This window comes from Anastrepha ludens, chromosome 4 (genome assembly GCF_028408465.1).
Source record: "Anastrepha ludens isolate Willacy chromosome 4, idAnaLude1.1, whole genome shotgun sequence".
NCBI lineage: Eukaryota > Metazoa > Arthropoda > Insecta > Diptera > Tephritidae > Anastrepha > Anastrepha ludens.
The window spans coordinates 71321318-71393406 of record NC_071500.1 but is presented as its reverse complement, the minus strand read 5'-3'; the positions used below and the strand labels follow the sequence as shown (position 1 = coordinate 71393406).

Here is a 72089-nt window from a genome sequence, read left to right as displayed (position 1 = left end):
GCTTGGCTGGGAACTTTTGATACAAATGTATTTACTTTCTTTTAAAAAATCGGCAATTTCTTTCCGGAAAACCCAATATATAATATAAATAACAAAAAATAAATAAAAAATAAACGCGAAAGTGTCAATACGACTTGCAGCCCGAACGATATGTGGAGGGAAAGTGGTGTGGGAAACAATAATAAATCTTTACCAACCCAAGAAAACATCACAACAACCCTAAAAGAACTTGTAACAACCATCAAAAATACATACAATTGGAAATATCCCGGAACAGACCACATCCACAACTACTAGTACAAAACAGTAACATCAACACGCAATTGACTGCTAAAACTAATAAACGAGGCACTAAACCACCCAAACACTTTACCATCTTGTCTTACTCAAGGAATAACATTCATTAAACCAAAGAATGATCATACCAAAAAGTCAGCAAATTACAGCCCTATCACTTACTTACCCACTCTTCACAAGATTAACACATCATCTCATTAACACAATGGCACAAAAAATATATGTACCCTCACCTCATAGACAACAAAATTTTAACAAATAAACAAAAGATGTAGAAAACAAAGTCAAGGCTGTCAACAACAAGTAATAATAGACCAAACGGTCACGCAACAAGCCATTAATGCGCAACGAAATCTACACGCGTGTTATATTAACTACAAAAAAGGGTTCGACAAAATATCACATAACTAGCTGGCTGTTAAAACAGCTAGAAATATGTATATAAAATACACCCGAAATGTAAACATTTCCTTAAAATAAATATGAAAAAAAGGGACAACAAAAATATTTCTACAAGCCCCATACACAGTTTTAACAACAGATAGAACTAAAATAATAACCGGAATATTTCAATGAAATGCATTAAGTGCGTTGTGGTTCTGTATATGTCTGAGTCCACACTCAAATATACTCAATAAAACAGAATATGGATTCAATAAAAAAAATCAAAAACAAAACATTCACAAAATAAATCACTTATTATATTGTATATGGATGGCATAAAGTTGTATGCGAAAAATCAGCAAGAATTACAAAGATTAATAAGAATAATTGAAAAAATGGGTCCGGAATAAGCAAATGCAAAACCAATTATACAGAATGCGGACAAAAACACAATAGAAACACTAAGCAATGAAACACCCCTAAACATGGAAAAAAAGAGTTTTATAAATAGCTACGTTTTAAACAAAACATAAAAATAATTAAAAGGCTACCTAAACCCGAAAAACCTTTTTAAAACCATAAAGACATATGCGATACCGTTGCTCACATATTCCTTTGGAATAATCAAGTGGAGTAATACAGATATAGAAAACCTAAAGATAGCAATAAGAACAGAAAATATAACAAACACCAACCACATTAATGTAAGGAGCGAATAACAATCCCCAGGAAAATGGAGGAAGGGACTTATTGATAATGATCATCTATACAACGACCAAATAACTTAAAGACTTCTTCTAACTTAAGAACGTACTACTACAACCAAAACATAGCACTTCTTAAAGCAAAAATACTAGCAGACAAAGAACTAAAACCCCTTAACATCCACAACCAAAACTTAACCCTACCAAAACGTACAATAGAAGAAACCCTAGCAACATGGAAACAAAAACAAATACACGGAAAACATCCGCATATAATTAACAATGACAACATAAATCAGCAAAATCCATACACGTGGCTAAGAAAAGGAGATCTACAAGCGCAAACAGGAGAATTCATTATTGCTATACAGGACCGAATTATAACAACAAGAAACTACAGAAAATATATAATAAAAGATTTAAACATCACATCCCACAGCTGCGGCAAATGATACACACAGAAATAATAGATCACATAAAGTCAGGATGCCCAATGCTCGCGGGGGGCAAAATACACGCAAAGACATGGTAAAGTAGCCAAAATGATTCTCAAAGAAAAACCCACAATTTTCAATCTAGCAAATAACACAACACAATGATGGAAAGAATAATGAGATGGCGCCTATCGTGGTACCATTACTTTGCGCTCAGCGAATTTGACAATGAGTTACGTCGTTTTATCACCAGTATGGCCAGATTACCATTTTCGTAGCTTGATTTAGCATTTATTTTTTGTTATTTAGTCTCGGAGTTTTAGTTCTTTCTTCATGACATTTTTCTAGCCTGTTCTAATTAAAAGTAATGTTTATAATTTTGTAAAATATACATTTTTTTTAATTAGTTCAATAATTCACTCAGTTTTATTTAGCTTTACTTTCTTAACCTCTGGTAGCATTGCCCGCGATTGCAGTTGTTGGTGATGTTCGTCTGCTTACTTTGGATATAAAAAGCACTAAAATGCCCATTTAAAGAAAATAAAACACCAAATTTTTTATGATTTACCTAAAGAACTTTGTATGCGTGACATACATTTGTCTTAAAATGTGCGCTTCTTTATATAAATGTGTTATGGTTATGTACAATTTAGAGAAAATGGTTGGCAACACTGCACAACTCGGCAAACGTGACGTCACGCACTCTCTGATGGGCGCAATCTTGTTTCTATCTTCCTTGACACAACACCATATTATCAATATACACACGAAGCTATACTAGAAAACGGAAATTTCAAAATACATTGGGACAGAACTATATGCACTAATAAGACAATAATTTGCAACAGACAATAATAGGCAAGAACGAAAAAAAATACATAACTACTTAAGGGGTTAGTGATAGTCAAAGGACCGAAAAAATGATGAATATGGATAACTTTTTTTGCTAGTCAATTGCTTTATTTTACAAAAATAAAAACAAGGCATTAATACATTATGTTTCGACTAGACTTTAGCAAAATTAAAACAAAAAAATTTATAATTCTAAAAGTTATCGCTAATTTCAAATATATGCTTATGCTAAAGACGTTCTCATCATGGCAAAAAACAAAAACAAACTAATTCGCATATTCAAGCTGCTAGAAACAAAAGCAAAAGTTATAGGTCTGAATGTCAACGCCGAAAAAACTAAGTTTATGCTTCGCTCAGCACGTAATATGGATGCCAACAATCTAGCTATAGATGATTTTGTTTTTGAAAGTGTAAATCAATTAAAATACTTAGGATTCGTTCTATCAGCGAGTAAAGTCACATAAATTGCAAAATATGAAAGAATTAAATCAGCTAATAAGACGTACTATGCAAATATAAAATTGTTCAGATCAAAGGTTTCATCACGAATGCAGAAAATCAAAATGTATAAAACTTCGATACGTCCGGTTCTTACTTATGGTGCTGAAATTTGGACACTGAAAGGTAATGATATGAACAAGCGATTGCGATTGAAGGACCATAATGAGAAAATTCTACGATCCTATTCGGCTTGAAAACGGCACTTAACGCATTCGTTACAACAACGAAATTGAAAATCTTATTGGTGGTGAAAATCTAATACGTTTTATTAAAGCGCAGCGGATTAGATGGATTGGCAACAATATAAAAATTCCCAATGAAAGAATCCAAAAAAGGTGTTTACTTTGCGCGCAATTGGAGGAAGAAAGAGAGGCCGACCAAGAAAGATATGGATTGATGTCGTAGAAGCAGACTTAAAAGCGATGAAGGTTCGTAATTGGAGAAATGAGGCAAAAGAGAGACTGAATCGGAGGAGGATTGTTGATGAATCTATGGTCCACCACAGACTGGGAAGTTAAGAGAAAGAGAGAAAAATTATCGCCCTTTCTTCAGAAGAGCCGTGCGGTGATCATCACAAGTCCTTGGAGATTTATCTAAAATCAATCGGAGAGGAAAAATTTGTTTTATTAATAGATAATCTTGTGCCCGATTGAAGCTTTTTTTAATTTTAACAATATGGTGACCTCAGGAAATATTTTTCAAATATTCGAGAAAAAAACCGACATTTAATTATTAAGAAAAATCGAAATTTTTGAAAAAAAATCCTTGAAATCTACCATGCAGTTTTTGAGTTACAGTGATGACCAGTTGAAAAAACATAGTTTTGAGAAAAACGCGTTTAAACTTTTGCTATCGATTGCCGATATGCCCGAGCATCCTTTTTTAATTGTTGAATAACTCGAAAAGTATTTGACGGATTCCTTTCAAATTTTCATACAATATTTCTTAGATATTATACTTTAAGAAAATGTAAAAAAATCAAATTTTTGGAAAATTCTTGCTCCCACTAGGCCCTTAAAGTAAGTGTCCCTAATGCAAATAAGTAGAAAAAATTTAAAAATACATAGAGCTTGCTTAAGAAATTGAAAACATCTGGAAACAAAACTTAAAATCAATGAATTTCGACGAAAAACTACAAAAAGCAGTCATACCGAAAACGTGTAATTTCGCAAGGTAATTTTTGAATCAGAACCATTAGTACATAATAACACAAAACAACAGAGCACTGCCCCTTGATATCGATATCCGGAACATATGCTATCCCCGGTTATAATAATAATTATATTAATAATAATAAGAATTAAACAAAATCAGGGTAGGTAAGAAGAAGTTACCGAGATGATTCCATCTTATCTTGCAGACAACTGCCGAAAAAGGCTTTGAAAGTAAAGTAAAATCTCTCGCATTGTTTCGTAACGGACTATGGCCGGGTAGGACAAAAGTTGAGAGGAGAGGTTTTGCTAGGCTTAGAAGTTCCCTTGCGCGTCAGAAGAATCTCGCCGCTTAGCAGTACCTTTTTAGCCAAAGCAGACCACTGTTAGTCAATTGGTACCCCTAACTTCTCATTGCGCTGGGAAACCACCTCATGTGCACTCCACCTGGCTAGGTAGGAAAGTCAGCTTATTTTCATTAAAAATAAAATCTGTTCGCTCAACTGAAGAATCTCCTCAGACTGTTCACTAAAAAACTATTTTTAGTGTATAATCCATTTCATTTTTAGCATAAAATGCAATGATAACGATACACAATTATATTAAATTATATGCACTCACATACAAAAGGAACCAGTTAAATTTCGCGTTCAAATCCTTTGTGTCTTTGCTTTTCCAACCTTAATAAAATCAGTGGTTGTGTTCTATTTTGACCTTTTGACCTGATTGCTGTTAGACATTTTAGTAAAAACAAATTTCCATGTCAACTGCCAGAAGTAATTAAAATAGCAAAATATTCGTTCTACATTTACTATACAGAGATTTAAAATTTAGTTTAATTTTATGAAACTTTCATTGGCATTGAATTTTAAAATGCGAAAAAATAGTGCCGACTGCTATTCTATTTACATAGTCATTAGTAGAAAAAATATGCATTTTTATTCAACTTCAATAATAATGGGTTGCGTAGCTAAAGCCATATAGCGGCCGCCGTAGCCGAAAGAGTTGTTTGTGACTACCGTTCGGGAGTGCGTAGGTTCGAATTTCCTAGCATAAACAGAAAATACAAAATCTCTAACAGCGGAAAATAGGGAAACCTCCGAGTGCATTTGTAGCATGAAAAATCTTCTCATAAAAACCATTTGCCGTTCGGAGTTGGCTTGAGACTGTAGGTCCTTTCACTTTGCGAAACAATATCAAGACGCATACATACCACAAATAGGAGAAGGAGTTAGGCCAAACATCTAGCGGAAGTGCACGCACAAAAAACTTAAATTGAAAAAAGCACTTAAAAACTTGTTTAACGCAAAATTGTATTGCAATAAAAGATTTTCAATTTCCAAGAAACTTGTGACAATTTACTAATAAAATATGGTGACAATTGATTTCAATTGGGAACTGTATAATGTTTTCAAATAGATCCACTATTAACTACTTTTTAAAATTTCAGCCGAAAGATGTTTTTCATCAGCAGAGTTTGCATATAACAATCTCAGGTCAAGATCAGTCGACAACATTTTGAATGATTTGCTGTTCTTCTGCACACATTTTAAGATATGGTTTCATCTTTTTCTAATTTATGGATTTTGTCTAAAAAATTTAGCATATAGATATACCGCTTATTCTAATGCTTAACTGCGGTTAATGATGAAGTAAATATGGTATTAATCAGGTATGATAAATCATAAATTGATATAAGTTTCAGTCACAGTTGAATAATCATAAATTTTTTTAATGGGATAGCCAGCATATATCCGCTGCGGTGTAAGTTATATAGTCCATTCAATTAGTCTAATTTGTGATTGCTTTATCCAATAAATCTGGCTTTGTAGCGTCAATGTTGCTTGCATATTGCAATAAATCGATTGTGAAGCGCGCTATATGGCAAGTTGTTTCATCTTGTTTGAACAAAATGTCGTCGATGTTTAGCTGATTAATTTTCAATAACAAAAATTTAGTTAGCATGGCTCCATAGCACTCACCATTAACTGTACAGCAGCTCCTTCCTCATTTCTAAAGAAATAAAGTAAATTTCATCAATTTGGAAGCGTTGTTCTGACGTTAAACGATCCATGATGACTTGCCAGATCTTATATTTGTATATATATAATTGGCGCCAACACCCTTTTTGGGTGTTTGGCCGAGCTCCTCCTCCTATTTGTAGTGTGCGTCTTGATGTTGTCCCACAAATGGAGGGACCTACAGTTTCAAGCCGACTCCGAACGGCAGATATTTTTATGAGGAGCTTACTGAGGACCTTACTGAACAGAAATGCCACCACAGTTTGTCATTCTCAGCTGTCAACCGTCATCCGCCAACTGACAAACTGCGTGCTCCACTTTTCACCAACTTGCACTTGCGTACGTCCTCGTATTAATTTGATCGGTTCATTATTCCCGATTTATCAGCGATCTGAAAAATTTCGTTTTTAAGTTGCGCGCGAGCTTTTAAGTTGCACAAAGCAATTAGTGATGTCGGCATCTGCTAGTTCGCGCAACATAGACCTTCGAAGTGATCTTTCACCTCTGCTGCCTTGAGGGTTCCCGGTTCCTTTCTCGTGGTGCTATCTGGCGGTTTTCTCATTGTCACTTTCTGCGTTTGATTTATTTAGGCTTCTTATTCGTTGATCTTCACAGCGCGTCGTTGCTGATTGGTGTTCGGCCAAAATATTCTACAAATGATGCAGAGGCATTTTTTGACAAAAGATTGTAGCCTCTGTGTTATGGTGTTGGAGACTGGCCAAATTTTACTTCCGTACAACAATACAGGCTTCACATATAAGCTGAATATTCGCAGTTTAGTGCGCCTCTAGATTTGCGAACTCGCCCATATTGTATGCATTCGCCCGAACGCCGCCCTTGCTTTGCAGTTGACATCTTCATCTGATCTGTCGTCTGTGGTGATTGTGCAGCCGAGGTAGCAGAAGCTTCCGGCAAATTCCACCGGACACCTGACAACCATTATAGGTCGTGCTTGGTATAACTTTTCCATATACTTTTCTCAATGTGAAAAAGAGTCGTATTGTCTCTTTTGCACCAGTTTATGCATATTAAAAGCAAAAATATTGAAAGTGTTTGTATTTGTACATATTTGTAAAAAATTGTTATCTATTTGCTTTGCTTTCATGAAATTCTCGCAGGAAACACTATGATCGAAGTTTGCCATTTTTTCGATAAAGATTTCGATATTTGCCTGTACTCAATTGTGGTCTCTTAATTGAAAAGGTGCCCCAGTTTTGCCATATGAAAATCTCCAATTTTCGAGATAACAGTTTTTGGATATTCCCTTAAATTGGCTCTTGTTGTAGATAACTCCCTCAGTTTTAAAATTATGTACTTTACTAAAATTTTGCACGTGCCCGTTTTTTGGGTCGGTGCTATCTCTGAAAGTTGTAGAAATCGGTTCTCTAAAATATATGGATCCCATACACCTTGTTGTTCAGATATGGAGTTTTGTGTTATAATTCCTTTTTGCAAATGACATCAAGCATATTTAACACTTGTGAACTTGACAGCTGCAATATACAAACAGACAAGCAGTGGAAAAAAAACTAGTATCTTTTACATATATAATATTATTTTGCTTAAGAATATAAATCAATAATTTTGCGCCCCCTTATCATAAACGGAAAGTTAAGTGTGAAAATCGGTTAGATCGGGTTACTTTAACAAATTGCATGCAACTGACAGCTGACATATTATTTATTAATATTTGATATAAACAAAAATCGAAATAGTATACTTAGACCTGCCATAAATTCTGTGGCAAATTTAGCAATGCATACGGCGAGAACAAATTCGCGGAAAGAGTTCCGTTATTTTTGCTTTTGTTTGTATGCATTGCCTACTCATAAATTATACTCAGTTTCGTAGCAAATTTCGTTTGTTAACAATGGAGTGGGGAGCTAAAGGAAATCGCATTGCACTGATTGCATTTCATAAAAGTGGTAAAAGTGAAAGTGAGATGTACAAATTGCTGAAAAAACTTAATATTTTGAGAATGTGTCTTTACCGCACGATCAATCGTTTTTCCCAAACGTCTGAAGTGGTCGACCTCGCGGGGTTCGAGGCAGCCATAAAAACAGTTCGAGAAAGAATTCGCAGAAAACCCCTCAGAAAGCGGAAAATCGTGTCCAAATGAATGTATCGACCAGATCCATGTCAAGACTAATGAGAGATGATCTCCACATGAAAACTTTCCGTCGCTCAACTAGTCATCTTTTGACAACGCGCTTGAAGAAAAGTAGACTCGACAGATGCAAGCATGTTCTCCGGTAGTACCCAGTCAATGGTCATGAAAATATTCTTTTCACAGATGAGAAAATGTTTGCTGTTACATAAGATTTTAATAAGCAAAATGACAAAATCTATGCTAAAACTTCTAAAGACGCAAAAAATGTTGTTCTAAGGTTCAGCGGGCAACCATCCAGCCTCCGTAATGATTTGGTGGGGATTGTCTTGTAAAATCTTACATCTCTGCATTTCTGCGAAAAAGATTTTGAGACCAGGGCAAATATGTACCAGGAGGATGACTTAGAAAGCGTGGTAAAGCAGTTGAGGAGTACTTCAAAGATTGGATCTCCTAGCAAAATTCCGCTCCAGCCCATAAGACAAAAACTATCCAGCAGTGGCTAAAAACATATTCCATAGTCCGTGTGTGCTGTAATAACTGAATGGCCTAATCGTTTGAAGGCTTTTGTAAAAGCAAATGGTGACAATTTCGATTGAGAATTAAATCGAGCAACATGCGGTCATAAACAGCGTTTCTTGTACCGAATCGTCACGGGAGATGAGAAATTAATATGAAGCAAAGAAAGGAGTGGGTGGCTCCAGGAGATACGCCAAAGCCGAGAGTCAAGCCGGATCTTCATTTAAAGAAGGTCATGATATGTGTTTGGTGGGACTGGGAGGGCATGGTGCACGGAGGAATGGTCGAAAAGAATGCCGCGGTCAACAAGGAGTTCTACATTGCCTAGCTGCACCGGGTGAATGAGCCTATTCGACTGAAATTCCCTGATCGAAATGGTCAAACCACACTCCTTCACGACAACGCCAGGCCCCATGTTGCACAAGTCGCCAAAGCCGCACTCCAAAATCTCGAATGAGAGGTCCTTCAGCACACCCGTAATCTCTGTATCTTGTACCGATTACCATCTCCTCCGCTCCGTGTCAAACTGCATGGCGGGCGTTGCCTTCGATAATAAATAGGTCCCTAAAAACTGGCTCAAAACTTCTTTGACACCCGACCAGGCGATTTTTGGCGGAACGGCACCACACGGTCGGTAGGTGGGAAGAGGTTGTAAACAGCAACGGCAAATATGTAATTGATTAACTTATTGATGTAATTATTGTGTTTCGTTCTTCGGTAAAAACGCTACGAACTTATTCCCCAACCTGATATAACAGAATTTATGGCAGCCTGAGTAATATTTTGTTTTTCTTTTTTTATATGTTATTCTGGGCCTGCGCTCCAACTGGAGTTAATGGAAATTATGTTTATATATATTTATATTATTAGAAACAAAGTTGAAGACAATTAAATTTTTATATTCATCCACTTTCAGACCCTGTGATCAAAAATATCCGGCATCCCTAATAAATATTTGTACAATATATTTCAATTTTTTTGCACAGAAATACACAAACAAGATTTTACTGGAACTTTGGAGCTTGTTAGTTTTGCTGCCTTACAGTGAAATAACAAACATGTAGATATGATATATAATAAAATTCATTTACATGGCAGGGTTAGCAGGGTATTGTGATGGGCAAACACTAGCAAAAGTTGAATAAATAACATGCAACTTGTAACTGATTTACGTGCTCGGCTCCAATTTTTGTTTTTACGCTTTCAGCTTTGTAATATGTTTCACGCACAAGGATATATCTCAAACATGCTCTATTATTATTCCACTTTACTTTTGGTAGTCGGAAGCAGTATGTTATCAAACGCACGTTTAGCCCATATGTATGGTATGTGGTGAGCACAAATGTTCATATGTGCATATGTACTTATGACTTGTTAATGTGGAAAATGCAATTTCAAAGTTATATGAATTAATTTGCTGCAGGAAATTATGGCATTTTACTATCACTGAAAATATTCTCAGATGGTTGAAACTGCTTCCATCCAGCTGTTATCGATTTCGCATTGATTTTTTTTTTCACCACTAATATTTGTGGCTTTAGAAAACTGGGCGGGGCTGGCCATTTTCTTTTATATGAAAGTTTAAATAAGCAAAATTGTGATTGTTGGTTACCTAAAATACAGAACCCACTATTAAAAAATAACAGCTACATTACAATCCCAAAGAGACGGTTTGGTGCAAATTGTCAAGCGGCGGAATAATTGGACCATATTTTTTTTTTTTTTTTTTTTTTTTTAAATGGTCGAGGGCACGCAATCGACTCTTATTACCGCATGCTGAATCATTATTTTCTGTTTCTTCCTGACAAACTGATAAGCCGTTTCGGTGACATAGCCTGACCACACAGATCACCCGATCTTACCCCTACGGACTTCTTTCTGTGATGTCAAAAGAAAATATCGTTCAGAGGTCACGGTCATCCGATATAACTTCTGGCGAGTGGCAGGGAATGCGGAGACCAGATTGCAATGCGACATGATCGTTACATGCGACAAAATGATCAAAATTTAGAAGAAATAATTAAAAAAAATAAAATCCACAATTATCTTTTGTAACAGTTACTAAAATAAACCATTATAATTATTATTTCTTTTTTAATTTCTAATTCTGCCACCGGACGCCCTGTATACAGGATATAAATCCACTGCAATAATTTTTATTACACGTCAACGTTTGCTAAATTTAATGGCTCTCTCCTTTTTACCCGACCTTGGCACAAATGCTACAATGAATATTCTAGGTTCTTCCCGGAGAAACATAGAAACTACACATCCATTGAGGAGTTAGACAGTAAAAATTGTCCATGTTGTTTTTTACAAAGAACTTTTGAACACTTCATGCATCTAAAATGTAAGAATTACATAGTCCCGTACGCCAACATTCCATATGAATGTGCAAAACGGTAAAAACTAAAAAAGATAAAATAAAATTCCGACGTAAAATGGTTTCCTATGACGGTGTAGCATATGAATATGCAGGAACTGGAACTTTGACTCCGCAAAGCAATAATAAAAGTAGTTCCAAAAGGGTTGATATTTGCTTAAATTTGATTAAATCTAGGATCAAAAGGGCTAAGCAATTGAGCTCAAGCACATTCAAGAAGAAAAGGAAACTATTAGATGCCTCCTTTGTGGGTGTAAGGGATTAACTAGAGGAAGACTTACACGCTCTGAAGTTTTACAGATGTAGCTGTAGCATCTTAAACTAACGAAGTTAAACTCGTTTATAAAAGCCACAGCATGACTTAAAAGGGATCCCATAGTGTACGGAAAAGTTCCAGTGGCATCACAACGGACCTACGACAGGCCTAAGTGTGTCATATTGACCAGACCTGTCTGCCTATCTAAATTATTCAATCCAGAATAAGGAGAGTTTATAACGTCATTGCTAAGTTGTCGTAAAACTACATTGGGCTAATTTACTGGAAAAGAAAAAACTGTTTGTAGAGTAAGACTGCCAATGCCAAATGCAGCTGTTCCTATAGGCATACAAAGTTAAACATTCAATGTGCTTGGATGAGATCCAGATTTAGAATTAAAGCGACTGTTATTGTAAACATCAAACGATTCTTTCTAGCACCAGCTTCACCACCTACAAATAAATAAATTAGTAAATTTAATTTATCTTGTGAAATGCGATGTTTGCTTAATATTAAGACTTTGAACCAAGAAAAATAATACTTCCACTGAAATTATGGAAAACAGTTTAAGCATCTTAATAGTAGCATAGAAGTTGATATTATTGTTTGAGAGAGTCCTATAAATTTAAATCAGTGCTTACCGAAGAAAGGACATGAACACTAAATTCACGATCGACAACTGGAGGGAAATCTACTTCATTGCGAAGCCGATCCAAAATATTTTGAAGCTTTCTTCCAATTATATAAATATATTGGAACATATTCGACTTTGCTCTGGGTGAAGTCTATATGCAGCTTTCTGGTTGAAGTTTATATAGCTTTCGTTTAATTTAATATGCGATTTGTTGGTCTAGGCGTACATTTCATTTATGGCTAATTGTAATTGTGATGTCGATGCATTTTCCGTGTTTCCTATCGAAAGAATAGCTGTACTGTCAGCAAAAGTAGCTGTTACGCAGTATGGATTGCATGGCAGATTACACGTAAAGAGCAAATATAATAAAGGACCAAGTACGCTTCTTTGGGAGCCCTGCTTAAATTTTTTTTATGCATGAATCTTCTTTCTTTACTCTGAAATAGCGGTCGGGTAAAAATGAACGTATGATAATGAAGTACTGCTTGGGTAGTAGCGCATTTATTTTCTTCAATAGTCAATATTGGCATACTTTGTAGACTTAAATGAGGTGATGAGCAGTATGTGCACAAAGTTTCGGTAGCCCCAAAAGAGGGCGTGGCACCGTATTTTGCAAAATTTTACTTGTATTATTTCTTGGGCTCATCACTTCTAGTAAATGTGAATAATTGTGACTCATTTGTAACAGAGGTATCATTTTATTATATTTTTGAAAATTACGATTATAAGGGTTGCGGGCGTATTTGTTGATTGAATACTCTTTAATACCATCCTTGGACAAAGAGTCATATGTGTGCAAGGCTTCACTGACGTATGTTAATGGCCAGATCGATTTCACTCATCATTCTGAAGTATAAATATGTATGTAGATACAAGTATGTCTACACCTATCTCGATTCCTTAAACTGCTACATACAGCCGTTATTTGAACTAAATTTACTTATTACCTTTGCAAATTTTCAACTAATTGCCCATTATTTGAAAGAATAACCACATCACAAGGACTTTGCGGAGAATATAAGCAATCACTGTCACCACATTTTCCACATTAATAATTAGCCATAGCTCGTTCATATCTACTTCAAAAGAGTAGTCAAGCAGAGTAAAGTAAGCAAATATTTGAGCAACAGCCACAATGCTTTCAGTTGATGTGGTTATCACAAAGCTGTCGGCCAGCGGAGGCCATCATTTGTAAACAAGCATTGTGATTCGAGGAACGACAGTCAAGGTCAATTGTTACCTTTCACCTGTCAAGGGAAAACCCGGCAGTGGTTAGAGGGCCGCCTACCTCTGGCCTTGGTTGTCAGTGGTACACACCAAAGACACCCAATTATCTGCATGCGGAATATGCATACATAATTGCTGACGTGCAAACATATTTACATATATGTACAAACACACGTAAAGGGGAGCAATGTAAAGTTAACTGCAAAAAGCCAAACAAAAACAAACAACTTTTTTTCTTTCTGCTTAAAAAGCGTCCGCATATAATAGCTTTAAAATACAAGAAAGAGTATCTCAATAATTACACTGTCGGTCTCCTCTTATTACACCTGATAGTCTTATTCACCTAAGCGGCAGTCATTTATGAAGTCGACCGTTAATTCATTTTTAACTTCCTGCTGTTCAATTTAGCAACCACCCAGGCTGGGTAACAGGAAGCAAAGCAGGTTGCGAAGCGACATTAATTTCACTTCAGTTCACTTGAGTAGGCTCATCAGTGATAGGAAAAAACAGCGCAGATCTGGTTGGACGTTGGACACATCACGTGAGTCAATGAACGAGGGACCCAAATTTTAAAGGACTGGAGAGTGTCTACAGACAACTCCTTCTCAGATCATAGGTACTTAATGTACAGTATTTCATTGCCAACTTAACAGTGCAAGCCGGTTATAAACCGCAGACGCACAAACTGGGGGATGTTTGAAACCACATTGTCCAGCAATCTCCCTGCCGCGACATAGCAAATTAACTCCGAGCCACAGCTCGACTCAGTGGTTGATGAGCTGACTTCAGCATTTCAACAAGCTGCGAAAGCAGCATGTTCTCAGAGAACGAGAAGAGGGAAACCGAAACCTCCATGGTGGTCCACTGATATAGCAAACCTTAGAAGGGAATGCATAACTATGTATAACGAAGCGAGGAGAACCAACTCGTGAGACAGATACAAATAATGCTAGCGTAGATTGAAGTATGCCATAAGGGTAGCAAAAACGGCGTCTTGGAGAGACCTGTGTCAAAATATAGAAAGTGTTTCGGAGACCAGTAGACTCCGGAAAGTAGTATCAAAAGTCCCAGTAACCCCAGCTACCTCATAAAAGAGAATGGCAATTGGACAACCAGGAGTGAAGAATTATTAATGCAGACGCACTTTCCGGGTTGTCTCTGCAACGAAGACAGTAGAACCCACCCTAAAGTTCACTACGAGAATCCCCCAATAGACGAGATGTTATGGGGGATTACATAAAATTTGCCATTGGCAGTTACAAATTGCCGCGACCTGATGGAATCATCCCCGCTGATTTGCAACACACAAAAGATATGATTGCACCTACACTCGCCTTAATTTTTGAGGCAGCGATACGGAATGGGCGGAAGTAAAAGTGGTATTCATTTCCAAAGGAGGGAAAACCACAGATACGAAACCGAAGGACTTCAGGCCAATTAGCCTACTATATAATCCTTTTTGTTAAAATCTTTAGAGCGGTTGCTAGAAGTGCATATCAAAGGAAGGATTTGCGACAAACTATCATCTTCCCAACATGCATACAGCAAAGGCAAATCAGTGGAAATAGCGGTCCATGAGCTAGTTCACACAGTCGAGAAATCACTTCACTACAAAAAGCAAACCCTCGCTGCCTTTCTAGACATCTAGGGTGCCTTCAATTATATATATCCGGAAGCAATTACCAATTCGCTAACGGAAATGGGAGTAAGCAATGCACTAGTCTCATTTATAGAACGAATTCTAACTGGGCGAACGATAAGCGCAAATTGGGTGACACATCCATTAAAAAATTTCCGATCAGGGACACACCCGAAGGGAACCACTTCTGTGAAACCTAACTGTCAATAATCTTCTACAAGAACTTGAAAAAATGGGAGGTAAAATAATATCATATCCCGATGATATTGTAATATCAATCTCGGGGAAACACCTTCCAACATTATGTGATCTCCAACAAAGATCTCTCAACAGATTATCACTTTGGTGTAAGAGTCGAGCACTAGAAGAAAATCTGGAAAAATCGGATCTGATACTTTTTTTGTAGGAAACACAAAACACCTGCTCTTCAACAAATATTCCTAGGAGGGAAACCACTTAGAGTAACAGAAAGGTCAAAATATCTAGGACTTGTACTAGATTGGAAGCTAAATTGGGGCTCGCAGTCGCAGACAGAGCACGGTGAGATGCCCTTCAAAAGGGTGTAAACATCAAGAAACTTGACAAGGTTCAAAGACTAGCATCTATTCTGATAACCGGCGCCATGTCAACCACACCATCGAAAGCATTATATGCGACACCAAACTTCCTTCCGGTAGATCTGCAGGCAATATATAATGCACGCAGTACGGCAATAAGTCTGAAACTCTAAATAAGTGGTCAAACACGGATTATGGTCACGGTAAAATCCTGGCTGGCACTTTGGGGCTTACCGGACTGGTGGACTATGCACTCCCGCCTATACTTGCTCCTACCCTCAAGAGAAGAGTGGCAACGGGCGATGTGAGACAGGGCGAGTCCATCCATGTATGCACAGATGGCTCAAAGCTCGAGGGCATGGTGGGCGGAGGTGTATATTCCGAACATCTGGGGATCTCCTTCAGTTTTCGGCTCCCCGACTACTGTAGTGTCATTCAGGCTGAACTGATGGCAATAATAAAAGCCGCGGCACTGATACAGTGTGATGCGATATCCGGAAATGGTATCTACATTTTCACTGATAGCCAAGCGGCGATAAAATCCCTCACAAAACAGTCGACAACCTCCAAGGTAGCCATGAAATTCCGCATACCTCTTAACGAGATGGCTGAGTCATTTCACCTAAAGGTAACATGGGTTCCTGGCCATCGCGACATTAAGGGTATCTGTAGAGCCGATGAACTAGCGACACTCGGCACTAAATTGACTGATGAGTACATAGATAATGGCATAGGGATAGACTTACAATCATGTTAACTACTCATCCTTGAAGGAATTGTAAAGAAAGCAAACGAAAGATGGCGTAATGAAGCCACCTGCAAAATCGCCCGTCAACTGTGGCCGACTCTAAATGCTTAACGCACAGAATCTCTGCTAAGCCAAAATAAACACAGTCTTAGCACATTGATCTCAGTCATAACGGGGCACTGCCTAATAGGTAAACACGCCCAAAGGATGGGTGTGCACACACATGACTTCTGTAGAAGTTGTCTAGATGAGGACGAGGAAGAGACAATCTCGCACCTACTGTGCCACTGTCCTGCTTTATCCAGACATAGGCTTACTATTTTGGGTAGACAATTTTTTAATGACTTGGAAGATCTCAGTTCTACAGAAATCAGACAAGCTCCCCACGCGGCGTCACAATGGATTATGAGCCTGAGTGTGTCCCACAGGACAACCGCTTCAACCTAACCTAACCTAACCTGGTTGGACGCGCCCAACACGATACTCCTTATATTTCTGAATATGGGATCTCTTGTGAAATTAGAGGGTCTTCCAAAATCCAAATTTTTCGTTTTCAAATTCAAATTAAGCGCACATTTTGTATGTTTTTTGAAAGAGAATACACTACCTGTTTATTCAAATGCGAGTATGTAGTAAAAAGTCAAAAATTTCTAAATAACGAATAATATTAGCCGTATCTCTCCAGCGTGAAAGCCGATTATCTTTGTGAATTGGTCGATGGTATTTCGGCATGGTTGGGACACTATATCGACAACTTCTCGCCAAAGTTTTTATTGATTCAATTGCTTACGTTTTATTCACACAAACAGAATTACGTAACGTTTGGCTTCGTGAGAAGTTTATTGCGTCTTCGACTTTATTACGTACCATATCACCAACAATAGTCCAGACTTTCTAGTTGTTGTTGTTGCTAATAGGTCAAATTGCTATAAACGCCGTTCAGGAGCCAAACTTATATCTTCTGCAATGCTTTCCCTCACAACAACAGCTGATATGAACTTCTGTTGATACCTCGGTTAACTAAAATATTGTTGGGTACACCATATTTTACATGCTCTGTTCCACAATTCCATTAGGCGAACATGTTTATAATTTTGCGAAATACAATTTTGATGGATCCATCACAGTGTTATCCATCCATTAGTGGACTCAAATTATTTGTGTAGGGTTCGCAAACGGAATCGACCTCATTTCAATAAAATGAATTTCGATTTAATAATCAACATATGCCAAAAAAGATGTCAATGGAAACGCGAACTTCAAAGGCCCGTTACATAAATAGTGTATTAAGAAAACCATTTATTATCCAATACACGGCTTTAGCAATCTAAATACCGCGCGGCTGCTTTGCGTTCGGGTCCCGAAAGTTGACGTCAGAATGATACAATTTCGCGCTAAAACAGACTGCTCCCACAGCCTGACTCAGTATTAGAGGAGGTATTCGTGGAACCACGTCCTCAGATATTGTAGGTCTTAGAGTTACATTCTGTCGTTAATTACGTAACCAAAGAGACTTAAAAGTTGGAGTATATCTCGAACGCTCTAGGAATGATACCCATTTTTATTTTTATTTTTATTTCTATTTTAACCTGACTAAAACCTTGTGGCCAAAAAGTATTATATCTTTTCGTGCAGGAGCCTTACGCCAACGAAAATAGGTGCATTCAGTCAAAAAAATTAACTGCTATGTAACGCCCAAAATTGTTTTTGCTCTTTTTTATCAGGCTCTTGGAACGAGCAAGCAAAGTAAAAAAGGTGTTCCCTCTTTCGCTGTTTACTGACACAAAAATAAAAATTTATAAAATGAACCTGTAACTGTTATGGCATTTATCATTATAAGTTACCAAATTCTAGAAACAGCAATCATTTGTAAGCTTTATTTTTTATATTTTAGGAAATACTGTTATTTGAACTTGAGCCTGCGTTCCAAAGTTCCTTCGGAATTGTGCATTTTCTCAGCGAAGCACTCAATTTGGGTTTGAAAGGAAATATTTACTGATTAAAAAAAAATTTAGTAACGTTATACTTAAGAAAAAACATTCATTCCATGCGACTTTGGAACTAATTTTTGTGTGTGAAAGATTTGTTTTGTTTCTAGGCCAATATTTCTAACATTCAAGTCAATATACCAGGATTTGTATACTAGGACGAGCCAAAAAACACCCGAAAAGAAAATGTATTTCTCTATGTTAACCTCCAAGCCCATAAACTTATAAAGGATCTTAAAAGTAATTAAAATTTATTAGAGGTTCCCAAAAATGCAGCAAATCCTATTTAATTTTTTGGACATTTTGTGAAGGGAAATTAAAAACGGAGATTAAATAATATCGAATATTTCATACCAAATTTAAGGAACAGTTTATTTTTCGCAAGGGATTTCAATGGTAATTTTTAAGCCGTTGGTGAGTAAATGTTAAATAAAAAAAATTAATAGGTGTCTAATTCGTTTGGTCAAATAACATTCTCCTAAAAGCTTTTTTTTTTGGGTCATCCTAATAGATATGCACACATTTAAATGTAATAAATAATGTCTATCTATCATTATGGAAAAACAATCTATTTTTTGTCTACCTTTAATTATTTTTGTGTCCTACCATGAAACTCCTTGCTCTTCTTAGGTAAGTATTGAGTGGCAGTATTCATAAAATAATCGAAACGAATGTTCTTACACGAATATATTTAGCTGTATATATTTTAAAAACAAATAATATGGACGGCACTTTAGCTATTTAAAGCTCTTACAATTACTCATTTATTATTTTATACAAACACCCACTAGCCCTTCGACCATAACTACCAATCGTCGTCTTCGAATATCATGGAGCTGCTAATATATATTATTCATTGTTGCTTGTTAGTGTAAAGCATATTTTCATTTCTTTATACGTTCATTTATTATGGTCTTTTTTCATGCATCACTTGGGGTGAATAATATTAAAGCGAATCCACAGAACAAAGGCAGCCACTGTTGCAAATAATAAAACCCCTTTGTATGTAACAATTTTACCTATTCTGCAACTCCACTTTAGAAACGTTCATTAAATTTACAATAGTATGCATTGGAAATAAGCACATACATACATATCTCCATATCCACCCTCTCACTCAGCATCCATTTTTCATACACGGCCAAAGGCTCACAAATATTACGTATACGCCGCGTACGTGCACTTTAGGTCAAAAACAGGCAACGAGTTGGAGTATTTGGCGATCAATAGGAAGCAGTAAAATAGAAAAAAAAGAAAAAATAACAAAATGATAACAACAATAATGAAATAAATATATCTGAAAAGTTGCCGTAGATTTAACTTAACACAGTTTTAATCATTGTCGCGAATAGCGTCAAAACCTATAATCAGCAAAGCTGTTAAGCAGAGTGAGAAAACGTGTCTGATTTATGCTTATAAAACATTTTTCCATTATTAAAATTTGTGAACTTTTTTCAACTTAAAAGATGCGTATATAATAAATATTTTAAATGAATTTATGTGCGTCATTATAAACATTATTTTTTATTCCTAAAAACTTATAATTATTAATTACTCGCTAATCGGGGCGATGTTTCGAATATTAAAGTACGAATATTGGAATAAGCCAATCAAAAATTATAAAAAATCAGTACTGATTTTAATCAATTTAACAGTTAAATCCAATAAATTATTGCAGCTTTGGAAAATGTGTATTCGTATCTGATTTTTTTCTATACCAATATATGTATGTATGTATGTATGTATGTATGTATGTATTATAGAAAAAGGCTTTTTCAAGTAAGTTGGCTTATGACACTCTCTACAAACAAAAAATGTATAACTTTTTTTAGTAAAAACCAATTTAATTTTAAATACATTTTAAAATTCACCATTGACTGGTGAAACACGTACATATGCCACGCTATCACGCACTGGAGTCAAAAACTTCCGCCCAAAACGAATTAAGGTGGGAGAGTAATGGTGTGCCACGTCTTCAAGCAGTTGGACTATAATGACAATTATAAACCTCTTCGGCGCAGTAAACGATTGCTCGCAGGGCTTACCTTCAGTTCTTACTCAGGAAACAATTACTGTTATAGCTGCTGTCATACTGGACATTTCAAACGAGATTTTATCTGCTCAAATGTTTATAAACTGATACTCATCATAAACAAGTTTGCACAAAGAATTATATTTATTTCTCTATAATGATCAAATTTTCTCATTTGGAATTGTGCGAGAATATTCTACGAGTGGTGTAAGAACACAAAACAATGTTCCTTAATTGCAACACGTCAGCCTTTTTTCTAACTTCAAAAAATAACTCCAATATCCTATCACAAAACACCCGAATTCTGTCAACCCATGACTTTAAATTATAATCTGAAGCTCTGCAATACTGAACTACAATGCCCAATAACTCTACGATAATTCTTCCTTTTCTTTCCTCAAATTATCTGCGAAGTGGACGCCGCTTACGAATCACCATCCATTTCTCCATCTATTCCAGTACTAGATTGTTATCTCGCACTTCGTATTCCTTGGTATGGCTTATCAAAATCCTTCATGTCTCTATGGGATCATTTTCCTTGCTCCTCTTTGAAATCATCGAATATATTAGGATGGAAGTCCAGAAAATGTAACTTAATGCTGATGTTATAAAAAGAACCGAAAGTTTTCAACCATTTATATTCAGTAAGTAGGTAACGTGCAAGTCTCCTTACCACTTCCTGTCAGCTTCTAACTTGGAGTCACTCAGTTTGAAAGAATCTTCTATTTTATTCGAGACTCTCACGTAATGTTTAATAAGACTTTTCTTTCTTTCACAAGTGATTCCCATACAGCATTTATTTCGGGGTTCACTGACTTTCGTGAAACTGAGATAACAGCTTTGCACTCCAGCCCAGCGTAATGAGCAAAAACTTACAGGTTTACAGATAATTAATAATTTTTCTCTCAGGGACCAGGATTTTCTGTAATTTTCAAGCTATCGCCAAATAAGAGTTCAAGAGTTGAAAAACGTTACCCTCGCATTTTATATTTGTTGTTCGAGAAGATAAAGTAATCATTAGGTGCCAAATCAGGGTTGTAAGGGGGATGACTATTTATTGCGATCTTTTGAGTGTTGAGAAACTGTCTTGTACGAGCCGTGAAAGCTCGAATTATCCTGGTGTAGGGTGTGATTCGTTTCCGGCGGTTGGAGTTCCTTAACTTTTCACAAGCACATAGATGAAAGCCCCTCAGTATTGACTATTTTAAATTTCTCTAGTCGTACAGTTGCGACATGACCCGATTTTCCGAGAAAACAAGCGACCATTTGCTTTGAAGTACCTACTCGGCGAACTAATTTTGTTGGATTAAGCTAGTCTTGGAACACCGTTACTGTCAATTTTAATTATGTTTCCAGCTCATATGCATAAACCCAAGATTCGTCACCTTTTGCGATGCCATAGATGTGCTTTGAACCAAAGCCGACGAATGCTTTCAACATTTCTTTGCACCAGTTGAATCATCAAATTATGAAGTATCTAACGAGAACAAGTGCTCACGTAGAGTTAAATGCAAGCTGGATCCACTAATGAACAAAGAAGACCCTATCTCGCGATATGCTACATGGCCAAATGAAATTTATCCTGCAAGGATCGGCGGCCACGTTAGAGCTCGTTGTATCAGCGTTTCACAGTAGCTAATAAATCAAATTAAAATGATCAATGCGTTCCTGTCTCGATTATTCACATCGAAAATACAATAGTATGAAATCAAATTCAGGAGTTAATTCCATCTTTGGAGCGAGAGAATCTCTCAACTCATTGAAAAAAATAATAATAATGGTCTCAAGTGAAATCGTTTTACAGATTGATCAGATTGGAGGTACTTTTTCCTATAGGGCTTTTTTTTACAGATGACGCGTGACTACTGTCAAAGTAACTAAAATTTAATTCAATATCTTTAAATATTCATTGACATTTTATAAAGGAAATACTTATTCCTCAACAACATTTATCGAACAATCGTACAATTATATTACAAAAATCGACGCTCTGTGAAAACTGTTCATCGCGCGCTCTGGCCAACTTATGGTGTTCAGCAAAGAGACCCACTTTTGCCTTAACGGCTACGTCAGTAAAACAAAATTTCCATACTTAAGCTGAAGAGCAACTCGATGTCATTCCAGAACAGCGATTACATCCATTGAAAACAACCGTTTGGTGCGGTCTATGGGCTGGAGGAATCATCGGCCCATATTTCTTCAAAGACGAGGCTGGCGCCAATTTAACGAACGCTATCGCGCTATGATAAACTACTTTTTGATACTGGAAATTTAAGCCCGTGATCTCCACAACATTCCTTTCCAACAAGACGGCGCTACTTGGCATAAAGGCCGGGAAACAATGGATTTACTGAATCGTCGTTTCGCTGAGCGATTTATCTCTCGTCTCGGACTAGTAGATTGCTTACCAAGATTGTGTGATATCACACCTTTGAACATTTATTTGTGGGGATATGTAAAGTCTAAATGCTTAAATGGATAAACCAGCTTCGACTGAGGTATTGGATGCCAAAATTACTAAAGTTATTCACGACATACTGACCGAATTCCTCCATCAAAATTGGTGTTTACGGATGACCAAATTACGGCGCAGTTGCGGGCAACATTTGGGAGGGACTATCTTTAAAAATTAAATGTCATTAAAGGTTCAATCAATTCGCATTTTCGTTGTTTAATTTCAATTTAAAATCTGATGCCTCTGAATTGATCACCCTTTACATATACATAAGTTTTAAGTTTATGCTTATTTTTCGTTTAAAATATCGAATTACAGCCCTCCACACATAGTGTTGCAAAGACGATCCTCGCGTCACTAGTTGCTTTTCTTAGCAACAAATTACTTGATAAAATAAATTTTTATTATAAAACTTTTAATTAAGAAGTTATTACAAATTTTTGTAACCTAGTTGTTTTTCTTTAATCCAAAACTGTTATTTGGCGAATTCGGAAAATTAGATAAGGGGGAAATTATATGAATTTTTTGACTCAGCGACCGATTTTGCATAGGCATTAGTTGGTCTGGTTCTTGGTTTCTCCTTCGGCTGTAAACTAGTATCATTTTTCGCCCCGTGTTTAATTCATTTCTTTTCCCAATGTTAGTAGTACTCGTAGGAGCCCATATTTCTTATATTTTATTATGTTTAAAAAAAAAAAAATTATAAACATTGTAACATGTCTCACCAAGTAAAATTTCGAAAATTTATTAGCATGAAAGTTCATTCATTCATTAGCTACCAGAAGGAAATGGTTGCAAAAAAATTAAGCCAACATTTTGTAAGGTAATTTGTAAGCCAACATTTTCTTATTTCTGCGTTCAACATAAATCAAAAGAATAGCAAAAATATGATATAATTCAGCAACTTCAACAGTAATAAAGATAAAAGTGTTCGTCTGGGCCACAAGGAAAAACTAATTCAGGATAAACAATAAACTCGAGTCATCACAACACCAAGTCAACAACTGTTATTGCAGCTGCTCTCCATCTAAGTATTCAGTCCATCTATCAGCAGCTATGACAGCATCACACAGCACCCCACCCCGTATTCAGAGTTCATTTGCGCATTGCATGCCTCCTACAGTCGGTTTGTAAACCAAAACCTTTGCTTTACTCCACGCTGTCCTTGAGCAAGTAATTTTTAGTTATCTGCGCGCCCGATATTCAATGTATTTCCTTATATATATAGATATGTATGTATGAGTGTATCTATTTTTTTGTTGATTTAATTTTTTTCACATTTCGTTTTGTACTTTCGTAGGTAAGTGAGTATGTATTGGCAAAGTAAGTCTCTTTTTTCAACTTACTAGAAAATGGCGATTCTCTCCTCGTAAACTTTGTTTGTATACTACCCATTATTTGTAAGCGTACGCGTGTTTTATTCACACAGGACTACATACGTTTCACTGGCGCTTTATTCCTTCTAATTCAACAATATTTTCATATCTCAGTGCATCTCTAATCAGAATGCTTTGACCGATGTTGCTTCAATATTTATGCTTCTATCACAAGAATCTTTAATTTTCTCCACACAGGTTTAGCGGTAGTTCTATTTATTCCCACCCGCCAGTCGCACACATGCCACAATTGCTTCTGTATCATCAACGATGTAGAGCAACCAAGCACTTTTCTAGCCCGAGGTAATGTAAGGCGAGGGCAGTTTAACTGATTTCGTACTATTGCCGCAGCTAAGTTTTGTATGATCCAGCTACTAGTTGCCTTAGTTTGTGTAAAGTAATTATTTACATTTTTCGTAACAATTGGAGTAACTACCAACATCATTACAAGGACTCTAGCCCTTGGGGCTACAAACCCTTATATTCGCCGCTTTCAGCGTATCACAAAACCAAGACTTTTATTCGCCCAAGAATTGGCCATACGTTATTCAACCATTTCCATCTTCTAAGCGGTAAAGGTATGGCAGTCTGCCCAATTTGTAGGTCTATCGATTTTACAACATCACACTTTTTGGGTTTATGCACCGTATTAAGACAAATCTTTATCAGATTTAAAAGCTACAAACCTTCGGATTAGCTTCGCAAAACAGATGACAGTTATTTGGATATGATTTTGAAATTTATGCCAGCCAGTAAAATAATAATGTAATAAGTATTTCTCTTCAATGTTCTCCTTTCTAGTTTATAATCTTACTACTTTTTCTCTTTTATTGCCTCGAAAATTCACATTTTTACATACCATATACTTACATACCTACTATTACTATATACAGCAATATAATATGTATACATAGATAAGTAGCACAATGTAAAGCCGAAGGCCACAGTTGCCAGTGCTTCAGCGTTTAAGTACAATAATTATTTATAATTATTTTCGTCTTTAAAAAAATTAAAACATTGGGTAGTCGAAAAAGTCTTTTCGTATTTCTAATCAAACTTCAACAAATTTTTTTTTATATTTATAATTAACTTTATTAAACCAAATATTATATGTACCATTTTGGTCGACCACCTTTTGCCATTTTTCTTCTAGAGACATTATTCCATCAGTGTAAGAGTTTTGTGGTTTCTCGGTGAAAAACTGCGACAAGTAATTTTCACTGGCTTCTCTTCAAGTCAACTTTACTCCATTAAGGGAGTTCTGCATTGACCGAAACAAATTGTAGTCCGATGGTGCAAGGTCAGGGCTATATGGTGGATGCATCAAACCTTCCCAGCCAAGCTCTCCCAGTTTTTGCCGAGTCATCAAAGATGTGTGTGGCCTAGCGTTGTCTGATGGAAGACGACGCCCTTTCTGCTGATCAGTTCTGGCCGTTTTTTTCGATTGCTTGCTTCAATCTGATCAGTTGTTGACAGTAAAGTGTAGAACGAATCGTTCGAGCAGGCTGGAGCAACTCATAGTGGATGATTCCTTTCCAATCCCACCAAACACACAGCATAACCTTTCGACGCGTCAATGCAGGTTTTGCGACCATTTGTTGAGCTTCACTTTTCGTCTCCTGTTACCATTCGCTTCAGAAATGGTTCGATTTCATTTCGTTTCAGCAAAGAATCGCAGATGTTAATTCGGTCCATTCAATTTTTCACAGACAATTCATGTGGTACCCGAACATCGAACTTCTTTTTGTAACCAGCCTTTTTTAAATAGTTCAAAACCGTTTGATGATGAATGTTTAGTGCCTTGGCGATGTCATGGCAGCTTATGTGACGGTCCTGGTCAATGTTTTCCATAATTTCATCGACTTTTTCAACGATAGGTCGACCGGAGCGAGGTGCAACTTTCACATCGAAATTTCCAACGGAAGCGAGCGAACCATTGTTGTGCTACACGAACTGATACAGCATCGTCTCCGTAAACTTCACAAATTTCATTGGTGGCTTGCGTGGCATTCTTCCCTTTTTTAAATAAAAATTTCAAAATATAGCGAATTTCTTCATTATTTTCACTCATTTTTGAACAGCTGTAACTTTTTTCAACTTCTCCGAATTTAATTTTTTTTGGTTAAATGAAGCTTAAAATGTCACCTTTCTAACACCGTATGATATGACACAATGTGATTGGTAGCACTGGAGATAGATGACTCCAACGACATCTATTGACAAAATACGAAAAGACTTTTTCGACTACCCAATATTAAAAAAACTTTCAAAATATATCCGCCTTATTTCGATATACATGACGTTTCTAAACTTCCTTACGTCACTCCTCCCAAGTAACATTTCTTAAGACCTCTTGCCTTACAATTTGGTGTTTCCTTATATTTCTTTCCAGAAGCGCCCATAAGTGGTCAATAGAGTTTGAATCATGCGATTGCAGAGGAAGTGGCAAAAGCTTGGTTACATTCTAGAGAAGCAATAATTTTATTGTATGAGCCGTATAATTGAAGTCTTCCTGAAAGCAATATTTATTTGGCAGCTTCTTGCTTAAAAATTTGTTTAAAAATATACCATAAACAAGCTTGTGCATTGTTGAATCAATAAACTGCAATTTTCCCACTCCCTCAGCTGCAAATTATGAGATTCATTGGAAATTCTTATTTAAACCTTAGCATCGGCTTAGGTTTGGTAATCGCAAAGTCAATGGACTCAATTTGGATTCAAATTCACTCTCTAATTCCCAATGTCGTTTCTCCAATAATCGATAAAATGCTGTGGTTGGCTGCCGATTCTAAATCTGCCAAACATCTACAGAAGTAAGAGTTTATTGTTGCCGAATGTAACAGCTAGATCCGCTTTTTCGTTAACTCATGAGAGATAAGAATTTCTAATCGTACATTTATAGTTAAAAATGTCTATGCGTGTACTGAATGGCATAACCCGCCATTTGATGGCGCGCCAAGGTTGTACCTTTGACAAATTCAGCTGGAGTGTAACGCAGTCCAATATCGATTTTATGTTTCGCAGTATGTATTTTCAAATCACCTGCAAACATTACATATGATGAATTTAAGAATGTCATTCATCTCATTAGTTACTAATTACCTGATTTATGTGAACTGCGTTCTGTATGTCAGTTACGAGGTGAACAATTTTTTTTGTGGAGGAGAGGAAGCATCAAAACCTACGGTAGAAGCCGTGGTGTGGGACTTTTACCCAACTTAGCCCCCCCTCGTGTCCTATGGTACGTCCTCCCGGAACTTCACCATTAAGTTGTGCGTCAGGAATCCGTTGTGAGTATATTATCTCTCAATCTTCTGTTATTGTCATTCTGTTCTGTACATTACGTTTCCGCTACGGAGCGCTTTCTAGGGATCTACGAGCGTATTCCGCTTATTGAAGTTTCCTCATGCTATTTGCGGCCTTTGCACATGTAGTTTTTCAGTTTTTTTCATTTTTGCGTGTATATGGGATAAGATTTGTCCCTCTTATGTTTTCACCAAACGCGCTCTTAAGCATACTTCGGTCATTAATGAACCGCGGGCATTGAAAAAAGATATGCTTTCGCCGTTTCTTGTTTTTTGGGCACTGCGGGCAGTACGGGTCGTTCTGAAGATGGAACCTGTGTAGGTATGCTTTGAAGAAAGCATGCCAGTAAGCCACTGCGTGATACTAAAATCGATTTTTCTGTGTTTTTGCTCAATCCACCTCACGATGCTTGGAATCAGTTTAAAGGTCCACCTACCTTTCTCGGATTGCTGCCACTGTACCTGCCATTCTGATGATGAGGTGAGCCATTTGAGGTAGCCCGAGTGGAGTCCCTTCGGAGCTAGTTTAGATCTAATAAATGGTACTATTGAGGTTGGTCTGAAATACTACCAAAGCTACTAGCGTCACCATCTACGTTGTTAGTACACTAGCACTAATGGCATCGTTAAGATTTGGCGCGTACACTTCTGTTAGGTGTTTGGAGGGACCTACAGCTCAAAACTGGCATCAAACTGCAAATTGTTTGTTATGAGGAGCTTTTTCATGGCAGAAATACACTCGGAGTTCCCCATTGCTTGCCGAGGGGCAACCGCTATTAGAAAACCTACTTGCTCCCGAATGGTAACCACGCACCAACCCATTCCGCTATGGCGGCATCTCATGCGGCTGGCCCATGGTAGCATTAAATTCGCCGATTGATTACAAAGTAAATTGGTGCGGGACTAGTGACGGTCACCGAACTTTAGTGGAATCACTAAGTACATTCACTGAGGGGCATTTCTTTGCATGTCCACACTCTATACTCGTGTGCCTCCAATATTGCTTAGCAAATAAAAGGTTATATCTTATGTGTGTGGGTGTGTGTGCATGGATGTTTGTGTTAACACATATTTACATAGGATACTAATATCCGGTTTTGGTTGGCAATGCTGTTGTCATAGTTACTATGGTACCAGCAGTTGCTTATTCAATGAAATGTGGCGACAACTACAAATGTCGCCAAGCCATGGCATCGACCCCTCAGAAGTTCCCTGTAGCTTTCGTGTCATTCGAAATGGTTGTAATAATCAGTTGTTCTCATTTGCTGATGGATTCTGTAATTTTGACATTTCCAAGGAGTGGAGAGATAAAACGTGACAATTGCCTGTATACAACATCCATACGTGCAAACACATATAATATTATATATGTGTGTATGTTTCCATATTCGTCCTTTCTCCTGCTCATTGGCTTTTGTATTCGCGATTTAATGTGTTACTGTGTCTGTTGTTCACAGGAGGATGTTTTCTAAAATCTCAGCCACTATGCTTCAACGGCTTTAGTTCACTACGGCACTATGCTGACATCAAAATCGATGAGCATTAGGCAACAGGATGGCGTGTCTAGTTCGGTAAGAACGGAACTTTATACATCTAAAACATATTTTCAATAAAATGGCCTTCTCATAGTCATAAAAGGCGATGAATGTCCGGGCGGAAGTTAAAACTTCTTCTTTATGCAGATAAATCGGCATGGAAAAAGCAGGAATATATATATATATCTTTATTAATTGGTACTTACACCCGTTTTGGATGTTTGGCCAAGCTCCTACTCATTTTTGTGATGTGTGTCGTGATGTTGTTTCACAAATGGAGGGACCTAACGTTTGAAGCAGACTCCTTTCTTTTATGAGGAGCTTTTTCATGGCAGAAATACACTCGGAGGTTTGCCATTGCCTGCCGAGGGGCGGCCGCTCTTAGAAAAAACTTTTTCTTCATTTTGGTGTTTCACAGAGATTCGAACGCAAGAAGGAATGCATAAATCAATAATCACTTGCATTGGCATTGGGTATATGTTAGATGAACTTCTTTACACACTGAATGACAGGCGGCGATTACACAACGTTACGCAGATGATTTGGGGATCTATATATCAGGGAGATATGAGGAACCAATATCGAAACGCTTGCAGTGAGCTCTGCACATCAGCCATATTTTGGTTAGGTGCTTGACAGAATCTTCATTTGGAATGCTATTTTCGATAAAACATCGGGTCTACCTCCAAAATGACTTACTGGTAATTTACCACTGCTGCAAAAACAGTAATCCCCTGTGCTTCCTTAGCATCCCCTGGCCTAAAACTAGAGAAATCAATGCAAGAACTAAATTAAGTTAATTTGTTCGACTGGTGTGCATCGGGGTAACTGGATCAAAGAGAACCTGAGCCAATGATGAATTTAGCGCACTTCTGAGAATACTTCCTGCTTAGCGAAACTTGGCGAATACCATGTTCCCGCGGAAGTGGCTCATAAAAGCCCACATAAAGGAATACCTCAAAAACAGCGAAGAAGGAGAATTCACGCAACCCTGAATAGAGAGTCCAGCAAAGAGGTAGGCTAAACAGTTCGTCCTTCCCTCCAGAAGAGAGAAAGAAATTATATAATATTTGCAGTCGCTTTATATTGTATAAAATATTTTTTATGAGCTAGCCCCATTTTCGCCAAAACTTTTAAGCTCAGGGCCTCGTCACTAGTACTGTATTCGGCTTAGTTGATGCAGAAGACATCGTCTTTCATAATTATTAGAATTTGCCCCATGTTGAGTAAGATTTACGTAAAATGTTTAGGCTTTGGGGTTACCAATTTCTTCGTTATAACAAAATCTGCACCGTAACATGGGAGCAAGTAACAAGTGGCCCAAAAACCAATCAACCTATTAGAATATGTATAATTTTCGCAATTATCGTCATTCGTCAATCATATTTGACACATACGAACTAGACACCTACAGTACACAAACATTTAGCAATGGAATATTTGCAACTTGGCGGAGTGTTTAAGATCCTTCGCACCTTGTAAAATACAATCGCTCGCTACGGATCAGCGAACAGCATTTTCACAAGATTTAGTGAGCTAATCTGGTAGAATTGCACCATGAACGACGTATTATGAATTCCTCAAACTAGTTTGCTGAGAAGCATCCCTATACCTAGACCTTTGCCATATGCTTAACTGTTTGCTGAATTACCCTTTCAATAATTTTGGTCTATACTTTCTGTAAAGAAAAATTTGTGCTAATCGCACTTTAAATGTTGTTGAGGAATTTTCTTCACTTAAATGTGGTTTGAGATTTATATACTTCTTGCAAATGCCTCACACACTCCACAAACTTGTGAATCATATCGAAAGGCAAGCGCTAAGATGGAAACCTGGAGCTCCAGCAAACACTTCGCGCAGAACCATGGCTAGGGAACTCGACGACGCAAACTATAACAGTTGTGATATTTGCCATGCATCACCTAATAGAGCGCGATTTAGATATATTGTACAGGCTCTATTTCCCATGAGGAGATCAGGAGTAAATAAGTAAGTAATAGGTAAAAACACTCAAACATTTTATGGGATTTTACCACTGATTTTCTCAAGCCCTTGACGCAATAGGCACCGTTGAACGCACGATTTGCCGAAAAAAATTAAGTAATAAATGATGAACTCAAAAAACGAAAATATGACACAAGTAAAATTTTGGAAAATGAGCTAACGACTTAATAAAACCTCCCCAAACTTAGTATGGCTGCTTGACCCAGTTAGGCACAGCAACAAATATTATTTAGATCGGATAAAACCACTGCCACTTCTTATATGTTAAGGCAAAATTTTCATCCGTCCGTCTGATGTTACTAGCTTTTATAACTCTCATTGTCTGTGAGTTTGTTTGATTCTAAAAAATAACAGCGGGTATATAAAATTTCGTCTGAGCCTTTTACTAATTAAAGGATAAAATAATAATGCGAACATGTGGCTCTTTTTACTTACAGTATTCGTATTGCTCATCATAGTAATTAAAGCCCTTAGTACTAGAATGACATATGCAAGAGAGCAAAACGAATAAAATCTTTGCTTGAATAATACACAAATAGCAAGAGGGAACAGAATGGGATTTAACATTTAATTACAAAACGCTAAGTTAAATTGCAGAGTACAAACAAATCAGAGTAAAAGAAAATCTGAGAAATGAAAGTGCTTACACATCCGCCACGTCCATTGCAATAGGAAATGCAGCACAAAACAGAACAAGGTCAATTCGAAGAAACTAGGCCGTGAAAGACAAATGCCATGGATGTGATTAAAATTAAAGTTCTTATGAAGTTAAATGCGGAAATGGGTTTACATAATTTCATTACCGCATTCCATATTGGCGATCATAGGTATATATACGTATGTATGCAGATATATAAATTCTCAATTGACTTTTAATGAGTCGTAGTGTACACACTAATAATTTACTCATTTTATGTACTTATATATTAGGATGGAATGAATTTTTTTGTTTTAAATCGCTTTTGACACAAAGTTGACTTTCTGTTTTAGAATTAATAGTGCAAAGAAAGCGGCAAACATTTTGACAATCTTTTAAATAATAAGCATTAAGACGAGCATTCACCTTGGGGATCTATAACTACAGCTGAAAACATCATCCCTCCACCAAAATTTGACGAATTTATCGTAGCCCTTAAAACACTTCGAAATGGAAAGGCAAGCGGCGAAGATTCTATAGCGGCTAAGCTCCTCCAATAAGGTGGTGAGGAGTTACATAAGTGCCTCCACCATTTAATAATTGACGTTGGGAAAAAGAATCCATACCAGTTGATTGGCTAAGCTGCATAATCTTCCCAGTACACAAGAAAGGTGATAAGAAAGTATGCGATAACTACCGTGGTATCTCACTGCTTAACACGGCCTACAAGCCCTACACAAATGTTCTCAATGAACGAATCAACAAATATGCCGAAATAATAATTGAAGACTACCAATGCGGATATCGTAGAGGCAAATCTGCAATCGACGAATGTTTTGTTCTTAGCCAAATGTTTGAAAAACACTATGAATACGGGCTAGATGTTCACTGCCTGTTCGTTGATTTCACAAGCCTTCCACAGTATTCAAAGAGATAGGATCCAGCACATGCTGCTTATTCTTGGAATACCTGCCAAACTAATATGGCTCGTTAGCGTAACGCTCACAAATACACAAGCAAAAGAATTCAATCAAGCAAAGCTCACAGAGTTGTTCTCTATTAAATCAGGTGTAAAGCAAAATAAGGCATCACATCAACAGTCATATTCAATTTGATGCTGCACTTTGTGGTAAGGGATGTTAACAAAGGTGGTACATTGATATATTAACTAAAACAACCCAAATATGTGCTTATGCAGATGACATCGCTATTCTCTCAGGAAATAAGAATGATTTAAAAGAAATTTTCGTGGGTTCTCTCACAAGACACAATGCGCGAGGAATGCATGCTGTGAGACTTGGAATCACTCGAGTCCTTTTTGCGCTGGATGTATGGAGGATGAGGTAGAATAATCTCAGCACCTTCTCCTTAGCTGCCCTGCTCTGGCGGGGCTAAGATCTAGGCATCTTGGCTCATACTTCTTTGCCACGCCTGCTGATATAGCTGGTGCTGACATTAAAAATCTGATGAATTTCAACAGCAGCATTAAGCGGTCGACGCAAACATAGTCATCGTTCGTAATCCACACGCTCCTAACCATCCCAGCACCATCTCTCCCCGCCCTCTCCCTGTATCCCTTCGGTCTTTCTATCCCGTCTCACCCCTCCATAATGGCATCACAAAGGACGAATCTTTCTTCGCCCAAGTGTGCCCATTCCCTGGGCAACCATATCAACCTAACCTTCTTAAAAATTAACAAAATTTGGAGCGGTATTGGCCTTTTTGTAAATGAGTTCAAAATTTCCATGTGGGAGCATATATTTTTGAAATAATGCAGCATTTTAAGTACTACCAAGAGTTATGTTCGCATGTAGTGGTGATTCAACATCCGCAGTCAGGGACAAGTCGCAACTTTTGTCCAAAGCTACAAAGTTAACTATGTGCAAGACCCTTATTCGACCAATCCGAACGTATGATTGTGAGGTATGGACTCTTAAGGTTGATGAAAGATTGCTAAGATGGAAAGAAAAATTTTAATAAAGATATTTGGCCCAACAAGAATGGCACCTATAGAACTCGATTGAACTCTGAACTGTACGATATAACTCAGAACGAGAGAGTCGTACATTTTATTAAAGCGCAGCGCATAAGATGGCTAGGTCATGTGATCCGTATGCCGTACCGTGAAGAATGCTTCGACAGAACAGATAATGGGCGGTGGAGGCCAAAGGAAAACCGAGGAACCGTTAGATAGACGCAGTGGAACACGATCTTAAGAAGTTGGGAATACGTAACTATGAAGCAACAGCTCAAGATAGGCCACTTTGAAGAAGCATTTTGAAGGCAGATTTGACGAACCCCGCGTTGTAACGTTATGAAAGAAGAAAAAGTGCAAAATATTATTTGCCTCATCGGATGTTAAGAGACTCCCCCGACACAAGTTTTTGGAAAAATGTTAAATTCATCGGTGATAAGTTGTGGAGGTTTTTATTATCTGTTATTATTAATTTAAAACATGGCGCTTATTCTGACTAAACCACAATATGTACAGATATGAAATATATATCAAGAGAAAGGTTTTGATGAGCATATTTCCGGAAAATTATAAAAATTAAAATTGGTTAATTTGTTCATGAAATATTTGCGTGTAAAGTTATCAAAATTTTCATATTGATAACAGCGATGTCTATGCAAAGCGGGATGACACACAAATATACGCATATATATGTGTACGTTCGTTTGCTTTGTTTAGCTCTCTTTCTAATGAGCACAACATTGTATACATTTGGATTCTCAATAATTTGTTTGTTTTGTTCTCTTTACTAATAAATATGTATTCATGAACATAGTCCCAACGGTTGCTGCGAATTTTTTTCAAAATTTTGTAGTGATGGCAATAATTGGTATGAATTGACAATTAACTTGAAATTTGTCAATTCACTTAAAACAACGGTAACAGTGCAAATTAGAAAGAGTTTTGGACAGACGCAAAATAGAATTTATTTTAAGAAAAGGGTACATCCATATTTAATTTTAAAATATGCCTAGCGGACGACCAAGAAGAGTTCGTAGAAGTGTTCCTACTTTAAGTGGAGGAATAGAGGAGGTAAGTAAGTGAAAAATGTATGAAACGTCACGTATTGGATATGATTGGTAGAAGCATCCACTTTTGTTTTCGTTCATATATGGTACAATTGAACTACAATATATAAACGTATGTATGTATTTAAAAATGTTGTGTGCGTTTGATCCTTTTTGCAAAACTCAAAATTTTAAATAGTTTTAAAAAATGAGGAGAGAGAGACAAATTAGTTATTTATTTGATACTATTTCAAAGGTAAACTGTATTTGGGCTATTCTCAGAAAAATTTTATAGTAATGCCCAACGCCATTTAAAAGATCAGTATTACCCATCAAATCATAGAGCTTTTTGACACAGATATACATTTTTAAGTGATTTTTTTGTTTCTTTGTATTGTATTCTATGTGTGTACAAGTATATTTTTATGTATGCAGCCATTATCAAATCATATATGATTATGAACTTTGAAAATTTTGTTTACCATTCTTCTTAAAATTTTTTAAAACGTAAAGATCTGTGAAAAAATATATTTTTACTTTTGCAAATCCAAGAAATTTTACGAATGGCAAAAAAAAAATGTATAACTGTGTTGGTGAATGGCACGCGACTGATCATAAAACAAATGCATCCGAATTGTTTGCACGCGGAAGTGTTATGCGGAGAGGTTCAGGGAAGGCGATTTCTATTGCCTCGTATAAATTTGCAGCCGAGCGAAACCATACTTCCTTTTAGGTTGAAGCGCCGCCAATTTCCCACTACAATAGCCTTCGTCATAACAATAAATAAGGCCCAGGGGCAAACATTATCAAAGGTGGGCCTTCATTTAAAGGAGGATTGATTTGCTCACGGCCAACTTTATGTTGCGTTAAGCCGGGTTAGATCCTGGGAAAATATACGAGTTCAAATGGGCAATAACGAAAACTTGACGTTGAATGTAGTTTATAATGAAATAATTTAAAAAAAATTAACTGGAAAAAATTTTAAAAATGTTATATGCATAAGTTCTTACATGTTACATATGAATAAAAATATACACTTTTCTAATCATCATAACTTTTAATATATAAGGTGTCACATATGCTGTTTACTTTCCGTAGGAAAAAAGCCCACCCGATTTTCGGGGGTTACATACTAGTCTGTTATTATTTAAATTATTATTATTATTATTTTGCCTTAGTTCTGCACTTAAAAACAAGGGGCAACCAAAAAACGTTAATTCTTTGTTACTTGAAGCTTATTAATAGCTGTGTAACATTTCGTTTACTTTTGTTATCCTAAGGAAGTTATATTTTATGATTTGTAATAACTCTTACACAAACAAATTTTCATGGCCATGTTGTTATAAAAAAGTATATATTTAATCAAATGTCCATATATTATTGCTCCACCTTCATGTATATATGTGTGTATGATATAAACGCATTTTCGTTCCCTTAAGCGCTTTTTAAATTCTCGAGGCGATTTACTTAGAGGCCAGTTCATACTCTTTTTAATATTTTGTTTTTGTATTGTACTATTTTTTAATTTGCTTGCAAACGACAAACCGCTGTAAGGTTGATGTCAGAGGGGATGCTCTAAGCGATTAAATAACGATGGGAAATATTGCAAACTTAAATATTTCGAAAGTCAATTTCTTGTAGCCTTAACAACGCGCTTATTTAAAGGGGGCAAAAGTCAAAGTCTTTTATGATGAAGGCTATTTTCATTTGGCGCATCCGGGCTCATTTTTGTTTGAAAATACTTCACGCAACGTTATTTTGGTCAACAGTGGGCGCTACAGTGGCATAATAAACATTTTTTTGCCGGAAATCGAAGACAAGCACTTGGACGAATGTCACGCCGAGAGGCACTCCACATGTCACAGTTGATCTTTTGCACGTTTGGTCACTTCGTATCTGCAATTTGGCCCGGTTAGACTTTCTTTTGCAGGGTGCCGTGAGATACCGATTTTATGCGCACAATCCATTGGCGGTTCACGTAGGGCAAATATCGAGCAAGCCATTCATGAGATAGAGAATGAAACCGTCACTGGAAACTTGGTTAACAGGATGCGTTACTGGGAAGCCAGCCGATGCAACCACATCAACGATCCATAAATAATGAGAGTGTCTACTCTTGCGAATAAGCAAATACTATACAAAAAGGATTAATTTTTTTGAGTTCTTAAAAATAAACCGCTATATGGATCACTGTAAGAGGAGCGCAACTAAGTTACCGCTGTTTGTCAATAGATGCCACCAGCAGTGTGTGCTAGTCGATTCTAACATAACCTAAACGTCATAAACAAAGCTTAGACATATGGTAAACAAACTATTTCGACACATTAGTGATTTGGTTTTGGTATCATATACCTTTGGTTTTGTGAAAATGTCTGATTTTGTGCCGAATAATCGTCATTTGTGAGAAGTGTTGATTTTCCTCTTTCATTCGAAAAAAACGGTGGCTGAAGGGCATCGAGAGCTACAAAAAGTTTATGGAGATGCTGCTTTAAGTGAAACAATGTGCCGAGATTGGTTCCGTCGCTTCAAAGACAGTGATTTTAATGTTGACGACCATCCGCGTGAAGGAAGGCCAAAAACCTTCGAAGACATTGATTGGAGACATTGCTCAATGTGTCATCGTGACGGGTGATGAAAAATGGATTCATTACAGCAATCCAAAGAAAAGAAAGTCATGGAGACAATCCGATCATGCTACTACGTCATCGCCTCGGCCGAATATTCACGCTGCGAAAGTTATGCTATGTATTTGGTGGGACCAAGTTGGTGTTATTTATTATGAACTGTTATAATCAAGCGAAAGCGTCTTAGGGGATTGGTATCGACTTTAATTGATGCGATTGAGCCGAGCACTGCGCGAGAAGCGGCCGCAATACGCGGAGAGGCATGAAAAAGTGATTCTACAGCATCACAACGCTCGGCTTTACGTTGCCAAACCCGTTAAAATCTACCTGGAAACACTGAAATGGGAAATCCTACCCACCCGCCATGTTCTCCTGATATTGCGCCGTCCGATTATCACCTGTGGATAGCCTCAAAAGATGAACAGTTTTACCATGACGGTATACGAGATCTACCAGAAAGATGGGAAAAATAGTAACCAGCGATGGGCAATACTTTCAATGATTCACTTGTAACCATTTTTTCAGAATAAACTTGTATTTTCATCAAAAAAACAGCGAGAACTTAGTTGCGCACCTAATACTAGTTTCATTGTAATGAATGAAAGAAAGTAACATTTCTTATAATTAACACAGAGAAAAAATTTTAGAAAATACTAAGAATTTAGTTCAACAATTCATGTAGTAACAATTTGAAGTGGGTATTTGTTGAAGAAATATCTAGGACAATATGATTTGAAACCGAATTGATTTCTCCCAAAGTTCTACGATTTGGAGCATTGGAAGCATAATTGGTTCTAACCATCCCAAACCAGATAATATTATGATTCCGTTAGCTTCGCTGAGGAATATTCAAATTAATTTTCTCGGGTAGCGGTGGAGAGTCAATCGCGCCTCTTATCAAATCCAAAAGGAAAGTGAGGAAAATAATAGTATTTCTAATATCTACTATTTTTAGAATAATGAGCAAGTACTGACTTTCGTAGGACGGAATTGAATCCGTGAAAATCAAAGAACGCAAAGCATAACGCAAAAAAGCTTTCTTGGTACATTCAAACCTACTAATAAAGTACAGCATATGACTTTACAATGGTGTAATTCAAATAACTTTTAAAAGAGAATTTAGAGTCAAATACCATACAAAGATCGACCGATTGGGTAAACTAACATATGGTCGTAGAGACATCGATGATGCATAGTCCACGGCGCTGTCCAAATGAGGCGGTAACACCAAAAAATATCAAAAAAATCCACTAAATCGTTTTGAATAATTGAAAAGTGAGGTTGCGTGAGTTAAATGGCATCGTAAAGATATCAAAAGAACGTATCGGCTTTATATTACAGGAGCAATGGACTCTGACAAGGCACAGTGGATGCCACGTTTGCTCACTTTCAAGTCAACACATCGTGTCACACATCAAAACAATGACAAAACTGCATGAATTGATCTTCGGATTGATCCCAAATCCACCGTATTCGCCAGATTTGGCTCCCAGTGACTACTGGCTGTTCGCAGACCTATAAAATGCTCACCGGTAAGAAATTTCGCTCGAATGAAGAGGTTATAGTTGAAACTGAGGCAAATTTTGAGGCAAAAGATAAATCGTTCCAGAAAAGTGATATTGAAAAGTTACAGCGGCGCAGGAATGATTGCGTTGTTCTTGAAGAAAATTAAGTAGATAAATTAATCTAGTTTTAAACAAAAAAAACTTGGCTTCTTTGTTAGGCCCGGGACTTTTCAGTCCGAGTGTTAGAACCACCAATGTGATAGGAAGTGGGTATAGCAGATCAAAATTTAGAAGAAGAAACATGAAAAACACTTGTTTGCACTTAAATCTAACTTATTTATTTTACACCTAGCAACGACGTTATCTAAATCAGCCTTCAGTTAGGAACTTAAAACCCTGTGATTAACATTATCAATTACTTTTGAAAAGCCTGTGTACATAGTGTCAACTTGTGCTTTTTTTAAAGATGTTATGATGATAATGATTCAGAAAACACTGCAAGATTTGAAACAGTGGATCTACCTTTCATGAAACGGTGTTGGTTTCACTATAAGTTCAAATAATTTTCAAACTGTGGATAATTTGGCGATAGGTCTATAATTGGCCATATTACTTTTACTGCCAGTATTGAATACTAAATTAATGATTGTTATTTTCCAGGCATCTATGAACTCTCCCCGTTCAAGTGATTTGTTGATCATTTACTACTATGGGCAAAAGGTAAGGTGAATTTTGTTGTAAAATGATAAATCTTTATTTATTCTTGTAAACCAATTTCATCCCCTTCAGAATAATCCCCTCTCGATGAAATACACTTATGCCAACGATTTTTCTGATCCCCGAAACATGTCAAATAGTCCATTTCCGGTATAGCCATCAGCACCTTCTTCGATTCAGCTTTTATCTCCTCAATCGACTCGAAACGCGTTCCCCGGAGTGGTCTCTTGAGTTTTGGGAATAGTCAGAAGTCACACGGAACCAAATCAGGCGAATACGGTGGTTGCGGAACGATATGCGTGGAATTTTTGGCGAAATGGTCACGAAGAACGAGTGCAGTGTGAGACAGTGCATTATCGTGATGCAAAAACCAAGAGTTGTTGGCCCATAATTCTGGTCTTTTTAGACGAATTGCTTCACGTAAACGACGCATAACGCTCAGATAATATTCCTTATTAACAGTTTGGCCAGGTGAAAGGAATTCATAGTGCACCACACCACGAAAATCGAAAAAAAATGTCATCATGACCTTTATTTTTGAACGACTTTGACGTGCTCTTTTCGGTCTGGGCTCGTCTTTAGCACGATATTCGCTTGATTGGTCGGTTGTTTCAGGGTCGTAAGCATAAATCCAAGTCTCATCTCCCGTAATGATGCGTTTGAGCTTGTCCTGATAGTCTGAAAGCATTGTTTCACACACATCAACGCGACGACTTTTTTCCAAGAAATTCAGAGTTTTCGGTACCAAACGAGAATTGACTTTTCGTAGGCACAATGGTCTTTCAAAATGGTTTTCACAGATCCTTCTGATATTCCGATCATATCAGTAAGGTCTTTAACAGTCAATCGACGATTTTTGCGCACTAACTCCTTCACTTTATTGACGTGTTGGTCATCTGTTGACGTCGATGGTCGTCCGGAGCGCTCCAAGTCATCAACACGTTCTCGAACCTCTTTGAAGTCTTTGTACCATTTATAAACATTTTTCTGCGACATGGTCGAATCACCAAATGCCTTCTGCAACATGCTAAGCGTTTCCGCAGCCGAAATTTCATTCCGCAAACAAAATTTGATGGCACTTCTCTGCTCAATCAAATCGGACATTGTAAAAATCGAAAAATGCACTCTTGGTCGTTTGGTAAACACAAGCGTAAATATATTACTGATAATGACACTCACATGAAAGTTGGCCCAGATGTTATTAGCAGTGCTGCAAACTCATGAAAAAAATAACTAGAGCGAAATTTTAATCCCGCGAACTTTGACAAATAAATTCAACTTACTTTTTGCCCACATTTATTATTATCCTATTGAAAATCATTAAGGAATAAAACAAGTTTCATGGAAAATGAAACTGCATCATCATCAACAATGTTTTAAAATTACTAATTTGGAAATTGTTTTTGTATTACACTCTGTTTAAAATTTGAACAGCGGCATCGATTAATGCGCACAAAAAAAGAAATTGAAAACATGTTCTTCTTTAAAATATATTTAGGAAGGATGGAATACAAGATTGCGCCTCTCCAAGTACCGTGACGTCAGCAAAGAAAGTAAACAAACGAAAATAGGAGGAGGAATATGCGAAAGTTAATGGAAGTTAGTTCTGATGAATAGATGGTAGAATAATTCGTACACATATTATATATATCTGCAGGTGCCCACACAAAGGTTTGTTCATTTTCTCCACCGGCTACACTCAGTTGTCTAGTTCACCCAAAATGAAGTAGCAGTTTTCAGAAGGTATAATATATGAACATATATTATACATACATATGTATGTATGTAAAACACCGTGTGATAATAAAAATTATTCAAGAAAAATTGCATATGTAAGTAAAACTGTAAATTTTATATAGTAATGCTGCATACTCAGTTTTTAATTTTCTTATTATTTGAATTATTTTAAGGACTTTAAAGATGCTAAGGACTCAATTTTCGAAAAATGGTTTCAAATACTTACATATACATAGTTGAAAATCATAGTACCGTAGTTGAAAATTCGACCAATAAAAATTCTTACTTTAAGCGGGAGGTTTTATCTAATTTCAATTGAACTGTACTTCAATGTAATAAAATGTGAGAAATTTTTTTTCTTTTCACAAAGTATTTTCAGATTCTGAAATTGCCGCTGATTCATTTTTTTGTATACGCGATATGAGATTTAAGTTTGTATGGCAAGTGCTACATCCCCTTTTCTAATACCTACCACGTTTCACTGTAAGACTGATATTAGCAATTTGTGTAATTGGATCAAATTACATTCTCTTAGCTTTTGTGCTTCTGGAGCAAAGCCATTTGGAAATTTCAGTTTATATGGGAGGTGCCACGCCACCTTTTCCAATACGTACCACTTCTCACAATAAGTGCGGAACTTGTAATTTATGTAACTGTATGAAATTTCAGTATTTTGGATATTAACTGCATCAGAAAAAAGCTTTACAGAGGTTTCAGTTTGTATTGGGAGCATGTATTTAGTGTGGCGTATTTACACAAGGATGATATGAAACGAAAAATCAATAGCCAGCAATCAAAACATATTTTTGTTTCTTTTCGCCAAGACAAATATAGTTCAACAATGACCTTTGAAAAATGTATCCTTAAGTGCCCGTGAAATTTCTAAATGAATCATTTTGAAAAAAAAATATAGGTACACCTATGAAAGGTTTGTATTAATACATACCTAAATTCCGTTCTTCTTGCTGTTTTGTATAAACGTAAAAACAAAATTGGTTGGACTTTAATCCTCTATGGAATAAAGTATACGCAATGGATACCTCACTTTACCTTTTCCCTCTGGAACTTTAAGGTCATTTAAAATATTAAATTGATGAGAAAAGTATAAGCACAAAATACATTCTCTTTCATATCGATAGATATAACTAGACATAGCTTAATATAATAAAAAAGGTATATAAAACAGGAAAAAGGAAGGTGCACATGAAATAGTCTCCTACGTAGCCATGTATGTGCAGCTGCTTCAAGAGTTATCTTACGACTGGGAAAAATAAAAATTTTTAAATCACAAAATCGATCGGAATATACAGATACACTCAAAAGCTTGCTGAACATTTTGCGGATATATATATGTACATGTGTATGTACATGTCTTTCCGCCTTACATCCTTGAATTCCCCGAAGATAAGCGAAAGCATGTGAGCATGCAAGCACCAGTCAGGGATTTCTAAAGCAAATACTACTGCACACATTTGTGCTCAGCTATGTATGTATATGTATGTGTGTGCATTGCAATTGTATGCGTATGTACATAAAAATGTGTCAATTTCTACGTGCATATATGGGAATGTATTTTAAAAGCATACATGGAGACATGTGCCGCGTGTTTACGTTCTACTATTTTACTTCATGCGCGTTATCCTTAAAATCTTCTTACAAGTTGCAAATGGTAAATCCTGCATTATTTTTTTTTGTTTGTGGGTGAAATGGATATTAGATTATAGAAGAGAATTGCAAAAAGGAGGTTATATATATTTATGTGTATATATAATTGGCGATTACGTCCTTTCTGGGTGATTGGCGCACCCTTTTAATAAGAAGCTTGTTCATGGCAGAGCTACTTTCGGAGGCTTGCCATTGCTTGCCGAGATATGCCCGCTATTAGAAAAAACCTTCTATCAATTGGTATTTCACACATGGAGATTCGAACTGGGACCTCTTTTACGAATTACCAAGCGCAAACTTTAAGGCTTATCACAAGTGCACCCTGGTTCGTCACAAATAAAGCCATACATACTGATCTAAAAATTCCCTTTATAAAAGATGAAATTAAAAAAATTACCACAAAATATTTACAGAGATTAAGTTATCACGATAACCCGCTAGCAATTGCATTACTTGATGAAACTAATGAAATTAATAGACTTAAAAGACATCATGTATTAGACATTCCATTCAGAACCTAATAGATAAATCTAATATTAAAATGTATTAAAATCTAACACATAAGTCTGAATATAAGTGTACATTAAACGTAGTATACATATACAGTCGAACTTCCACATAGTGAATTCGCACGGGACCTGAAAATCCCTTCACTATATAGAAACTTCATTATAAAGAAACATTGATTTTTTATGTAACTTTATTTAAAATAATCAGTGAGTTTGGTTTGAATTACAGTCTTCCATTTTTCATTTTCAATAAAAGCTTCCAAATCATGTAGAGAGTTGAAAACATTAATCGGCACGTCACTCCTCATTTCCACAAAGGTTCTAATTACGCTAATGGATGAAGCAGCTTGTATCAACGTAGGTAATACCTCCTCAGTTTCTGCCAATTCTTCAACGGTCAAATCGTATTCATCGTTATCTGAAATAATATTTACATATTAAATTTTTGTTTGACTATAAAAAGATAAATGCTTACCAGGTTCAGCTGGAACTCCGCGACTTTCAAAAATGCTGTTGAGAATATCTTCTTCGGATGGGTTTTCCCAAGTTTGCACACCATTATCAACATTTACGTAGTCATCAAACGATGCTTCGATATTTGCTACTTTTTTAAATGAAGACTGTAAAGCAGCCAAATCCGATATTGAAAGAAGGTCCTCTTCATCCCAATGCTCAAATGGAATCTGCATAGAATCTTTTGAAAATCCAGCCTTTTTAAAACAGTTGGCAATTATTTCTGGTTTAACATAGACATTCCATACATTGCTAAGATTTCGAACTGCTTGCAGCAAGTCTATGGCCATAACAGAATTTCCCTCATCCACTTGAGTCAATATATTCGTTAAAATTCGTTTTCTGTAATGTTGTTTCATGTTGTAGATAATGCCTTGGTCCATTGGTTGCAGTAACGAAGTCATGTTGGGAGGAAAATAAGCGAGATGAATGTTTCTCAACTTGTCTCTTACATCTTTAGGGTGGGCAGTGCAGTTATCAACAAAAAACAACACCTTTCTGTTTTGATCACAAAATTTTTTGTCGAGTTTTACAATCCATTTCGTAAAAATCTCACTGGTCATCCATGCTTTTTTGTTAAACTCATAATCGACACCTAAAGATTTTATTCCCTTGAAGCACCTCGGATTTTTGGCCTTTCCGATTACCAGCAATTTTAGCTTTTCTGATCCAGTCATATTGCTTCCCACCAGGACAGTTATTCTCTCCTTGCTTTGCTTCCCACCAAAGCATTTTTCATTTTTGAATGCCAGTGTTTTAGTTGGCAAGCATTTGAAAAACAAAGCGGTCTCGTCGGCATTAAAAATGTAGTTAATGTTGTAATTTTCAATTAATTTCGGTAAGACGTTCGTTACCCATTCATCAAGGTTTTCTATGTTGGCGTCAGCACTTTCCCCACATAATGTCTTTTGAATAACGCCATGCCGACTTTTGAACTTGTCTAACCAACCTGTACTTGCCTCAAATTCGTGGTGTCCTAGTGCTTCCGCAAAATCTTTGGCCTTTTGCTTCAATAATGGTCCAGATAAAGGGAGATTCTTACCACGTGCAACGAGTAACCATTTCAGCATTGTTTCTTCAATATCCTCAAAATGACAAGGTCGAAGTCTTTTGCGTTTGGTATTTACTGCCAAATCCTCCGCATTTTTTAAAATCACTTCCTTATTTTTTAAAATATTTGATAAAGTGCTGGGAAGAACTCCGAATTCATTGGCAATATCTTTTTTTTTTCTTTCCTTCATTAACTTTGTTAATCATTAATAACTTTTTTTCAAGCGAAATGCTGCTTCGATGCGTCATTTTAACTTCAATCACTGAATAAAACTGTAATAGCTCAGCTCGTTCTGTTTTAATTTTGGGATTCCCCTCATTACAGTTTGTCCACATCTAACTGTAATTTTTTGCAACAGAAAACTTTTGAAAAAATTCACTATATGGAGACAAAAACTTAGGACGCTTGAATTTCCAGCTGTAAAATTTGTTCATTATATAGAAAAATTCACTATATAGAAGTTCATTATAAGGAGACAAAAATACACCGAAAGAAGAACGAAAAAGCAGTGTCTTCGAAACCAGTTCATTATAAGGAGAGCTTCATTATATGGAAGTTCACTGTAAAGAAGTTCGACTGTATATCATTATTGACCTCAATGGAGCTCAATAATATAAGTCAAATTGTTAATAGTTAGATAATTTGCTTATTATTTTAAAAATAGATTGCAAATAAACGACAAAAAAAAAAAAAAAAAAAAAAAAAAAAAAAAATTGGTGTTTCGTGGCAGTGGCCTCAAACTACGCACTTCTGAATGGTAATCACGCACTAGCAAAAAGAAAGTTATTAAAATATTAAATAAAATTAAAATATACATATCCTTGGCAGGACGCCATTGACACCGTAGCATTACAAGTAGATTGCAAAATATATGAAGGCGGACAGTCGACAAATCTGCATTACAATTCGACCGTCTTTTGTGACTTCTTTAAGAGATATTTGTATATGCAGGGGGGCAGTAACTACTAACAATTAAGAATGGAAAAAAAGGTGTATAAAAATTTATATTTTGTATTCTCTTTTGACCGGACTATAATGAAAAAAAAAATAATAACTTGCATCTACACAAATGTGCTTAGTTGTAAAGGTGAGGATATAAACCCGAAAAATAGAATAGAAAGAAAGAAACCTAGGAATGTTTCAGAAAATACATACCACAAAGATGCCTTTTCTTCGATTTTTTTTTTTATTATTTTTCGCCGAGGATTTAAAACTATTTTTTGTAATAAATAATGCGACTGATCCAGCGAACCTTCAAATAAGGTAGAAATCACTGTATTTTTGATGTGAGAAGGCTCGACTGCCTTTGAATATGAAAAAGAGTTGTCATACGAGTATTTGCTTTTCAAAAGCCTTTACTTCGTACACGACCTTGTTCAAACTACTTCAGTTTGTAGAGGAAGACTTATTTTTCGCTGTAGTATTATTAATTTTCATCTTTTCTCATTTTTCACTTTAATCCCATTACTTCAAAATCATCCTCCGTTTTGAGATTTGTGCATCGTAACGGCTAAAATTTTTTCAACCTCTTTAATCTCTTTATTTTCATCTTTAAACTGGATTATTCACCACTGATTCTAAGTCTGCTAAAAAGAGACTTAAACGTGTACAAAAGGTGTTTTCATCCACAATAGTTTTTAGAAATCGTAGTGCAGCCACTCTCTCGCGAACGGGCTAATGCGAATTATCGTGCAAACCTGTAGCGATGAGTTCAATATTTTCATTTGATCACGATGTCTTGATGGGCCTCGAAACTGGGGCGAGGGATATTTGCCATTCAACCTGTTCATCGAAACCTACGCCCCCATGAACGAAGAAAATTTTTGCGTTCCAAATAGAGGTAAACCAAAAGAAAATTTAGTGCATATTTCAGTAAGTCAATGACGAAAAAGCCAGATCAGACATCCAAAAATATGTGGACTGCTTATGGACCAAATACAGCAGCCAAAAGATAATTTCATTGATTCCATTATGTTGGACAAATCGTCGAAAATATTGACAATTCTTTGGAAATCGTCAAGCAGGAAATGAAGATAGTCCGAAAAGTGTTCGATTACGAACTAAAAGGCTTATAAGTTAGCTCTCCTGTTTATTTAGAAAATGCAAATTTTTCAACTACTATAATAAGAAAATAAGTCAATTTAATCGTCAAAATAAAGCGGAAAAACATTGACAACATTTTAACTCAACTTTTACCTCACCTAAATATTACCAGTAGTTAAAATATGATTAAACCATCACAAGAGCTCGCTCCCAAGCACAGCTAGTGTGTGTGATCTGAGCCAAGGTATGAGAAAAGACATAACAAAATTTTGGTCTTATCAGGCATTATACAAAATTTTATCTTATACCAGCCCTTTAACTCTTTTGTCTTCTTAATATGCGATGCTAGAAGGAAGATACAACGTTTCCCAAGAGTTTTCAAAGTTTCTTCCTTTCTTTCGCTGGATTTGCTACACTCAAAATTTTATCTAACAAATTCATCTTTCCAATTGTAATACTGTAAAATAAATGAGCTTGAAAATAGCTTACTTACTTCCATATTCAATTCTATTTAATCTAAATATGTATATCGTACAATTTGCCAAATATTTCAACTTCTCCAATTTACGAAAGTACTTATTCATAAAACCATCTATGGCCAAAAACAAAATTTTCAAATTTGTCTTCCAATCTGTGTGCATATTCGCACATCCGAACGCTTGTCAATTACTGTCAACAACACTAAAATTGCCGGCTCTCTGTCGCTGTTTGCCAACCACAGCTTGCCAGCCATGCAGCCAATACCAATGGCCATTGGCATTAAGCGACTTAATCTATTTAAAGTTAACGCTTCCATATCCAGATAACACCGCAAAAAAACCTGAGGAAGTTTGAAAACTGCAGTAGAGCGGCGGTCGGAAAGAAAGAAGACAAATTTGCCAGGAAAGGCACCAAAAGGAACAACAACTACACAGCTAGCTAGAGGAACTGGATTTAGCATCAACTGTTTTTTGTATATGTATGTATGTCTGTTTGTAGTATCAAATTGTATTTATTTGGAAATAGCAACTAAAAGTATCCGATTGCCCATTTCATATTGGCTTATCAGAAGTAGGAATGATTCTAACTGTAGGATCTACAGCATGTCACAAGGCTTATCTGTAGAAAAATGCAGGGAAGACGGAGTCAAAAAACTTTACAAGTTCAACAATTTGTTCTAAATTGACAGATTTTTATTTGTAGGTGAATTGCAAATAGGAAAGAATCAGTGTTCGCAAGTAGAAGCGTTATTTTGTTAAAAATTAGTTGAGACCTTTTTTTCATGGATTTACGTTTCTACAAAGGTTGATATTTATATAAGTTTTAAGCTATCGTAATACATAATAGGGTTGCTTTCTATATTTTTGGCCAAAAAATAGAAAATCTAACATTGGTGGTTGAAAAGGGTTTTATTGTTTTCACGGTTTTCTCTCATAATTTGATTCTACGTTAAAAGTTGTCAAAAATAAATCAAGGCTTATTTCCAATTTTCGACGCGCTGAATTTTTCAGCGACTGTAAATAATACTAATTGGCTTATACCGTTTTTCCCCGAAAATAAAACACTGTCCTTTTTGGTCCAAATGCGCGCTAGTACTTATTTTCGGGGGGAGGGGCAAAAATAAAAGCATATTTACATATTTTTATTTAATATTTATTTTACACAGAATTCAGAAATTTAGATTTGTGCCATTACAGTCATGTCATCTTCTTCTGGATCATCGTCATAAGTAAAATTCTGAATTATATTCCGATTTTCTTCCAAATCCATTTCCTGTTTAATCATTGTTCCGAATCTATCATGTCTTGCGATATAGCTAGCTAAGTAGCCTGTTCGTAGTGCATTGTACCACGAATTTTTTACCTAATTCACAACTTCTTGTAAGCCGGGTTTTACCTCGATTACCTCGATGATTCCTTGATTTCCATCCGCAAATGATCTTTGAATTTTCTGTTTATTGCAGTGTTAAGTGTCTGGAGGTAACCAGTCATTCCTGCCGGAATCATTATTTGATCTCTTTAGCAAGAAAGTTGTTCATGTCTTTAGCGCGGTGAGTACTGGCTGAATCCCAAACTAGTAAGCCTCTATTTTGACCCCTCAACAGAGGTGGCAGCACAAAATCAACCTACTTTCTTATAACTACTTAGGTGCACCAGGCTTTTCCCCTTTCAATGACATAAATTCCTGAAACACGTTGAATCTGGGCTTTTTTACCTTTAGTGATTAAAAATGGCGATACTTTCTTGCCATCTAGACGTGCACTATCGTAACCGGGAGAAGAAGCCTTGTGGTGAACTGTCATTTGAGCTCCTTTGCCTAGGAATACCGCGGTCTCATCCATAGCAATCATGTTGTGGAGTTGGTATTTCGAAAAATCGATGTCATCAACAAAAGGCTTAAACGGAAGTGTACGCTTAACGACTTCATTGTCATCCAGCTCAAACAATGATGTTAATCTCCTAAGAGACTGTTCATATCGTTTAAGGAAGTTGTCCAACCAGTGTGACGATGCCACCAGTTGACACAGGTAATCGTAGTCTGCACGCCATTTACGAAGCACACGGAGATCCCGCATCTTTTCTTTACAGAATGCTACAAGATTTACACCCCTGGACTCTTCCACGATTCCCTTTTTGTACTCGACGGAATAGCTCTTTTGTTTTGTACTTATTTTAATTGGGGTTAAAAATTATTCACTTTATGTTTAAATAAAATTACGTATGAGGAAATAATGAGAATTACAAGACTGAAATTATTGAACGTTGTACACTTACACTGTCGCTCAATGTATACTGCTGTCTTATGTTGTATTTTTAAGATAAATTCCAAGAATTAATTTGAAACGAACTGTAGTGGTAACCAATTAATTTTGCGGAATATTGCGTTTCTCTGAAATACGAGTACTAAGAAAACTAAACATATTATTACTTATGTGATACTTAAATCAACAGAATTTTTAACAAATTCTTTTTGTGCCATTATTTTAACTAGGGATTATTTTCGGGGGATGACTTATTTTACAAGAAGGTCCGAAAATCACGACAGGGCTTATTGTCGGAGGAAGTCTTATTTTCGAAAAAAGACAATACATCAACATGTTCTGAGAGCGCTTATAATAAAATAAGTCAAACTTTTCAATGGAAATGTCAGATGACGCCTAATATTAGGTACGCGAATAAGTTTTTGCATTTTTTAGCCACAGCTACGAATTATTTAAACAATTAAATAATACACGATATTATATGAAGTATGTGCCATTGGAAGCTACAATTTTACACCATCTATCAGGCAGCATACGGATTCCTCTGACGAAAAATTCGAGTTCTTTTGACTTGATCTATTCATTGAAACAGTTTGCGATGCTCTCGCAAGAAGTGAACTGCTCTCCAATAAGGGCTGACTGCATTGATCGGAACAGATGGTAATCCGAATGTACAATGTCTGGGGAATACGGCGGGTGGAGCAAGGCTTCCCAATACCTCTCAGTCCCTCTAAATATTTCTGGACCGATTTAACAACGTGTGGCGTTGTCATGCAGCAAAATCAGTTTGTCATTCCCACCGCCCCATTCCGGAAGCTTTTCTTTGCCAGTGACGATGCGATGCAGAAAACCTTTTCTTTTCTGCCGTTCAAGTAGCATCTCACACGTCACCAAACATTCGACCAGTCCAATTTTCGACTACCTTTTTCAATAACTCTAGCCATAGGGCGTCGATGGTGTCTTGAATATTGCAACAAATCGATTGTTAAGCGTGCCTTAAGGCAAGTTGCGCCGCCTTCTTGAATCCAAATTTCGTCGATGTTTAGGTGATTAATTTTTGGGAATAAAATTCATGTCGAAATAAATAAAGGACGATGATGCCACCAGAGCTCTATGAACTTCGGGAACAGTTTTATAATTTTCACAGTAAATTTCCACAATTTGGATGAGTTGTTCTGACGTTAAACGCTTCATGATGACTTGCCAAACTTGACTGAACCGAAATATCAACACAGTTTGCCATTCTCAACTGTCAAGTGAAACGTCGAATTGATGGATCATCGTCTGATGATCATTGTCTTGATTTTTTCCTCTACCTTCAAATCATACATAAAATACGATGTGAACTTTTTCGACTGATGATGTGCTCAAATCACATGTTTTGTTGTTGATTGTTTCGAATACATACAAAAGTGTATTGCTACTCATGTAATGTAATAAATTGTGGATAGCAGTAAAGCCATTTTCAGTTATAAACATTTACTTTTTATTTTTTTTACTTATCCAACTTAAAGCTTTTCTAGCAACCCTCGCGCTAAGGGATAGATGTGTCACAATGTGCGCCGGTCGCTTCCTTCTCATGTTGGCTGGAGCCAAAAAATACCACTTCGTCTTTTCAATGCAGAGTTGATTCTCCTCTTCCTTAGTCGCGCATCCATCCAGAAATGTGAAGAGTATTTTACAAAGATAAGAATGCTTTGAATGTTTTTAAGGAAGCTATTTTGCGTGGATGACTGCGCTGACCTGAATATCTCATACGTATTGACAATGAAGCTCCCATGAAAATATTCTTCGACTCGGGTGCAGCGGAAGCCTGAAAACAATAGAAGTTCCAGGTGCAGGAGAGTCTGTCGGCACTTGATAAAAGAAACTGGCAGAACTTCGCAAAGTAAAGATGCAATTACGAGTTTTTTGGTATCAGTCTAAATCGACGAACGTTTACACTGCCGAATGAGAAGAAAACTCATTACTTTGAATCTATTTCGTTACCATCAAAGTAATTCAAACTGCCGCAAAATGCACTTATGACAACTTTTTATCCAACTCTGGAAGCAAATGTTAAAAAACACCTTGCGTTTCTTTTTTTTTGACTGACAACATTGCCCGCAAAAAAAATATCATAGCCACGTGGGAGACCATTCGTGACATTTTGCATATTTTTTGACTCAAATTGTACGTACTTATGTACAATATAAAAATATAAATTAAAAAATCTTCTTCCTTTGTAAATTAAAAGAAAGCAAAGCAGTTTCATACGTACACATGATACTTTAAGGAAAAAAGCGCTATATAAAGGATATCTGAAAATAAAGAAATTATTTAGGAACAACCAGCACCAACTGTGTAAGTCACATATCACGTGTTTTTTAACCGCAAGAGAACTATCGAAAACTATGGTTTGGCAGCCGAGCTGGGTTGACATTTCTGTGCAGCAAAGTTTCACAAGTCATTACGAATCGTTTAACGCCTGAACAACGCTGCCAAATTGTGAAAATTTTCTTACAAAAATATAAATCGGTGGACAAAGTTCATAGAGTGAAGTGTTAAAGAAGGTACCGAAATGTCGATTCGTCGTCGTTATCAGCTTGTTGGATTTTATCCTTCGACTGCGTAAATAAAAAATACAACTTATGCAAGAATTGAAGCCTAATAACCATGGTTTGCGCCGCATTTTTGATTATTGGGCTCATTTAGATGTATTATTCAGTTTTTTTTAAGTAGTCAAAGTAGACTGGTTGGAATAGACCATGAAACCCCTAGCCACGGCGAACAAAACAGGCATATTCATCATCAGACGTAATATTCAAAACAAAAATCCCTGAAATTATCTACCAGATGATAATAAAAAAGTGTATAAAAAGTATTTTTAAAAACATAATTCATTCCAACAATGTCTCTATTTTGTATTATCATTTTAAGATCTCAAGCTATTAAAAACACCCGTTACTTTCAAAAGGCCGTTAGAGAAAAACATACCCACTGCTTTAAGGATTGATGCGCTCGTCTATGACTCATCTGAAAGCGCGTACTTTAAGATTTAATTTTTCATAAAAATGCTTTGTATTTGTGTACAGCGCAAAAATGTCCTTCGGAAGCTCTTGATCGCATTCACTCGTCAGAAACAAAGTTAATATTAGCAAAACTTTGTAATTTATGTACTTCCTATTCAATTTCCTTTCGAGTTATGAGCACAATGAATCACAAAAGCGAATATGTATGTCTTTAGAGCAGTCTTTGTTTAAAAGTCCTTTCGCTCAGCTGCCGAGTTAGTTATGCAGAATTAGTAATCCATCATCCTTGACCAAGGTTTGTCCAATAACTACGATGAAAGAAAAAAATGTAAGAGAAATTCGGCTGCCACGTCACGGGAGTATTCGCCAGCCGAAATCTGCACGATAATTTCACGCACTCGTCAAATCTGTCATTGTTCAGACTGCAACGAAGTGACATTGTGCTAATTTTTTTCGAATATTACTAACACATTCATAACTTTTTTTCGTAAGCAAACCAATTCATAACTCATGCTACGTCAGCCCAATCGCTGATTCTGTCAAATTCATTGAGAGCCGGCTAACTGTCTGATGTTTACCACACCATTAAACATATTTTCACCATAATCCTTGATTGCAACCGAAGTTACTCTAACAAGTTTGCTTTTCACCATAGCGGATGGCCAAACCTGGTAATCTATCCTCCGTGACCAAAGCTTCACCAATTTTTGCTGCTATCAGTAATACAAAAATAATGTTAAGCAGTAATATGAGTTCCGTTAATGGGCTAGAAAAAACAGCAATCGAATTTGTAGTAATTTGAGCTGTAAAGACAAAAGAGTTGCATGGTCTCAAAAGTTAATCAACTCTTTCAGGAACAATTTTTTTAAACCCAAATTTGCACATTTTAAGTATAGTTAAATCTAGAAAAAAAATAAATTTGATTTCACATCTCCAAGATCTACCTTTAAGTCTTTCATTGATGCTCTATACTTATACTGTTAGATTCTATTGCCGTTTATTTACATATACTTTAGTTTTAAGTAAAATTATATATCTCTGGTCTGATGGATGACAACTTTTAAGTGTTATCTTTAAGTCATTTTGTACCTCTAGTCTATAAATGAATTGGAATGTAACTGCAAAACTCAAAATGTTGGGTCCACCGTCATGCAAATATTTTCCGAAATTAAAACTCTAAATGTTTTTCATTAGATCACTAGATCTCTTTAGTTAGCCATATTTCACGATGTTTATATTAGATAGGACAATTCAAAGCGATTCCAAGGTGGCATGACGCACAAAAAATAAAAACAACAAATCTTTGACAGTTTTGTGCTTGCTGAGATCAGTTGTATAACGTTTCAAAGCAGATGTAAAAGCAGAATATTTAAGGGGGGGTAGGGTTTTTAGGGTCAAAAAAAATCGATTTTGGTTTATTTGAGAAAATGAATGTCCATACTCTCAAGAATGTTGTGTCCAAATTTTAAGTCAATCGGTGCAAAACTCACAAAGTTAGAGCATTATAACCGTTGGCCGCTCCGACTCGGCTACCTGCTATAGAAAACTTTAAATCGGTTTTCTGGAAAACTACGTTTTTCAAGTCGGTGGACACTTTTCCTCTGAATCTACTCGACCGATCTTCCTGAAATTTTATACACACTTTCTCTACATAATTACCGAGGTAACCCTGGGAGGTTTTTTTTCAATTTTTATTTATTTTACAATAAACAATATTGTGCGATTTATCGTCCAAAAATCGCACTTCTACTTCAAATGTTAAAAAAAATTGAAAAAAAATTTTGTTTTAATAAAAATTCAACAGGGTTACCTCGGACAATTGATTACCTAATGAAAACTCTTTGATTTTTTGATTTCAGATGATCAAATGCTGAGAAAAACTGTCCACGGCAAATTGCTTTTTTTTCGAGACGTCTGCGTAGATCTGCTGTCAACGGCTCAATTTTGTATATTTTCTTGTGAAAATTTTTGAAAATATTTTTGAAATATGAGTTTACAGTATACTAATTGGATAAATAAATTTACATGAATCATCTTTCCAAAAAAATGCATAAATAAGTGCATATTTTTAGTGGAATTAACCCTACCCTTCGCTTTCGCTTCTTCTAAACTTCTACGAGAAGAGAGATAGTCTCATGATATAATAAAAAAATTAATTTAATAATGTAACTTGTTATTGTTAGTGAAGCGGCCGCCGTTGCCGAATGCGTTGGTGCGGGACTAAGTGCATAGATTCGAATCTCCGTGAAACCCCAAAAATGAAGAAAAAGTTTTTTCTAATAGCGGTCGACCCTCGGCAGGCAATGACAAACCTCCGAGTGTATTTGTGCCATGAAAAAGTTCCTCATTAAAATATATTTACCATTCGGAGTCGGCTTATAACTATGGAAACAACATCAGGGCGCACGCCACAAATAGGAGGAGGAGCTCGGTCAAACACCCAAAAAGGGTGTACACGCCAATTATATTACATAGCTATATATTGTATATTATTTGCAATTAGCTTGGGAAGGATGGGTAGCCGAGCAATAACACCTTCCAAGCTTCTGGGTGAGCTCATTTACTGATTCTGCTTCTGTTGTTATGTCCTATATCGTTACAATACTACTAAATCTAGTAAAGAGATTTGCTTTCTATAGAAACTATATCAAATTTCGCTCAAACTCAACCTGTAGTAAACAAGCAACACCTACAAAATCTGATGTTGCTAAGCGGATAAATTTCTATTAACAATAACTCATTGAAATTCTATCTGCAGTTTTCAATTGGAAAATATAATAATGCTTGTATTTGGACGTTTGTATTATACACATATGTACATACTTGTATTATATATACGTACGTACGTTATGTTGAACTGTATCAATTGGCCGACGATTGAACTTCCCTATTAAATTTCATTTGAAATTGAGCTTATTCCACCGTTAAAGTAAAATCAATCTATTTTATGTAATTTATAGGGGGGAAAATAATAGCCTATTATATTGTACTATTATACGAGTTTCTTCCACAATAAAAGAAAATGATTTAAAAAAATAATAATTTTTTTATGAGTATTTAGTGCCGTTTTAATGTTTTGGATTGGATTGGGACTGTTTGCGCTTTGTAATTCGTAAAAGAGGTCCAGCTCGAATCTCCATGTGTGAAATACCAAATGATAGAATAAGTTTTTTCCAACAGCGGTGGCCTCTCGACAAACAATGGCAAACCTCCGATTGCATTTCTACCAAGAAAAAGCAACTCATAAAAATCCATTCAGAGGCGACATAAAACTGTAGGGCCTTCCTTTGTGTCACAACATCAAGGCGCACACGACAAATAAAAGGAAGGACCCAATAAAGGGTATTAACGTCAATTATATACATATACGAGGTGTGCTCAAAAAGTATAGCGAGTTTTGTGTTTTTCAGAAATTATTTATTTATTCATTAATATCTATTTTGTTCCCATCAAAGTAATCCCCTTGAGATATTATGCGCTTGTGCCAACGTTTTTTCCAATCTTCGAAGCACTTGAAAATATCATTTTTTTATCTTGTTCAGCTCCTCCTTCGATGCCGTCTTTATCTCGTTAATCGTAGCGTAGCGTCGTCCTTTCATGGGCCTTTTCAGTTTCGGGAACCAGAAAAAGTCACAGGGGGCCAGATCCGGGGAATACGGTGGCTGTGGCATCTTTAGTGTATTGTTTTTGGTCAAAAAGTCGCGCAAAAGCAACGGTGTGTGAGTAGTAGGGCGTTATCGTGATGCAAAAGCCAATTTTTGTTCTTCCACAAATCCGAGCGTTTCTGGCGAATTGCTTCACGCAAATTGCGCATAACTTGCAGGTAATATTCCATATTGACCGTTGTACCCTGTGGCAAGAACTCTTGATGCAGGACGCCCCTGCAATCGAAGAAAACGGTAAGCAAAACTTTTACATTCGATCGAACTTGGCGTGCTTTCTTCGGTCTTGGTTCGTGCGGCAGCTTCCATTGAGATGATTGAGCTTTGGTTTCTACGTCATAACCATAAACCTACGATTCCTCACTAGTTATGACACTCTGGAGCAAATTTGGGTCGTGACGGACAGAGTCCAACATCTCATTAGCAATTTCCATACGATGCTGCTTTTGGTCGAAATTGAGCAGTTTTGGTACGAATTTTTCGGCGACCCGTTTCATGCCCAAATCATTGAAATCATCGAATGGCGCGAGTCAATTTTCATCAATTTTTTCGTCTGTTGTTGAAGTACTCGGCATGCCAGCGTGCGGCACACTTTTCGTCATTCACATCTTCTCGGCCCTCTGAGAACATTTTGTTCCACCGGTAAACGTTGCTTTGGTCCAAAGTAGCTTCTCCGTATGAGACAGTCAACATGCGGAATGCATCCGCGCACTTAACACGTGCAAGCAAAGCAGCTGTCAACAATTAACTGAATATTCAAAATGGCCAAACTCGTCGGCATGAGTACCAACATATCGCCTCAAAATAATCGAAATTCGAATATACGTATCCTGCGAAAATTCAAAATTCGCGATAATTTTTGAACACACCTCGTATATATTTATACATCTGTGCTTATATGGGATTTTCACTTGTGTTTTAAAGCATAATCGATGGTTGTATTGATATTATAGAAATGTTCCGGATGTGCACATTTACTGATATGATAAAGAAGCAGATGGAATATGAACGGAACCAACTTTAATGTTTTACTTCATTTCAAAGGTTATTTGTAGTAGATGGTTTCTGCCTAATATTCGTTTTGGTACAGCATTGCCATCTATCTGCAATTCAAAAATGTAAATTTACTAAAAAAGAAGGTGAAGGTATCTATGAAAACTTTAAGGCAAACCCAATTTTTTCATAGCGTTGCCACGTGTTCTTTTTTTCCAAAAATACCAAATTAAAATATTGTTTTATACTTTGATAAAACAAAATAATGGTGCTGCCACCTAGCTTTAATTCAAAGTAGTAACTAATTAATGAGTTCAACTAAAAGTTCAGATGTGCATATCAGATAAAGCGTTGTTAAGAGCGCTTTAATGAAAAATATATTTGTTGATGACGTTGCCACCAAATTTTTAATACGAAACATTTTAGATTTTCAAACTATTTTTTCTATTTTAAAGATTTATTTAACTCTTTACCTTTGTAATCATTAAAAAAAATAAAAATTAAAATACAAAAACAAAAAAATAATTATATCCGAGGTTAATTTCTCATTTTCAAATTAGCATATTATGCACATTAAATGTGAAACAATGCCGTGTTGTTAATATTCAAGGTAAATGAATTTACACATAGATGCCATCTATCGAGAAGCATAAGCAACCCATAAAAAATATGGCCTACAGTGAAGCACTCCATTAAATATATTTGTATTACGTAGTAAGAAAAAACCAAATATTATATTAATTAAATTTAAAATTTTGCCTTTTCGTCTCAAGAATGTAACGCTGGTCAATGTTTTTCAATATATTTACAATATTTTTTATTTTAAGCGCAGCCCTGAATAAGTTCCAGAGTAAATGAAATACCTCTGGACCTAAAGATATTTACTTGGAAATATTCAAAATTGTTTTGCTAAACAATAGAAAACAGAGAAAGGAAAACAGATAAAACTGTATTCCCGCAGGCAACTCTCTTTGGCTTTAGACTCGACTTAAGTTTTTTGCACAAAGCGGCTTCCCATCAGCCTAATTTTTAGTCGTTGTTTGTATATTTTCATTTGTTGCTTGTTGGTGCTATCAAATCCGCTTACGAATTCTAATTTCTTTACTACGATGCGGCAAAAAGTTTTTGGGGTGGTGCATAAACTTAAGCTTATTTGTATGCCAGTTTGTCCATAGTGTGGCAACGAAAGGCAATAAGCAATTTGCATTAAGACTTAATTCAGCACCAATAAAATTTGAATTTCTGTTTATGAAAATGCTGGAATTGACGTTTTGTAGTCAAAAAGTTTTACCTTTATAACATAAAAGCCTACAAAAAGGAAAATTTGACAATTGTGCAAAAGGGCTTTAGGGCGAGGGAAAGAGAAATAAATTAAATTGTTTGCGCCAAAATAAAATGAAATATACTGAAATTAAAAAATGAAAATGTGGATTTAGATAACTAGTTTTGTGTTCTGATTGCCTTTGATTAGTAGACAAGCATGGCTTATGTAAAAGTATTGTGAAATAATCGAAGAATGGCGGACATTTAGCAACTATGCACGAAAATAATTTTTGTTTTTTTTTCATTACTTTCCTAACTTTCCAACCATTGAATTACTATTATTTTCTTTTTAAATTTCATGAACAATACACGAGCGTATTATGCTAATTAAGGACGATTTACTTGATTATTTTCATATCTTCAACTGTGAGATAAATACGAATGGTGTCGGCAGCATAGATATGAGTGAATAATCAGTAGCTAATATTTATTTCAAGTAACTGTAGTGCAGTATTAAGAATTAAAATGGATTTCGATATCTCTCATGTAACCGCCGCACTGAAGAATAATCGATCTTGAAACTGTAGATTAATTTGTATGTATCTACTCGTACATTTAATTTAAATTATTTTGATTTATTTCGTAAAAAATTAAATTTAGTAAAATGTTCGCTAGGTCAGTTCGGTCTGTACCGGCAGAATTTAGCCTTATTACTTATTATTATTCGACAAGATTCTATGAAACCAAAATTTTATGAAAGCACGCAGCTCCCATAACGAAATCCTAAAATAATTGTTCGCCTATAGATTGGTTTTATTTTTATACAGAATACAGCAGACTTTGAATTAAAATTGATAAAATAATGTTTTTATTCTACCACTTGGAAGTGCACGGTTGTCAACCCGATGCACTACACATCAATTGACCGAGAGGGTTTTTCTAAAAGCATTCGCCCCTCGACAGTCAATGGTAAACCTCCGAGCGCATTGGTTGATTGGTTGGTTAAAGTGGTGATTCATCTAGAATCCAACTAGCGCTTCTGCAACATTTTGTTGCGACATCCTTGCTATAAGCTTGTTTAATGGTTATTTACAGCATTTCTATATTCAGTCTGTGTGGTTTAAGAACCTTATTCGGTTGTGAATGCCTAAGCGAGACTGTTGTTCGAGACTCTCGAGATGTGGCTTTCCAAAGGTTGGGAAGCCTCCTTCCATAAGGCAGGGCATTTACAAAGAAAATGGGAGATCGGTTCCTTTTCTCTAGTGGTTTACAACTGTGACCATGTGTGTTGGGATGCCTATTTTGATTGCTTATTCCTCGACAGACCAAAAGCCCGTTATGACTGCCGCGTGTATGCAGGCGTCCCGTTGTTTCATGTTTATCAATGTTGGCGTTAGTTTGAGGCTGTAGGTGGGCCATAACGTACTGCTAATTTTACATGTCGTGCGGTGTCTCCATCTACAATCTGCGATTCGGAGGTATTTTACGGAAATTCCTGACCGCAACCTGTGGTGTTCCGATTCTGCAAGAATGTTATTCATGGCAGATGCCCCTCTTGCAAGTTCGTCGTTATCCAATATTCCGATGTTTCGGGACCCAAATTAAGGCAACTTTATGCTTATCACTCAAGGTGGTAAGGCTATTTCTACTTTGTTCCACCATTTTAGAGGTTGTTGTAGTCGAATCCAGATTGCAGTTTGGCTACCCGAAAGAATAGCAATATTGCCCTTAAAATAGAAATCTGCGATTAGAGGGTCACAAGCTTCCCCAATTGGCAGTACTTCCACCTGGAAGGCACTGCTGGTATTAGAGAGATGCATATATTTTTCAATTTTAAGTCTATGAGAGCTCCAACACCACAATCCTTTTTACTGCCATCTGTATAAACTGCAGTGTCGAAGTTGCTTAATGAGAATCCCTTACTACATTCCGTCAGGGATAATAAAAAAATAAATAATTGGCACGTACACTTCTGTTAGGAGTTTGGCCGAGCTCCTCCTCCTATTTGTGGTGTGCGTCTTGATGTTGTTCCACAAATGGAGGGACCTACAGTTTCAAGCCGACTCCGAACGGCAGATATTTTTATGAGGAGCTTTTTCATGGAGCTATAACACTGCTTATCTAAAAATTGTTTAAAGGTTCTGGTTAAGAAGTCGAAACTTTTAATGTTAATTTATTTGAAATTCGTTAAGTTATTGTAAATTTTCCAACAAGCTGATTTACAAAGTTTTCATTGTAAAATAAGCTATATTTTTATAAAAAAAAATTACGAAATAAATTTAGAGTGAAATAAGGGTTTTTTAATAACAGGTGTTACAGGTGAATGGATTGCGCTATCGAAAGATGATTAACAATTTTTTATGGTCGGAATTGGATGGTATTGATCTGATCAACATTTACTCTCAACAAGATGGCGCTACGTGCCATACAAGCAACGAAACCATTGATCTTTTACCGGAAAAGTTTCCGGACCGCGATATCTCTCGAAGATGTGATCACAATTGGCCACCGCGATCTTGTGATTTAACACCTTGTGACTTTTTTCTTTGGGGCCACGTGAAAGAGAAGGCTTACACCAACAGTACAGGGTCGATTCAAGACCTCAAAGATGGAATTCGTGAGGCTATCGAGGACATAGGGCAGCCACTTTGCAATTCGGTTATGGAAAATTTCATGAAAAATTTCCTGTAAGCATGGTCGTGGTGATCATTTGCCTGATGTTATTTTCCACTATTAACGGCATACCTTCCTCTTCATAATGAAATAAACATCCGATCATTTACAATATATTAAAAAAATAGCATTTTTTTTAATATCAAGATAACACCTCTAATTGAAAAACCTATATATAGGAAATTTTTTAAAATATTTAAGTGGCTTATTTATGGGGCCACAATGTTATTTTAAATAGCATAGAGTCACTTAATGTGCAACCTGAGATTTGTCTATGGATAAGGATAAGCTAGCAGGAAGATAATAGCGGAATGAAACGATGTGAGCGTCACCAAATATGCATGCAGAGGCACTCCGCAAGGTGAAGTACTATCGCCGCTATTATGGTTACTTGTAGCAAATCAAGAAATTTGACGGAGGAGCACCAAAACGAATGACATTTGCAGATGACATGGCTATAATAGTTGAATAACACACTTAAAACTATACACCAAAAGCCGGAAAAACGAGCATGGTACTTTTTACCAGGAAGTACAAGGTCCCGACGTGGAACCTCGCGAAGCTAGGCAACAACGCACTACTTCTCAAAGATCATGCGAGATACCTCGAAGTAATACTAGATAGTAAGTTGCTGTGGAAGCACTATGTTGAGGAAAGGGTGAAAAAGGCCAGTAATGTACTGTACGCATGTAAAAGAATGCTAGGCGATACTTGGGGTCTATCACCCTCTCTGATGCATTGGTGCTACACGGCAGTAGTTAGACCGATATTACTGTATGGGGCCTTAGTATGGTGGACTGCGGCTGGTGCAAAACTGACAAACTTAATGCCACTGGAAAGGATTCAGCGACTTGCCGCTGTGCATAACAGAGGCGATGAAAACCACTCTAACGGAGGCACTGGAAATTATATTCAGCTTGCCTATTGACTTTATGGCGGAAAACCCGGCAGCGAAATCCGCGAGGAGGTTAGTGGCTGCTGGAGTGTTCACCTGTAAAACCTTCGGACACAGCTCAATAGGAAAGTGGAGCTCAGGTTGCAGTGACTACATGACTCCGTACTTTAATCGGGAGAGAAGGTTTCGTACTACAATTGAAGAGGAGGGATGTCACAAAGGCATGAAGCTTGGCCATAACTTTAAACTTAAAACTTAAGACAGCATTTACTGCTCAAAACTAGGGCTAAAGCAGCCTATCAAGCTGCCAGACTACAGCAGTATTTTCCAAGCGGAAGTCGTTGCAGTGGGGAAAGCCGCAGAGCTAGCCTACACTATAACAAGAAAGAACCCAACAATTATTGTAATATATATAGTACGTTGATAGCCAAGCAGCATTAAAAGCAATAAGCTCATATTGTTTTAAGTCCAAAAATGTTCGACGGAGCAGGGAGGCCATAGAAAGGCTAAGCGCAAGTATTAGGCTGCATATCTATTGCATAAGAGCGTACAATTGTTGGCGTATGCCGATGATATTGACATTATCGGCCTTAACAACCGCTCTGTTAGTTCTGCCTTCTCCAAACTGGATAAAGAGGCAAAGCGAATGGGTTTGGTGGTGAACGAGGACAAAACGAAGTACCTCCTGTCTTCAAACAAATAGTCTGCGCAATCGCGTATCGGCACCCACGTCACTGTTGACAGTTATAATTTTGAGGTTATAAAAGACTTCGTGTATTTAGGAACCAGCATTAACACCGATAATAATGACAGCCTTGAAATCCAACGCAGAATCTCTCTTGTCAACAAGTGCTACTTTGGACTAAGTAGGCAACTGAGCAGTAAAGTCCTCTCTCGACGAACAAAACTAACACTCTACAAGACTCTCATCATGCCCGTCCTAACGTATGGCGTCGAATCTTGGACGATGACAACATCCGATGAAGCGACGCTTGGAGTGTTTGAGAGAAAGATTCTGCGCAAGATTTTTGGACCTTTGCACGTTGGCAGCGGCGAATATCGCAGGCGATGGAACGATGAGCTGTATGAGCTTTACGACGATATAGACAAAGCGCAGCGAATAAAGATTCAGCGGCTACGCTGGCTGGGTCATGTTGTCCGAATGGATACAAACGCTCCGGCTCTGAAAGTATTCGATGCGGTACCAGCTGGTGGTAGCAGAGGAAGGGGAAGGCCTCCTCTGCGTTGGAAAGGTCAGATGGAGAAGGACTTGTCTTCACTTGGGGTGTCCAATTGGCGCCGGTTAGCATGAGAAAGAAACGACTGGCGCGCTTTGTTAAACTCGGCCAAAATCGCGTAAGCGGTTATCGCGCCAATTAAGAAGAAGAAGAGAAGAGATATCTATTGGGTACCTAGTCAGAAAGCCAATATGGGGAACGAAATGGTAGATGAGATAGCAAAAAGTGCTGATAGACTACCATTTGAACAAGAGAAGGACATACCAAAACCGCTAAATACTACATACCATACAGCGAAATGGACGACTACATGATAAAACTAGGGAAAGCTAGGTGGACTAATTTGACCACATGCAAAACAGCAAAAGTTATGTGTAGAACTAACGGCAAAATACTGACTCAATTCGTACTTACGCTCTCGAGGACTGCAGAACTATCATAGGTATGCTAACAGATCATAATCTATTGGCTGCACATGCGTACAAGATAAGGATTGCTAACACGGACAAATGCAGGAAATGCAGAGAGGATGTTGAGGAAACTTTAGAACACCTTCTGTGCGTTTGTGCGGCATTATTAAAAACGCGTTTAAAATGCCTGGGGACCCCATAGCTATAGCATGGAATACTGACCATCACAGTTCTTGTTGACGCTTCTTACTGGGAGCTCACTGGTAACCGTGGGGCGTGGTATTCTTAATATCCTAAGAGCAGTAACCGAGAAGTAAAATGAGTGCTTCTCCTGAAATGAAGCCGAAGTAATACATATATATTTTGTCTCGAGTTCGTATAATTGTGAAAGCATGAATTTAGTGAGCAATCTGTTTTTTCCCCCGTTCTGCAGGATCATAATTTATTTACGTAACACACTAATTTCTACACCTTATGGCATTGACGAGAAGCTATCGGGCGATGTAGACTGTCACTACCGCATGCTTCAGCCAAAGCTTCCAGTGCTTGATCTTCAAATAAGTATCACTCCCGCCAAGAAGGTATGTTTTAAATAAAAAGTAGAATATAACCCTTTCGGAAAATTTCTACACTTTTTGCTAACAGCCCATTAAATTCGGTTCATCCACTTCGGAGATAGTTGAGGTCTTTTTACCATGTTCGGAGATTTTGTTTTTATGAAAAATGAAAACTTAGAACTTGAAACTGTTCACCATATATTTAGTGACATTTCAACTACAAGTACAAGTTTTTTTAATTGCAAATACTTCAACTTTCACGAGAGCGAATGTGATGATAAAAAAGTTACCCGTTAGGAACCACGGTTCCCGCAGATTGGCTAATATAAAATCAAAAACCTAAAACGAATTTTAATTGGTAGAACTTTAGCTATCGCCAAAGCTATGATTATTTGAAAATATTGAAAGTAATAGGACTATGAATAAGTTCGTGCGGTTTTTTTTCGAAATTTGAAACTTTATTGACGTAAAATGGTTACAAATTTAATATTCAAAATATTGTCCATCGCTTACTACTACTTTTTCCCATCTTTCTGGCAATTCACGGATTCCCTTTGTGAAAAATTCGGTCGGTTTTGCCGCAATCCACGAATCGATCCATTTTTTGACTTCATCGTAATTACGGAAGTGCTGGTCAGCCAGGCCATGTTGCATCGATCGGAAGAGATAGTAATCGGATGGCGCAAGGTCTGGACTATACGGCGGGTGGGGTAGGACATCCCATTTGAGCGTTTCTAAGTATGTTTTGACCACTTGTGCAACATGTGGCCGAGCATTGTCATGTTGCAAAATAACTTTGTCGTGTCTATCGGCGTATTGCGGCCGTTTTTCTCGCAGTGCTCGGCTCAAACGCATCAATTGTCGTCGGTAGACATCCCCCGTAATCGTTTCATTCGGTTTCAGTAGCTCATAATACACAACACCCAGCTGGTCCCACCAGATACACAGCATAACCTTCAGGCCATGAATATTCTGCGCCGACGTCGATGTTGAAGCATGGCCAGGGTATCCATACGTTGCCCGACGTTTTGGATTGTCGTAATGGACCCACTTTTCATCGCCAGTCACAATTCGATGCAAAAAACCCTTTCTTTTGTGCCGTTGAAGCAGTTGTTCGCATGCCATAAAACGGCAAAGGGCCATTCAACGTCTCTTGGCTTCAATTCATACGGCACCCAATGGCCTACCTTTCGGATCATTCCCATGGCTTTTAAACGTTTGGAAATGGTTGATTGATCAACTCCCAAAGTTTTTGCAACCTCTTCTTGCGTTTGAGCCGGATCTTGATCGAGCAATTCCTCCAATTCGGTATCCATGAACTTTGGCGGCGCACCCTCGCGTTCTTCGTCTTCCAAGCCAAAATCACCACTTTTAAAGCGTGCAAACCACTTCTGGCACGTTCGCTCAGATAGAGCATGCTCACCATAAACTTCCACCAAGATACGATGACTTTCGGCTGCTTTTTTCTTCATATTAAAATAATGAAGAAGAATTCCCCGCAAAAACACATTATTTGGCACGAAATTCGACATTTTCAAGTGTGGTAAAAATATTGTTGTTTACGCTTCAAATAAAAAACTTATACTGACGTTTGTGCCTTACGACAGTAGCTCTCCAATGAATGTTTGGAAATGTGGATCGATGGAATAATAATCAAGTTACGCCATCTGTTGTAAAACCGCACGAACTTATTCATAGTCCTATTACAATTTTGTACACGGGATTGAAATTTTATTTTCCGAAGAAGTGTGATTTTTTGTGTCTTTTTTATCATATTCAACAACACGAATATTCCATTTCGCGCTATGTCCTTACATCTGCGGAATATGCCCTATACGTTTGAGAGATACCGCTCAAGTCAAAAATCCAAGTTTGTTCAACGGGGTAGTCGAACTCCTTCCTTTCTCACTCCCATAACCACGCTCTCTAATCACTTCCAATAATAAAAAAATCGCTTTACCCACATTGTAACCATGTTATAGATGCGATATTTGAAAAAAAGGGACGGCCCCATTGAAGAGAACAACAGACGGCAGGGTATTGAATTGTTTTAATATATTCTGTTATGCTCCCTACACTGTCTCCACTCCTTTTGCGCTGCCTCTGATGCTGACCACATCTGTCCCTGCGCGCCATTAACTCTACCACTACCTTTCCCTCGACAAACGTTTTTTCTGACTGTTTAGAAACTTCTAAATAAAAAACAATTTGTGTCGCGCGTCTTGATGTTGTTCCACAAATGGAGGAACCTACCGTTTCAAGCCGACTTCGAACGGCAATGATTTTTTATGAGCAAAAATACATTCGAAGGTCCTGCCGAGGGACTACCGCAATTAGAAAAACGTTTTTCCTAATTTTGGTGTTTCTTCCACGGAGATTTGAATCTACGCACTCCCGAATGGTAGTCACGCACCAACCCATTCGGCTACGGCGGCCATTTAGTAACATTTTTACGCTGAAGATGAAAATTAGAAGAAATTATAAACTTTTCTATAATTTGTTTACAAATTAAGGAGGCAAATCCTCACACCATTCATTTATGTAATATACTTGCAACAGATGTTCACGTTTTACAAATGTTCACATCGCAAAGAGCGTATAAGGAAGTTAAGCGCACAAATAATCCTTTTCATGTCTCCAAACAAAATTCATGTCATGCAATTTTCGAAAAGTGATAAATATATGCGAGGATGCCTTCCTGTGAGCAAGTAGTGATTCATATACTGATTCAGAAGGACATTGTACAAGAGAGTAAGCAAGGACTCTGTCAAGGAAAATTTGCACTATTTTCAATTGCCCTTTTCCTCATTGCATTGAACATTAACAAATCTCCATAATTTATACCGCCCGCTTCGAACAACACACTTTCAAGGAATTTAATGAAAAACGAAATATGTAAGCTAAAGCATTAATTATGAAGTTGTGGAAAGTAGAAATAGATAGAAATGGGAGAGCACGTGCTAACGTACTTGTAGAAGCCAAGAAAGCTGTTGGCTTTTACTCATTTAAGTGCGCGCATAAGAATGTATATGTATATAAGTACATCATGTACCCAACAACATGCGAGTACGAGAGAGCGCCAAAAGGGACTAACGACACATTTTGCATTTATCTTTTAAGTGAGAGCACTGCTCTCTCCTGCTGACGCCGAAAAGAATGAAGTTATTTTGCTTAAAAAAATGTCGATGAGAGTCAGTGAAAGAGAAAGTGAGAGAGAAAAGGAGTGCGCGTATGCAGAAAGATGTATAAAAGTAAGAAGATTACAAAGGTTTATGTTTTGCGAACTAACAAAGCTTTGCTACAGGCAAGATTTTAACACGATTCGCGCTGATATTGCCACACTACATTGACACTGGCCCAAAGAAATGTAGCACAACTCAGATTTTATGCACTCGAAAGCGACGGCTTACAAACACACATACTATGTACAGGGTGGCGCACGAATCGTGCTACAAAAACAAAACGTAATAATTTTTTTTCTAATCAATGTATTTAACTTTTTGTTTTTTTATTGTATAGATAATTCAATTTTATTTTATGTAACTAATTAGTTTTGAAAATAATAGAACATAAATGACCTCCATGCTCATTCACGCATATGCGACACCTGAGAAAATTGTTCATTGCGCACTGAAGGGTTGAAGTCGGGATCGCCTCAATTATTGTTGTGATGGACTGCTTCAATTCAGTCAAATTACTTGGTTTTGTTTTACACGCCTCTTGTTTGAGATAACCCCATAAAAAAAAATCTGGTGCAGTGAGGTCAGGTGACCTTGGGGGCCAGCGGAAAGTGGAATTTCTGGATATCAATTTATTTCTAAATTTTCGTTGGAGCTCCTCCATAACCGGTCTGGCTATATGTGCAGTTGCTCCATCTTGCTGGAACCAAATGCTGTTAAAAGGGATACGTCTTCGCCGCAGCTCTGGATAAAAAAACTCCTTCAACATGTTTAAATAACGGTCCCCATTTGCAGTCGCTGTTACACCGTTTTCTTCGAAGAAGTATGACCCGACAATGCACCTTGATGAAACTGCGCACCACACTGTGACTCGTTCTGGGTGCAGTTCCATCTCATGGAGTATTTGCGGATTTGATTGACTCCATATACGGCAATTTTGCTTGTTTACATTGCCGTTTAGATCAAAATGGGCCTCATCAGACATAAACAAGCAATTTATGAAGTTGTTGTCTTCTTCGGCCATTTCAATAATTTTTTGGCAAAATTCCAGGCGAATAGGCAAATCCAGAGGGTTTAATTTGCTTGTGATTTGAACTTTGTACGGAAACAAGTTTAAGTCATCATGAACTATCCGCTGCAATGACCGTCTGCTAACTCCAATTTGCGCCGACAAGTTACGAGTCGAAACTCTTGGATTTGCCTGAATTGACGATGCTACAGCCGCGATTGTGGCTTCGACCCGAACATGGGGATCTCGATGGTACGGTCTGCGTGCGATGCTTCCAGATTCAGCAAACATGTTCACCAGCCTCATAATGGTCCATCTGCTCGGGGGAGTGCCGCCAAACTCCCGCCTAAATTCCCTTTGGACGGAAATGATGGACTGCAAAGCATGGTACCGCTGCACTATCCAAATCCTCTTTTCGGTATCCCAAGCCTCCATTTTTTGTAAATCTAAATACTAATCTGCAAAATAAAAAAAAAAACCGATTACTCACACAGAAAAAAAGTTATTACGTTTTGTTTTTGTAGCACGATTCGTGCGCCACCCTGTAGTATATATGTGAATAGACATGCACATGTAAACACATATGTAGATACATATCAATGGAAATGTGCTGCAAATGTAAATGCTACTTTTTGTAGTAAATATTATATTTTGCGTAAGTTGTTTTTCGTGGTAAATGAGAGAACTACATACATACAATAGATTTAAACATAAACAACCGTATTTTAGCAAAAACTCACAGTGATAAAAGCTTCCCAGATTCCACTACATAACTATATTTATTTGCTCTTCATTTTCATAACTTCAATTTATTTGTTATATTTTGTTTTTTGTATTCCTTGTTTTTATTTCTCTTTGATTTTGGCTCTCATATTTTTATTTGGCTGCGCTTGTTTGGCACTCATCACTATTATAGTAACAATGTGAATTTGTTTTTGCTATTGTTATTGTGTAGCTTTGATATTATTTATTTGTTTTGTTATGCGCTCTAAACTCTCACAGGCATTTCATTACACTGCCAAGATGCTTCAAGCGGTATTTTGTACTCACATTTACGTGCACATATTTGTAAAAGGCGTCGACGTGCTCCTGTAAGTATGCTTGTATAGTAGGTTATGAGGGAATTTATGAAATTTTTTGGTGCATACTGTGAGGGTGTGGCATTGCAGAGAACAAAGTATGTAGACTTAATTATTTAAAAAAATTTCATCGCATTATTTGACAACACTACGAAAATATACGCCATACCAAAATATAGAGTATTTCATAAGAGAGTAGAAAAAGAAAAATTCAACAGTTCCACAAATTATATATTATAATTATTGTTAAAAATATTAATATATATAACATAATTATGACATGTACACAGATAAACTAAAATCAACTGGACAAAACTCACCGTTCGTAGACGGTTGAAAATGCCGCACATTTGACTGGCCAGTACACATTTTTTTTTCTTTAGTAAAAATGTTATTCAAAATCAAAACTTGATGATTACTTTTGTGCCACTTTGCATGATTAAATTGAATAATTGATCGATTTTTTTAATGTTGCGAGAAAAAAGGTCTACCAACACGATAACTATCTTATGTGCAGCCCTAAGTGTGAAAGCCTGATTCGAAATTATAGGTATGTACATGACAGCATCGCATGGCTACTCTACGCTACGAAAATGGAAATAATTGATCATTTTTAACTTTGCCGTATGCAAACAACAACTGCTAAAGGGGTCACGCTCGAAACAAAACACAAAAATCTCACAAATACAACAAGTAGCTCAGATAAATAAAAAAACAACAATATAAGTTTGCGGAAAAAGAAGTTCATTATTTTCTCTGTAGCTGTAATGATCCATATCTCGTGAAGTATCGATCAAACAATTTAAAGTTTATGCTCCTTGGCAAGGTGACATCTTTTGATGATTTTTGTTTCTTCTATTCAGTTGTGAGTTAACGGGTGTTAACAATGGAAGTCAACAAAGAAAAAATTCAGTCTCTTTTTACAGTTTTTCTTTGATAAAAGCGAAAATGCAAGCCAGTCCGCTAAAATTGCGAGTGTAACAGTTTTGGTTGATTCCGTTCAGGCATTTTTCATGTTAAAGAAAATGTCGATAAAATGACAGGAATATTCGAAGTTAATCGGCATTTTAGGAGTCGTAGCATCGCGCAGGAGCTAAATATCGACCATAAAGCTGTTTTTAACCATATTTGCAAAAATATAGGATTTCTTTTCCCCCAAGCTGCGGATGTGACTGGCTGTTGCGATATTTTTAAATCTGTAATATTTGACACTTTTGTGAGTCACACCCAAATGTTAAGTGTTAACGTTCAAAGCGAAACGTTCAAAAAGAAATTAAATGAATAAGGAACTTGAATGTGATGACGTGTTTTATAGAAGGATATTCAACAAATTCATTAAATCTTTAAACCGAATTTATATTCGTCAGTCCATAAATTCGTGTGTATTTTACCCATAATTTCACTTTTGTACGATTTTTGCATACAAAAAATTATTCGTGGAATATAACGGAACTATTTATATTTTCTTTGGTATATTGTGCATTCAACAAGTGATTTTAATCGCGGCTAGAAGCACGTGTTGTTAAAAAATAAAATGACATCTCCGAATGCGTATAAGAGGCATATTTTGTATTTTTTTTTATAAAAGTGGTAAAAATGCAACAACTGCTGCTGCAGAAATAAACACTGTTAACGGAGAGGATACCGTGAGTGTAAGGACTGTGCAAAATTGTTCATCGCATTGAACAACTCACAGGCACCTGGTTCAGTTGGGAAAGGTTTCAAAGCTGGGAAAATGGGGTCCGCATAAACTTTCCGTCGCCAACCTTCAGCAGAGAGTGAATGTGTGTTCTCAGCTGCTGCAACGGCTTGAAAATGAAAGCTTTTTGAACCGTATCGTTACTGGTGATGAAAAATAGGTCCTTTACAATAATCCTGTTCGCAAACGCCAATGGTTAGATAAAGATGAAACACCAGAACCGACCCCTAGGGATGGCCTTCACCCCAAGGAGATTCTGCTGTCAATTTGGTGGGATTTGGCCGGTATTGTTTACTATGAACTTCAGGAACCAAACCAGGCGATAACTGCTGAGTATCATTCCCATCAGCTATCAAATCTCAATGAGGCACTTAAAAAAACTCGACCGTCTTTAGTGAATAGACGCAAAGTTTTGTTTCACCTCGACAACGCAAGACCGCAAGGCAAACATTAGGCAAGCTGAACAAGCTCGGATGGGAGCTAATGCCGCATCCACCGTACTCTACGGATATTGCATCTTTTGATTATCACCTTTTCCGAGGACTTTAAT

The 72089-nt window shown here is 36.8% G+C and overlaps 1 protein-coding gene across 1 annotated transcript; it reads right to left on the bottom strand.

Moving 5' to 3' along the window:
- Window positions 1–11972: 11972 nt before the first annotated feature.
- On the bottom strand, window positions 11973–45336 carry LOC128861868 (tigger transposable element-derived protein 4-like). Its single transcript, XM_054100243.1, has 3 exons — window positions 44947–45336; window positions 44081–44865; window positions 11973–12061 (listed from the first exon to the last, which is right to left on the bottom strand). The coding sequence occupies exons 1-3, from the start codon at window positions 45276–45278 to the stop codon at window positions 11973–11975; spliced, it is 1206 nt and encodes a 401-aa protein (XP_053956218.1). The 5' UTR covers window positions 45279–45336.
- Between the last annotated feature and the right edge of the window lie 26753 nt (window positions 45337–72089).

Coding starts and splice junctions, on each gene's coding strand:
- LOC128861868 (XM_054100243.1), bottom strand. CDS start 45,278: ATGAAGGAAAGAAAAAAAAAAGATATTGCCAATGAATTCGGAGTTCTT. Junction 44,866..44,946: donor AGTCGGCATGGCGTTATTCA/AAAGACATTATG, acceptor ACCGAAATTAAT/TGAAAATTACAACATTAACT. Junction 12,062..44,080: donor CTACGTAAATGTTGATAATG/GTGTGCAAACTT, acceptor ATTTATTTGTAG/GTGGTGAAGCTGGTGCTAGA.